This window comes from Anabrus simplex, chromosome 7 (assembly GCF_040414725.1).
Source record: "Anabrus simplex isolate iqAnaSimp1 chromosome 7, ASM4041472v1, whole genome shotgun sequence".
NCBI classification, from domain to species: domain Eukaryota; kingdom Metazoa; phylum Arthropoda; class Insecta; order Orthoptera; family Tettigoniidae; genus Anabrus; species Anabrus simplex.
Genome location: NC_090271.1, coordinates 98,508,999 through 98,581,087, shown reverse-complemented (window position 1 = coordinate 98,581,087; position 72,089 = coordinate 98,508,999).

The following is a 72,089-nucleotide window of genomic DNA, read 5'->3' as shown; positions in this document are numbered from 1 at the left end:
GAGCCGCTACAATCTAGGCTATAAATTATTTTATTCAGGCTGAGTGAAATGGTAGTTTAGGGGAAGGCCTAAAATTCAATTTTCAAATATTTACATTATTAGTGGTCCTATCGATAAATACTACATAACTAAAGTTACATAGAATTAAATTTCCAATCATTTATGTCTTATACATTTTTACCGTACCGGCTATGATAACAAAGATATTCACGAATTTCGATTTTGTTGCTAAGTCCAAATCAACGCTGAGCAGCGAGAAAATGAGTGAACAGAATTTAATGAAAATCGGTATATAGAGTTGGGGAAGAAGAAACTATAGTCTAAGATATAAACAATTTTACTGACCCTGGATGAAATGGTAGTTTAGAGGAAGGCGCCTAAAATTTAATTTTTAAGTACCTATGTTATTGGTCCTATAGAAAAGTACTACTTAACAAAAGTTATAGAGAATACAATTTCCGATCATTTATGTTTTATTTAGTTTTACTATACCGGCTATGATAAGAGTAGTATTTAAGAGTCGGAAGAAAACTAAATGTGAAGACCTACAATATCGAAAGCACATAACATTGATCAACAATAACATTACATTGATCATTGTTTGTTGCGATGTTCTTTGCCTCTTATGGTGCCCTCAACTCCGATAGATGGGATTAGGCCTACTGTTGCGTACCAAGAATAACAGCCTGACTGAATATTGGTGGGAAATAGCTGGGGAATTAGAAAACTTTTCTTTAGCATGCCATTCCTCTGGTTCATACATTGTCTGATGCTGCTGGTACGTAACACACTGGTTTGTCATAGTATTCCAGTTATTCGATCCCTACTCTGACACACTGTTTTGAATGAGCAGTGTGCACATTTGGTAGAGGTTCACTTAGTAATAGTAGAAAGACCTGTTCTAGAATTACAATTTAGGCCTATTCCAAATTATACCACTACAACAATTCACTAAATAATTCAAAATCCAAACCTGAAAAGGGCCGTTTCTTAATAAAAAGCCTCCAAGTCACTCAGGTTTTTCCGCCGCCAGTGTAGTGAAATGAGATTTTCCGACCCATTTGCCCTGGGGCTCTCCACTATTCGACAACCTCGCCGGAAAAAGACAAAGATTGTTCACGGTTCATGGCTGTCTCGGCTTGGTCATTCCAGCTCTGAAACTTTGGACTGTTAGATCGGCGGCGTAGTGCTGTCCGTTACAAGTGAGAAAATGTGTGGTTTTTCATTTGATCGAGTATTTCATATTGCTTTTAATCGCACCATTCCCACCGATGTCATTATAATGACCTATGTTCATTTCACTTGGGAAAACCTCTAAGACAGTGTTTCTGACGATGTAAAAAAGCAGGTGGAGAGTGAGTGTCTCCCATTATAATGAAAACTCCCCAACCTGATTGTGATTGATAGGCAAGCGGGCCACCCATTACAATGAAAATTCCTAACACAGTCTTCATATGAGAAAAGACATTTGATGACTTTCCCGTCATTTCTAGGGTAACATTAAGAGCTATGCAATATAATACAATCTTGCTCACAACGGTTATACTACCTAACCTAGAATTCTGTATACAATGTAGAATTCTGTAGCGAAGCACGGGTACATCAGCTAGTTAAAATATAAAATGGGGCCAATGACCTTCGATGTTAGGCCCCTTAAAACAACAATCATCATCATCAAAATATAAAATAGAAGTTTTTTAATAGTAATCAAAGAGCGTGTGATGGGAGTGGGAGAAGGGCTGAGGAGGGGGATTGCTGTGTGAATTCTGACACCAAGAACTGAATGGACTCTTATATAAAAGAAACAGCATCAAATTTTGTTTACCTTATCTTGTACCATGGTAAGGCATTCAAATATAATTGATCTTCAGCATAAGTCAAAAATACAAAATGGCTAATCATAAATGTTATTTATTATTACAATTTGCTTTACTTTGCACCGACACAGATACTGTAGGTCTTATGGCGACGGTAGGATAGGAAAGGCCTGGAAGTGGGAAGGAAGCGGCCATGGCCTTAATTAAGGTACAGCCCCATATGAAAATGGGAAACCATGGAAAACTATCTTCTGGGTTGCCTACAGTGGGGCTCGAACCACCATCTCCCGAATGCAAGCTCACAGCTGCGTGCCCCTAACTGCACGGCCAACTTGCCCGTTAATCATAAATGTTCACAAATGGCAAATGTAAGCAGGCCTCTTTGGCAACACGTTACCATCTATGCGGTTAGGGTCATGTAGCTGTGATGGTGGTGGTGGTGGTGGTGGTGGTTATTGTTTTAAGAGGAAGTACAACTAGGCAACCGTCCTCTATATAACACTAATCAGAGGGAAAATTGGAAGGGGTCTGACACTTCGAAAAAGCGCCATGAAGGGCATGAAAATTAAAGATTCCCTAGGCCTTGCAAACCTAATACCGTTGGGGTCAGAAAAGAACAAGAGTTGACCAAGGGAAGTCGGATAGGATAGATGAAAGTGAGGAGCCTGGCACAGTAAGTGGAAGCAATGCCAGGACTCAGCTAAGGGCCCCATGGTCGCCAGCCCACACGCCAAAGTTCAGAGCCCCTGGGGCCCCTTTTGGTCGCCTCTTACGACAGGCAGGGGATACTGTGGATGTTATTCTATCGCCCCCACCCACAAGGGGTACAGAGCTGTGAACTTCTGTTTGGGAGATAGTGAGTTTGAATCCCACTGTCGGTAGCCCTGAAGAAGGTTTTCTGCAGTTTCACATTTTCCCACCAGGCAAATGCTAGGGCTGTACCTTAATCCTAACCCTTTCCAATCCTTCCACACCAAACCAACTTGTCATATGATACTTCTTCTCTTGTTTTGTGCTTAATGATTCCCACAGGAGGCTACTCCGATGCTAAATGTCTGGAATGTGGGTTAAGATAATTTTATCTGAATTTAGGCGGCACTCTCGTAACTCAAGACGTTTTAGTAAGTTAATATTTATCATTAAAAGGAATATCTTACAAGGTTATCATTAATTCAATTCTGCACTTTTATTTCACCGAAGTCACTCTCATGTGTTTACTCCCTAATACACAAAAAGACATAAGACATAGCTTGAGACCATGGGACCTCTAGCTGAGTTTGATTTGTTCTAGGGTGTTCTTGATCAACCTGTCTTTTTCTGGGTGAGATTTTTTTATTTTAGCATTTGGCTGAATAGTTTGCTTACATTATAACTTGGTGCATCTGTGAAATTTACTTTTGGCCTGATGGGATTTAAGCCTTTGTGTATAATAGGGAGGGCTGTTAGTGTAGGGAGTTTGGGATTTTTGATTGTAAGTCTTTCTTTTTTTCCCCTGTTTTATTAGAATAATGCCTGTTTTCTTGATCACTTGCTTCTTGTTTTATCTCATTTTAAAATGTGTTTGTTGGGTCATGCTGTAACTCTTGAACTTTATTGTTGTGGATGAATTATTTTGCTTTAACACAGATATGCTTGTGGGCTGGGGTGCTACCTGGAATTAGCATAAGCAGTTTAGCATTGACAAAAATCAACACCGTAACAAGGCAACCAGTGAATCTCACCTGGATGGAAAAACGATTCCATTTTGGTGGATTGAAAGGCATGTTTTTCAAAGATGTTTATGATGAACATATTAAACCTATAAAGAGAATCTGTAAACAAAGCGATGGTGAATAATTTTAATGGGAAAACATTTATAAAAATTCTGAGCATTGCGGAAGGAAGAGAAAATTATAGTTTCCATATACTTGAACTCTTTATCTCTCCTATGGGTGCGGTGAAAGGATTCATTAATTATCTGTACCCCCTGCATGTCATGAGGCTACTAAGAGGGAAACAACCAAAGAATCTGTACCCGCTCTCTCGTTTTCTAAGCCCCAAAACATATCTATGATTCTGTGTTTTACCCCGTGGGTGGGGGACGCAGATGAAGAATACATGCACGCTATCCCCTGCCTGTCGTAAGAAGTGACTAAAAAGAGGCCCCAGGGGCTCTGAACTTGGGAGCATGGGTTGGCGACCGCAGGGCCCTTAGCTGAGTCCTGGCATTTCTTCCACTTCTGCCAGGTTCCTCACTTTCATCTATCTTGTCCAACCTCCCTTGGTCAACTCTTGTTCCTTTCCGACCCTGATGGTATTAGAGCATTCGAGGCCTAGGGAGTCATTTTCATGCCCTTCGTGGCCCTTGCCTTTCTTCATCCCTTCCTTCATTTTTCAAAGTGACGGATCCCTTCTTTTTTCTGTTTTTTTTGTACCGCCTGTGGGTGGGGACACAGACGAGGAATACACCCACGGTATCCCCTGCCTGTCGTAGGAGGAGACTAAAGCAAGGGATGATTGAATCAGAACCATGAAACTACTTGTGATTAGTACCATCAGACGGGAAACACCAATGGGTCACCTTTACTTGCAAGTAGTACCACTCTGTTAGGTACTCAATAGTTTTGTGATTAGTCGCAGCAGAGAGTGGTTCACTGTGGGTTTCCAGTACCTGTGATTAGTACCACTAAATGCGGAACACAATGGGCTTCCGTTGCACGTGACTAGTACCATTCAGTGAGAAACACCACGGGTTTGTTCGTTGCCTGTTGTTAGTAACACAATATGAGCGACGCCATGGGTCTTTGTTACCTATGATTAGTACCCACGAAATGAGGAACAGCACGGGAATACCAGCACCCGTGATTTAGGTAAATGCTAGTTGCTTTACGTTGCACCGACACAGATAGGTCTTATGGCGACGATGGGACAGGAAAGGGCTAGGAGTGGGAAGGAAGTGGCCGTTGCCTTAATTAAGGTACAACCCCAGCATTTGCCTGGTGTGAAAATGGGAAACCACGGAAAACCATTTTCAGGGCTGCCGACAGTGGGGTTCGAACCTACTATCTCCCGAATACTGGATACTGGCTGCACTTAAGCGACTGCAGCTATCGAGCTCCATCCCGTGATTTAGTACACCTAGGTGAGGAACACTGGGTTTGCGTTACCTATGTGTGGCACCATTATGTGAGAAACACCAGAGATCTGCGTTACCTGTACAACATACAGTACTTGTGAGTAATACCATAATGTTTGGAACACTGTGAGTTTATGCTCCCTTTGATTAGTACTGCAACTTGAGAAATACCATGATTCTACTTTATTAGCGATAAGTGCCATTATGAGGAACCGTTGACATGGATATTGAACTCCTTTAGACAACAAGCATCATCGATTCAGGATTATGCTTTGGAGGCAGTCTCTTGGTCAGTAATATTGTTTGTGGGAAGGTGAGGCATTGCAGGTCGGATCCACTGATTGTTTTAAATTCATATTCATCCATTCATTCTTCATCATCACGTTTTGAATTCTGGTCAGTGGATGAATTTTGTACTTTTAAATTTTCACTGCTTTTTGTCTCATTTTGTACCATTAGGGACCGATGACCTAGATGTTAGGCCCCTCTAAACAACAAGGATCATCATCATCATCATCATCATCATCATCATCGATTCTATGTTTTCCCGTATAGCAGAGAAATTTACATATATCTTTTTTCTATGTACCATACTTGTCTGTTTCCGTTATGACTGTTATGTTCCCTTTATCTTCAGTTCTTCATTTCACACTTTTTCCATTAGCACGTAATGAATTCCACAGGAGACTACTCTGATGCTAAATGTCTGGAATGTGGTTTAAGACAGGGGTGCAGAAATTTTCTCTGAATTGAGGGCCAGCCCAAAAGTTCAGGAGCCTGCAAGAATCCCACTAATGGAGTTGTGCTACTTAGCATTGATCTTGATATTACTTTTTCTTATCTTAAAACACCCAGAAATATTAAATTACAGAGCTATAGTAGGATCTTTAGCTGTAAATGCTAGTTATAAGTTTTATTTTACAAAATTCAGAAGATACTGAATATAGACTCAAAATATTAAAGAATACTGACATAATCCTTACATGGTCATTTGCAACCATGGATGTGCCTTGTGGTCTTGTTACTCAAAACCCACTGGTCCACAGACCTTGCAGGATCGAATTCATTTACTGCAGGTACATTCATATTACACATCATCATATCACATAAAATGTTTGTTTCTAATGAAGATCTGAATCTCTCTTGTATGAGGTTCACCTGACTAAATCCCCACTCACACAATGCTGTAGAGACTGGAAGAACACACATAGTAGATAGTAGACAGAATAGAAAATCTGTCACTGCTTGCCAACTCTAACAGTTCGAGCAATTGTTTTCCTCTTCCAAGAACTTTGAACTCATACCACTTATTTAGTATGCATTATATGTAGTTCCCACTGCTTTCACAGTTTGCAAGTTGCTTTCTTTTTACAATTTGTTTTACATCACACTGACACAGATAGGTCTTACGGTTACGATAGGATGGGAAAGGCCTAGGAGTGGGAAGGAAGCGGCCTTGGCCTTAATTAAGGTACAACCCCAGCATTTGCCTGGTGTGAAAATGGGAAACCACATAAAACCATTTTCTGGGCTGCCGACAATGGTGCATGAACCCACTATCTCCCAGATGCAAGCTCACAGCTGCTCACCCCTGACTGCACGGCCAACTTGCCCGGTAAAGTTGCTCCGTGAAATATTCTGCCAACATTGAGATGTCATCAACATAATTTTTCAGATCAGTTCCAGTTATCATGCAAACATATCAGGTAAGGCTGTGCATTTCTCTACAGTTCCATGAACAAAAAACCTTTCCTTCAGTTATCTAACACTATGGTTAATCAGTTTTTCTTTCTACAAATCAACAGCAGAACTAGCAGCTGGTCCAACTTCCTTCAGTTGTATGCTTTAGAAAATGCCACTAAGGGAGGTGTGTGTTACAAATTTATCATCATTTGGGCCAGGGGTGGTTTTGAGTAATTCAAGTGATACTATTGTACATTTTACATGTAATTCAATAGTGATGAGAAATAGTTACTCCCTCTGAAATAGGAAATAAAAATTCTTCAGAATTTATAAAAAATCCAGAATAAAAGTGTGCAGCGTAAGAACAAGTTTAAAATCGGTGAGTTTTCTCAGTAGACCTTTAGCCACTTGAGCTGCTTTATCTTAACTTGCAGTTACATTTTCCAAGTTTATAATGACACATTTCCAATCAGTCAGTAGAGCCGATACACAACCAACCTTGATGGCCACCCATCTTGAAAATGAAAATCCACACACTGTTTCTAGTCATTTGACCGGGTCAGGGATGGAATGAATGAAGCTCCCATCTAGCAGCGAGGATAGGAATTGTGCCAACTGCCAAAGCCTTTTGCACTCCTCTGTGACCACCTATCTTACAGTGTGCAAATACTGAAATTTCCAAACTTTTGTCTCAGTTCTTGTAGCCTCTTGGGAGACTACTGGTAGAATTTGTAGAACAACTTCAGTAATTAATCAAGTCCATCAACATAAATAACATTTTTTTTATTTTTTAAAGAAATTAATATACTTCATTGAAGCCTATGTTCTATGCAATGGACAGCAACAATATGTTTGGCCTTTTGTCTAATGTTACAAATTAATCCATTGTGTGCACCAAACAGAGAAGCAGCACCATCTATTCCAATGCCAATTACTGTTGAACCAGACAACCATTTTTATATGCCAAGCTTTTCAAGCTCTTTTTCAAGTGTTTCCATGTACCCAGCTACACTTCGACTTTCTAAAGGTGTGAGTGATAAAGTTTCTTTGATATTGAAGTTCCTTATGAATTTTACATTAGAGAATTAGTTCTTCCACAGATCCCCTATCTGCTGATCCATCTAGCAGTAAACTAACACAACTTTCATGTTTCAGCTCAGAAATTAGTCACCTCTAAGCCCGTAGCTATTTTCAGTAACTAATACATTTCTTGTAACTAGTTCTGTTACCATACTTTTCTCTCAGCCTGGCCTTCAATTTCTCACTCAGTTCTAAAATACAGAAAATTCTCTGAATGACTTATTATTCTTTGCAATAATATGCAATGTTAAAAAGGTTCTTCAAATTGTCAAATACATTAGAATCCGTTTTCATCATACACACATGGCCAGGGGTGTTGTTTCTGGAAACAATGTTGTGTTAGAAGCTGCCACACAGTTCGTGTGTTGTAAAGATTTTTTAGGTTTCTTAAATGTTTCTAGTTTAAATGGACCTGTAAAGCCAGTTACCATACTACTTTCAGAGACTGATCTGATAAATCTGGAAACAAAACACAAGATATCGTTGAGCCATACATGTAGTTTCATTGAATGCTAGCCAAGGCATTTTCTTACACCACTCTCTTTTGAATTTTCTTTCACCCGGTTGTAGGCCTACTACAACTGCTAAATTTATCACTCATGTTTTAACTTCATTTACTGGCTCTCTTGCTGACATACTGGAAGCCTGAACTCCTGTGCTGATTATAGAAGAACCAGTCGTATTGTCTGCGTTTTTTATTTCTTCCATTATCCGCTTAATACGAGGACGGTTTGAAAAGTTCTCGGAATCACCACTAGATGTCAGTGCTAGAGCAACGAGGTTCTCGCGCAATAATCACACATCCTTTGTGAGTGAACATGTGGCGCGTCAGTGCTCTAGCTGCAGGAGTGTGGTAGTGTCGACGCTTTGTTGTTGTTCCTGCGTAGTGATTTGTGACAATGGAAAAAACTGAGATCCGAGCAGTGATTAAATACTTTGTAAAGAAAGGTATGAAAGCAAAGGAAATTCATGCCAACTTTCAGAACACACTGGGAGACTCTGCTCCTTCATTTTCAACTGTTGCCAAGTGGACCAGCGAGTTTAAATTTGGTCGGGAGAGCTTGGATGATGATCCGCGTAGTGGACGGCCAAAAAGTGCTACGACCCCAGAATTTATCGCACAAGTGCATAAAATGGTCATGGAGGATCGTCGACTGAAAGTGCGGGAGATTGCTGAAGCTGTAGGGATGTCTTCTGAACGGGTATATTTTATTTTAACCGAAGAATTGGGTATGAAAAAATTATCCGCAAGATGGGTGCCGCGGCTCTTGACATTGGACAATAAACGCACCAGATTGGAAATGTCCGAACAAAGTCTGGCCCGTTTTCAGTGCAACCAACAAGATTTTTTGCGCCGGTTTGTGACTACAGATGAAACTTTGGTCCACTACTATACCCCAGAGACAAAACAGCAGTCAAAGCAGTGGAAACATGCTGATTCACCACCACCAAAGAAAGCAAAGGCAGTGCGTTCGGCCGGAAAGGTCATGGCCTCAGTTTTCTGGGATGCAAAAGGCATTCTGCTGATAGATTATCTTCCTATTGGCCAAACAATTATGGTGCAATACTATGCAAACCTCCTAGACCAACTACAGGAAAAGATACACAAAACAAGGCCTGGTTTGGCAAGGGAAAAGGTTGTCTTTTATCAGGACGTTTAAAAGGGTCCACCTTTTCAATACAAATAAATGTTATAGTTTATTTACAACATATATTTACACTTGAAACTAGTTTCGACGCTGTTTGGCGTCATCTTCAGCCAAAATGTGGGAAATAGGCATAGGCTTAAGCATGCAGACATTTATATTATACAAGATGTTAAATCAGTATGATTAAATGAGAGACATGAAATCGTGAAGTACAATGTCAGTTTCAAAATGGTCATGAAGGGTGAGTCAAAATTGTATAAACATGAGATAGGGCTCAAAAACATAATCACTTAAAAAACATATAAACTGTAACAAAACCACACGGAAGTTCGAGATGATTGGCATTGGAGATTCAAATTATTTCAGACACTCTTCCATTGAATGTTGCATGCCGCGAGTGTAGTACAAAACATAGGTTAGATTTCAATAAACATAATCGTCTCAAAAATGCACGTAACATTTTAAAAATATTTTTGGGTTGAGATGAAATTTGGCAGTTAGGGATTGAAATCACTTATTCACTAAGCATCAATTCAAAACCAGCTGTGAAGGGTGAGACAAAATTGCACAAGCGTGAGTTTGGACTCGATAAATGCAAATGCAACAATTTCGAAACTGTAGGTTCGTGATGGATTTGGCACATAAAGGTCTGCATTCACACATTCATTGAATGGCACTGGTGCGAGTGTAGTTCAAATACGAGTTAGGATTTAACAGAATCAAGCCTCTTAGAATTGCACGTGACATCTGAACTCATGGTGCGAGATGAACAAATTCGAACCTTTACTGCAATGTCACGTGCAATTCTAAGAGGCTTGATTCTGTTAAATCCTAACTCGTATTTGAACTACACTCGCATCAGTGCCATTCAATGAATGAGGGAACGCAGACCTTTATGTGCCAAATCCATAACGAACCTACAGTTTCGAGTGTGTTGCATTTGCATTTATCGAGTCCAAACTCACGCTTGTGCAATTTTGTCTCACCCTTCACAGCTGGTTTTGAATTAACGCTTAGTGAATAAGTGATTTCAATCCCTAACTGCCAAATTTCATCTCAACCCAAAAATATTTTTAAAATGTTACGTGCATTTTTGAGACGATTGTGTTTATTGAAATCTAACCTATGTTTTGTACTACACTCGCGGCATGCAACATTCAATAGAAGATTGTCTGAAATAATTTGAATCTCCAATGCCAATCATCTTGAACTTCCGTGTGGTTTTGTTACAGTTTATATGTTTTTTTAAGTGATTATGTTTTTGAGCCCTATCTCATGTTTATACAATTTTGACTCACCCTTCATGACCATTTTGAAACTGACATTGTACTTCACGATTTCATGTCTCTCATTTAATCACACTGATTTAACATCTTGTATAATATAAATGTCTGCATGCTTACGCCTATGCCTATTTCCCACATTTTGGCTGAAGATGACGCCAAACAGCGTCGAAACTAGTTCCAAGTGTAAATATATGTTGTAAATAAACTATAACATTTATTTGTATTGAAAAGGTGGGCCCTGTTAAGTTTCCTATCTACGTTCTCAGTTCAATACGGACAAAAAATGAAATTCTTAGATTTAAATTTTATCAGGACAATGCTCCGCCGCACACAAGTGTTATTGCCATGACAAAACTTCATGAACTGGGGTACGAATTGTTGCCACATCCACCTTATTTACCTGATTTGGCACCATCAGACTTTCTTCTATTCCCCAAGCTGAAAATGTTCCTCGGTGGATGGAGATTTTGTACAAGGGAAGAACTGACAGCCGAATTGGAGAGGTATTTTGCAGGCCTATAGGAATCTCATTTTCGAGATGGGATCAAGGCATTGGAACATCGCTGGACCAAATGCATTAGTCTACAGGGAGACTATGTTTAAAAATAAAAGCAGTTCCACCGAGGTAAGATACTTAATTCTAGTACATTCCGAGAACTTTTCAAACCACCTACGTATGTATAGGAGTTGTGAAGAATTGCGTCAGATTAGCATGGTTTGATTGGTTATCGCACTCAGATTTCTTACTGCATATCACGTTAAAAGGCTAGCATCATATTAAATGCCTGTACAAACACAAGATTTATAATTTACAGGCCTAATCCCTGCATTTATTAAAATTTGAATAATAACAAGGGACATGCGTACAACCAAGAAAACATAAACACAGTACCACAGACTCCTGTACTTTTGATTACGTGTGACTATGAAGTAATTAGTTCTCAATTCTTCCACCAAAGGGCCTGCTGCATAATGCATATTGACTATCCACTATCGTTAGTGCAAAGTCTCTCGTTCTGTGGTCCTCTACCGAGAAAAATATATAAATTCTCTTTGATCTCCCAGTTACATATTTTTGAGGAGATCATGGTGTGATTTTAAGGTTGTTCAGTGCTGTCACTTCATATGTCACGGGGCTTTTGTTTTGTGTTGATGGGTAGGAGAAGAAAAAAGTATGAAAAAGTGGAAAACAGATTTTTCGAAGGGATGGGCGGGGGGGCTGAAACTTAGGCGCTAGTAGCAATAAATATTGTCGCCATCACTACTTGGTGCATGGAATTTCTGTACCCCTGGTTTAGGATATTCTTCTCTGTACTAAATTCTCTGAATTTAGGCAGCGCTCTGGCCGCTGAGACATTTTAGTAGGTTATTTATCACTAAAAATAATGTCTTATAAAGATACTCTTTAATTCAATTCTCCACTTTTATTTTGTCAAAATCATTATCATGCATTTACTACCTAATACAGACAAAAACATAAGATGACCAAACAACACTTCTTTTCCACTCTCCATTGAAGAGAGTTATTGCTATAAGCATTTCACTCACCCACTACATAGCAACCATGACTGGAACAAGGGAACTGGCTTCAGTCCAAACATAGTCGCTGGAGGTAATGGACAATTAGTAGCTTAGGGTAAGTACAGAAAACTTTCTCATAGTTACTAACGCCACAATAGATGGAGGACTACTACAATTATAATTTGTCTCACTTGTTTGTAACATCACCAGTTCACAATCATTGACAAGTTTATGCATGTAACTTTAAAGCTTTAATGTTGCATGAACTAAGTTGATGATGGAAAATATAGCTTTCTTCTTAACAAACAAGCAAACAAACAAACAAACACACAAACAAACAAACAAACAAACAAACAAACAAACAAACAAACAGTTTATGCAGCATAATTGATATTGTACATATATATGCATGATTTTAAGTAATTTTATAGAATCTGAGGATGTTCTTGTAGAAACATGTAGAAACGTCTTTATAAGGTGCTCCTTCCTTTTGGTAGTGCTTAGAAATTTGGGAACTTAGAAATTTTCAGCTGATAACTCTTTGTGTCAGGAATGTACTTGTTTCAGGTCAGCTTACAACTTACAATACACAGTTTGTGAAAACTGGAGTGGTTTGTTTATTAGTGTGTGTGTGTGTTTTTTTACAGGTATGTTATATATGTTAAAATTAGTGTTTTCAACTGACTGAAAAGCTTTAAAGTTATATTCGGTTTTAGGAAAGGTTATTCCACTGAAGCTCAACTTGTAGGATTCCAGCAAGATATAGCAGATATCTTGGATTCTGGAGGTCAAATGGACTGTATCGCAATTGACATGTCTAAAGCATTTGATAGGGTGGATCATGGGAGACTACTGGCAAAAATGAGTGCAATTGGACTAGACAAAAGAGTGACTGAATGGGTTGCTATATTTCTAGAAAATAGATCTCAGAGAGTTAGAGTAGGTGAAGCTTTGTCTGACCCTGTAATAGTTGAGAGGGGAGTTCCTCAGGGCAGTGTTATCGGACCTTTATGTTTTCTTATATATATAAATGATATATGTAAAGGAGTGGAATCAGAGGTAAGGCTTTTTGCGGATGATGTTATTCTCTATAGAGTGATAAATAAGTTACAATTCTGTGAGCAACTGCAAAAAAGATCTTAACAATGTTATGAGACAGACAGCAGGCAATGGTATGATGATAAACAAGGTTAAAAGTCAGGTTGTGAGTTTCACTAACAGGAAAAGTCCTCTCAGTTTTAATTACTGCATTGATGGGGTGAAAGTTCCTTTTGGGGATCATTGTAAGTATCTAGGTGTTAATATAAGGAAAGATCTTCACTGGGGTAATCACATAAATGGGATTGTAAATAAAGGGTACCGATCTCTGCACATGGTTATGAGGGTGTTCAGGGGTTGTAGTAAGGATGTAAAGGAGAGTGCATATAAGTCTCTGGTAAGACCCCAACTAGGGTATGGTTCCAGTGTATGGGACCCTCACCAGGATTACCTGATTCAAGAACTGGAAAAAATCCAAAGAAAAGCAGCTCGATTTGTTCTGGGTGATTTCCGACGAAAGAGTAGCGTTACAAAAATGTTGCAATGTTTGGGTTGGGAAGAATTGAGAGAAAGAAGAAGAGCTGCTCGACTAAGTGGTATGTTCCGAGCTGTCAGCGGAGAGATGGCGTGGAATGACATTAGTAGACGAATAGGTTTGAATGGCGTTTATAAAAGTAGGAAAGATCACAATATGAAGATAAAGTTGGAATTCAAGAGGACAAACTGGGGCAAATATTCATTTATAGGAAGGGGAGTTAGGGATTGGAATAACTTACCAAGGGAGATGTTCAATAAATTTCCAATTTCTTTGAAATCATTTCGGAAAAGGCTAGGAAAGCAACAGATAGGGAATCTGCCACCTGGGCGACTGCCCTAAATGCAGATCAGTATTGATTGATTGATTGATATTAACTGGGTTGACACTGAAACAATAATCAAATACATAATTTGCCAATAACCTCTCATATTACTTTAGGAAAGTGAGAAGCGATGCTTATGGCAATTTTTAGTGAATCTTATCATTTGAATGGGTTCTAAAAGTATAAAAGTGCACCTGTTTACAGGCAAAGCGTAAAAACCTCTATGTGTTAAATATAGGCTATGTCAAATGGGAAGCTGTATCCACTGTAGTCATTTTTATGACATGCAAGTGAATGTGACGCAGTGAAATTTTTCACAGAGTACAGAGCTTTGAATGGGTGAGATTTTGGGGCAAAATACGAACAGCCACTTAGTTGGATAAGTAACTTCTTGAGGACAAAACACTTACTATTTGATACATACTTAAGCCAAGGAATCTTTATAAGGCGCTCCTTCCTTTTGGTAGTGCTTGTCATTGGGAACTTAGAAATATTCGGCTGATAACTCTTTGTGTCAGGAATGTACTTGTTTCAGGTCAGCTTACAACTTACAATACACAGTTTGTGAAAACTTGAGTGGTTTTTAAAGGCTTTTTAAAGGTTTTTAAATTATGAAATGTGAATGAGTAAGAACTGAAATGCTAATTACCATAATAATAAAAGTACATGTTTAAATATAGAGTTCACTATAAGTGAAAATCATCATCATCATCATCAGTTTTTTTCCCATATAGTGCAATGGTCAGTCGTGCCAGCTGTTTGTCAGACAGTGCTCCAAGGTGCAGGAGTTACCCAGGATAGTCTATTCTCTCCCCCTCTCTGTTGCTATCTTACTTATGTTGTATTTGCCTAATGACCACAGCCAGTATCGTCATCATGTGTGGATAATTTAGTAGCTTCCTTATTTATTTTGAAGATAAAAAGGGAGGAGATCAACACATTTCTTAGATTTAGATTCAGTTCATGGAGGAGTGAATGTAAATAATTATTTCAACATTTAAAATAGGAATTTTTCTCATGGTTTATTGAATTTGAATCAAGTCCACTCTTGATTTATTTGTTGAACCTTTCTCTATGTTAGTTGAAGATGTTCCACATAATACACATACCATACATATGCATCTTGCACAAGTTCAGTGCAATAACAGGCTAAGAGAGGGGTTCAATAGCTCTCCTACTTTGCTGGCGTTCTACAGCAATTTCCTTCAACAAGAGTATACAAGACTTCATAAGCAGGCAGTGGAAATACGCCCCATGTTCAGTTCGTCTTACATCTATCAAGCTCTTCCTTGGATTTAAAGCTCATCAAGCCCATGTTATGAGGTTTTCTCACAGACGATAACCTCCATCACTGTGTGTGTCTGGCGGTTTCATGGATGCTTGTTCCCTACATTTGAAAGAATAGTACATATTGATAGTAAATTACTGTATGCAACACCATTTTATGTTTTTGCTAATGTTTTAATGTTACACCGAATCAGTTTGGTGGCGATGGGATAGGAATGGGCTAGGACAAAGAAGGAAGCATCTGTGGCCTTAATTAAGGTATAGCCTCAGCATTTGTCTGGTGTGAAAATGGGAAACTCATTTTAGAGCTGCTGGGAGAATGGTTTGAACCTACCATCTCTGAATAGTAAGCTCACAGCTACATGACCTGAACTGCATAGACAACTCACTCGATTGCAACACCCTACTCTATTTATGTAAATGAATCATGGCTTATTAATAGGGTACAAGCCCGTATAACCTAATTTTAAGAAACATAAAAAATGTTATTTCTCAACCAGTTAATTTTTTTCTTGTAAATTGCACTATTCTCTCATGATTCAACCCGTAATGTATAGGCTAACATGTAGGATATAAGTTTTTTAAATTTTAATGCAATTTTACATACAGATTAAGGTGTTCATAGTGCATGGACTTAACAATTCATTCACACTCAAGGTCACGCGCTGGTCACCGGGAGCTGGCGGCTTTCTACTACAGATCTGTTCGCCTGCGAATTCAAGCCTTTTTGATCTTCGTATGTTGATTAGTAGTGTTGTGACTTTGTGCAGGACAGAATGTGATGTCGTGTCTTTGTGCCTAACAGAGTGTGGAACTGACCTCCAACATTCATAAACATTTTATATGTTTTTATGGCTGATGATGACCTAGACTAAGGTCGAAACCGGTCCCATTTAAATAGAAATGTGATTGCTACGTTTCTTTCTTTTGAGTATTGAATAGGTTGAACCTCCTTTCCAGTTATTTAATTTAAAGTCATGAGCATGACAATATTATTTCGTTAGTCTTCATCACTAACATCATGCCCTTTATCTTCATTGCTCTACCACAGAATCTCCTGGTAAAATGTGTCTTCTTCTGTACCACAAGGAATGTACAGTGGCACCTGTTGAATATCAGCTAGTTTTTTTAATGTTGATGGAAACACTACTCTGTGGGTATGATAAAGCCTTTGGAAGAACTACTGCCTGTACTCCTGGCTGTGCAAGTCTGAAAGTATGACAAACAGGACTGTTGATGTATGGAGAAGTAACTACACAACCTTTCATATATGCAGCATATTTGAGTTCCATGTATTCTGTAGGTTTGAAGCTTATCTTCTCGGAATGTGGGGCAAAACGTTTCATGGTTTCCACTGATGTTGTTGTTTCCTTAAATCCTATTAACACTTCATCTCAGAAAAGCATCTTCAATATTATGCTGCAGGATTCCAGTAGTAAAGTTGTTTTAACATAACATTGTGTACTGAGGTCTGTAGACCTTGTATTGCACTAAATTTTTTTGCTAGTGTTTTTACAACACACCGACACAGACAGGTCTTATGGCGACGGTGGGATAGGAAAGGCCTAGGAGTTGGAAGGAAGCAGCCATGGCCTTAATTAAGGTACAGCCCCAGCATTTGCCTGGTGTGAAAATGGGAAACCATGGAAAACCATCTTCAGGGCTGTCAACAGTAGGATTCGAACCCACTATCTCCCGGATGCAAGCTCACAGCCACACGCCTCTAACTGCACAGCCAACTCGCCCGGTATATTGCACTAAAAAGGACTAAAACTTTCTTCAGCTTGTCCTAGTTTCCTTTGTGGTTACTTAAGGCACCTAGTTTACTTTAGATTTTAGCCAGAGGTTTAAGACTAGATTCCTTTCCTGTCATCATGTGAATTTTCAGGTGAAAATTTCAGCTTGGGATCGACCAGGAACTGAACCTTGGCCGTCGGCATAATTAGCCAGTAGCTAAGCCACCATGCTACTTGTGCCCTCATCCCTCATCCACTAAAATAGGCTATTCCTACAAAAATCATTTGCTTCCTGTACATAGTATTCCCATCACCATATACTTAATGTGTAATTTAAAGCTCCAGTATTTAGAGCAGTACTCAAAAATGTGAGTCAAAGAAATGTATAATTATATGAGACTTCCCCAAAATGCATTTGAATGCTGTGCTCTGAGATTGTTCTTCACACTACTGCTCTACATGTAGTAGGTGACTGCAACGTGGTGGGGGCTTTGCATACTGGCAAACCAGAATAGCATGCCTGCTACACGAAGTCTAAACCTACGTTATGTGGCTTCATAGTTTCCCTTTCATTCACTCATATGCCGTGTTGGGGTGTAGAGTTAAGCTCTTAAAGTTGTGCAGCATATTGATTCATTGTTGCTTAGATTATCTTTTGCGTTTGCTTGCAGTACCTCATAGGGATCACTGTAAGTATCTAGGTATTAATTAGAGCTGTCGATCGATTAACATTCTTGATCGGTTAACTGATGCATTTAATCAGTTAATTGAATCTTAATTGGCTTCATACAGTACCTTTGATAGTTTTATACTTGATTGTAGAGTGTGGACTGCACACTGAAAATTATCATACTTTGCTCTCTCAAGTCCTAGAATGATATTTCTTGCATTATCAGTGAAAACAAAGACAACTTTGTCTTCCGAACCCCATTCAAGAACTGCATTTTCAAACTCTTCAGTGCAGTTAGCGGCAATGTGGTTTTCTCTAACACGTTTAATTTGTTATGTTAAACTACAATATTCCCCATTTGAATCAATCCATGAGGTGTAACCCCCGAGTAGCTGTGGTTGTATGTGGAAGACCAAAAATCCCCCGTGAAAACAACAAATTCTGCTTTGTTCATTTCATCTAATAATTTTAATCTTTCTATGTCATACTACTTGTCTTATTATTTTTTTACCATGTCTCTAGAGGGAAGATTGTACATGAGAAATGAGAGCTTCCCATAAAACCTCCTCAATACCACAATCAGAAACAATGATGACCAACCTACTATCCTGCACAATCCACTTTACTAGTTTATTCATAAGTTCACTTTCCTTATTAGAGAACACAGACTTCACCATTAGGTGCTCCGAAGTTGACTGAGAAGATGAACTAGAAGAGACATTGATAGATGCAGATGGGGTGAACATGTTGAGGATGATATTGAAGACTACTTGTACTTTCAGCATAACTGAATGATTTTATGAATTTCTTACAAAACACTGTTTTTCTGTCTGTCACCTTACAACAGTCATTTAGTTTAAGACCAGAAATTTCACCAAGTTTTCCTAGCATTGGTTCACAAGCCATATTTGTAACTGAAGTTCGCAAGCAATGAATGCGAATATAATACTGTCTTCTGAATAACAACCAGACCTGAATCAGAGTTTAAGTTGTCACATTTTCTACTGTGTCTTTCTAACAATTTGTATCTGTCCATTCGCACATTACCTGGAAATTCCTCAATGAGAGACTTTTCAAGTACCTGCCTCACATCTAACCATTATGCCACCTAACTATTTTGTAAAGGTCTGCAAATATACTACAATAGCCTGATCAGTATTTTCTTTCCAATAGTTTGTAAAAGTAATGGTCATAATCCTTGTTTTACAAGAAAGCAATTAAGAAAGTATTATTGCTTTTACTTTTTGAGAAAGATAATGAATATCAGCTTACTTTAATGACCAGTCAATCACACAACAGCTGAGGCTAGCTCACCAAATGGCAAATGGCAATGCAGTACACAGGTTTTGTGCCATGAAAAATGATAATTTTTCCTTCACCATACTACAATTTTAATTGGTTTGATTAATTTGCTAAAGTACATTGATCGGTTAATCGGACCTTAGATTAATCGGTTTGATTAATCAATTGAATCAACAGCTCTAGTATTAATACAAGGAAAGATCTTTATTGGGTGTGATCACAATAATGAGGTTGTAAATAAAAGTTACAAATCTCTTCATATGATTATGAGGGTATTTAGGGGTTGTAGCAAGGATGTGAAAGAATCTCTGGTGACACCCCAGTTACAGTATGGTTCCAGTGTATAGGATCCACACCAGGATTACTTGATACAGGAACGGGAAAGGAACAAAGCAAGCAGCACAATTTGTTCTGGGTGATTCCCAACAAAAGAGCAGTGTTACAAAAATGTTGCAAACGTTGGACTGGGAAAACTTGGGAGTATGGAGACTAGCTGTTCAACAAAGTTGTATGTTCCGAGCTGTCAGTGGAGAGATGGCATAGAATGACATTAGTAAAGAAATAAGCTTGAGTGGAGCTTTTAAAAGTAGGAAAGATCATAATACAGATATAAAGCTGGAATTCAGGAGGACAAATTGGGGCAAATAATCATTTACAGGAAAAGGACTTATAGATTGAAATAATTTTTCAAGGAAAAATGTTTGATTAATTTCCAATTTCTTTAAAATAGTTTAAGACTAAATGCAGGTGAATGATTATTGATTATATAGATATATAAAATAACATGATCTGACTGACTGACTGACTGACTGACTGACTGACTGACTGACTGACTGACAGACTGACTGACTGATTCATCATTGCTGAGCCAAAACTACTGGATGTAAAGAAATGAAATTTTTGGGATATATTTATATTAGAATGTAGGTGCTCACTAAGAGAGAATTTTCGGATATTCTGTCGCTAAAGGGGTGAATTTTTTAAAATGCATATACGGTATCTATATCTCAAAACCTTAAAAGTTTACAGAGATAAAAATTGGTATTTGGAATCTCCTTCAAAAATAAAGAAACGCAAATTCTTTTGCTTTGGTAAAATCCAATTAAAGGCTGATGAACAGGAGTGAGGATGGGGGTGAAATTTTTAGAAAACTGTATCTACAGTATATCTCAGAAACATAACATGTTATAGACATGAAAACTGGTATTTGGAATCTTCTGTAAAAGTACAGAAACATAGATAATTTGTTTTTGGAAAACCCACTTAAGAGGAACAAAAAAAGGGATTGATTTTTAAAATGAGCATATCTACAGTACATCTCAAAAACTTAACATGTTACAGACGTGAATATTATTTTTAATCTCTTTTAAAAATAAAGAAGCATGTATTTTTTGTTTTTAGAAAAACCACTTAAGAAGCGGGGAGGGGGTAAAAAGGACTGCAAAGGAAGTTGAATTCTTTTTACTTGGATATTAATATCTGAAAAACTAAAGATGTTACAGACATGAAAATTGGTATTTGGAGTCTCCTCTAAAACTAAAGATATATGTATTTTTTGTTTTTGGAAAATCCACTTAAAGTGGGAGGGAGGGTAAAAGTGTTGAAAAATTAGTTGAATTCTTTGTATGAGGATAGTTATATTTCAAAAACTAAAGATGTTGCAGATGTGAAAATTGATATTTGTAATCTCCTTTAAAAATAAATAAACACATAATCTTATGCTTTCAGAAAATCCATGTATGTGGGGTGGGGGTGAAAGAATTGAAAAAATTAGTTGAATTATTTATATGAGGATACTTAGGGCCTATATTTAAAAACTAAATATGTTTCAGATGTGAAAATTGGTATTTGGAATCTCCTTTTAAAAAAAAAAAAAAAATGTTATTTGTTTTACGTCCCACTAACTACTCCTTTATGGTGCCGGAATTTAGTCCCGCAGGAGTTCTTTTACTTGCCAGTAAATCTACCGACACGAGGCTGGCGTATTTGAGCACCTTCAAATACCACCGGACTGAGCCAGGATCGAACCTGCCAAGTTGGGGTCAGAAGGCCAGTGCCTTAACTGTCTGAGCCACTCAGCCTGGCCCTTTAAAAATAAAGAAACTTTTTGTTTCAATTTGAGAGAAGACTTTTTCTCCTATGTACAATTGTATGTCGCATGGTCATCATAGCCCCAAAAGGCAATAACACACACATGGTTTACAAAGTGCTTCTGGGGGTAAATGAAACCCAATTTTTTGGTGAGTTTTTATACTTTAGGGATTTTCAGATAATGTCTTAGTACAGTAGCAAGGAACGATACTTTTATCAAGTTACAAAATCCATGCGTGCGAAGCTGTGGGTAACTGCTAGTATATATATAAGATAACATCTCCTGACTGACTGACTGACTGACTGACTGACTGATTCATCATCGCTGAGCCAAAACTACAACATAAAGAAATGCCATTTTGGGTATACATTTATATTATAGTGTAGGTGCTCATTACAGAGGATTTTTGGATATTTGGTCAAAAGGGGGGGGGGGGGGGTGAAAAGAGGGGTAAATTTTTAAAATGAGTATATCTCAAGAACTGAACAGTTTATAGGTGTGAACATTGGTATTTGGAATCTCCTTTATAAATAAAGAAACAGGTATCTTAAAAACTGAAGGTGATACAGACGTGAAAATCGGTTCATAGAATCTCCTTTAAAAAATAAAGGAACATGTATTTTTTGGTTTTTGGAAAATGCAATAAAGAAGGGGGGGAGGGGGTGAAAAGAAGTGGAAAAGGAGGGTGAATTTTTAAAATGAGTACATTTCAAAAACTTAACATGTTACAGATGTAAAAACTGGTATTTGGAATCTTCTTTAAAAATAAAGAAACATGCCTACTTTTTTGGAAGTCTACTTAACGGGAGGATTGGGTGAAAGGACTGAAAAGGGGTTGAATCCTTTAAAGGGGATAGTTATATCTCAAAAACTGAATATGTTACATATGTGAAAATTGGTATTTGGAACCTCCTTTAAAAATAAGGGAACATATATTTGTTTGCTTTTTGGAAGTTCATTAGTGTGTGGGGGATAAAAAGATGGAAAAGGGGGTTGAATTCCTTTTATGAGGATACTAATGTCTTAAAATCTGAAAGATGTTACAGATGTTAATATTGGTATTGGGAATCTGCTTTAAAAATAAAGAAACATGTATTGTTTCTGAAAAATCAACTTAAGGGAGGGGGTTGGAAAGAAGTGAAGAATGAGCTGACTTCCTTTTTTGAGGGTATATATATATCTCTCTCAAAAACTGAAGATGTTACAGACATGAAAATTTGTATTTGGGATCTCCTTTAGAAATTAAAAACACATATTTTTTTTGTTGCCATTAATGCTTTTATGGCTCGTACTTATAGACATGATAATGTATAGGCTTTTAGGCTCATTGCCAGATGTTTCATTCCAGGCTTATCTCTATGTCTTACACCTGCCATATGTTACGCAAACACGATATGTGAACCGCTTAGTCTGATTGTGATGGTTCAGTCAGCTTCTGCTTCGAATGCTAGCGTTGTGCCTCATCCTGGTGGCCATCTGGTGGTGAATTAATGTAGCATTTCCACTTCTATTATAACGTTCCAAAATTCTAAGTGTCATTGTTTAAGAAGCCTTTCTCGTGGACAGTCGAGGTTTCTTCTGAGGACGCAGAGCACAGTTTTCTGCGAAACGTTAAGAATTTCACCTTATTTTCTTGACACGGCATAAACCACTTAAAGGGGTGAACAGAACTGAAAAACCGGGTGAAATTTTGAAATGAGCATATCCACAGTATATGTCAAAAACTTAATATGTTAGTGATGTGAAAATTAGTATTTGGAAATTCCTTTAAAAATACAGGAATGTGTATAATTTTTGTTTTTGGAAAAGCTGCTTAACAGGTGTGAAAAGAAGTGAAAAGGGAGTTGAATTCTTTTTATGAGGATACTTACATCTCAAGATGTTACAGACAAGCAAATTGGTATTTGAAATCTCGTTTACAATAAAGAAATGTTTTTTTGTTTTTGGAAAATCCACTTAGGTAAGAAGGGGAGGGGGGGGGGGGTGAAGGACTGATAAAGGGGTTGATTTTTTTATGGGGATATTTATATCTCAAAAACTGAAGATGTTACAGATGTGGAAATGGGTAGGCCTATTTGGAATCTCCTTTAAAAATAAAGAAACACATATTTCTAATTAATAATTAATGTTATTTGTTTTACGCCCCACTAACTACTCTTTTACGGTTTTCTTGTGTGTCTGGGTAAGAACCAAAATTTCATTTTGGAGAGATAGTGGTATGAGTCCAGATTTGCCCCTCTTAGTACCCTGACATTTTGTATTTCTCTGCAGGACTTCCTTGAAATGGCCATATGGTCTATCTAAAATTCTCCAAGGAGTTTGTTTGGTGAAATCGATGTCTTCTGCTTTCTTGGTAGACGTTTGAAAGCCATTGATTTCATTACTAGATTAAAGGTCTGTTCTCCATTTCTGTTGGTCCGCATGTGAGCTGGGTATTCCCCCACTATGTGTTTATACTTCCGCTCCTTTGCTAGCTGAGCGTTAAAATCACCCAATAAGACGATTGTATGGTGTTCTGGAATCTTGTTAATCGTATCTTCGAGTTATTTCCAATACTTGTCTGCGCCTTCAGGATTCCACTTGTTGTCCTGGTTAATGGGTGCATGTACATTCACAACTGTGTAGACCTTATTGGTGCACCGAAATGTTAGTAGAGATACTTTGCCATTGGGTGAATGGAAGTCGATAACTGAATCCAGTATTTTGTGGCTGACAATAAAGCCAGTCCCCAAATAAGGATGTGCTTTACCTTCCAACGCCCCACTTTTCCCTTGAAGATCCAGTATCCCTGAGATTCGAATGCATATTCATCAGAATATCTGTTTTGTTGTACTGCCTTGGTCAGAATCTGGTGTTGTGTCAAAGTGTCTGTTAGATGTTTCAGTTTACCTATCTTGATTAAGGAGTTGACATTCAACATGGCGAAGTAGTTGGGTTGTTTATGCCGTATCTTGTTGCAAGGGGGTTTCAGGATGCTCCGACTCATCCTTGTAGCATGTCGGTGTAGGCTACCCAGAATCCGAAGGCCCATGAACGTCACTGAAAGTGACAGTGGATTGGTTACCACCTGGGGTAATCATTTCCGTATGTTTGTCCTCCATGTTTTAGATGAATGCTGTGTTGGGTGGATTAGGGTTATTACATCCTAATCATGTTACTACCGAGATTGTGAGCTCCAGTAGCTTTAATTTCAGGCTATACTCTCTTAGATTAGTTGCCCACTCAGCTATGGAGACCAATCTTCCCCGTTGTGGTTCTTCCACCTTCCTTGTCATTGAGAGAGTACTAAACATCTTCCTCCGCCTTGGAAGCTGTTGACCAGTTGTACTCGTATTAATCCCCAAATACAGGGCTGCCTCTTCTGCCATCACCACCATACCAAAGTCTATCTTCTGTGCTGTTGATGTTGTTGGGTCTTATCACCCTGTGTTAGGGCCCCCCATATTTATGACCCCTGGAGAGAGGGTGTCCCAGTATTTTAAAGCCCCCAGGAGTTGGGCTGCCTGTTGGTCTGTGGGTTCATTTCCGATGTACTTTCACCAGCCGACGTTGTTGTAGGCCCCCTATCCGCCACCTGGGGACGCGCCCTCTAGAGGTTAACAGGCTCCGCTGAGGGTGGGTATACAGTATTTCTAGAAAATAGAACTCAAAGAATTAGAGTAGGTGAAGCTTTATCTGATCCTGTAATCATTAAGAGGGGAATTCCTCAAGGCGGTATTATTAGACTTTTATATTTTCTTATATAAATGTATAAATTATATGCGTAAAGAGCTGGAATCTGAGATAAAGCCTTTTGCAGATTATGTTATTTTGTATAGAGTAATAAATAAGTTACAAGATTGTGAGCAACAGCAAAAAGACCTTGACAGTGTTGTGAGATGGACAGCAGGCAAGGGTATGATGATAAATGGGGTTAAAAGTCAGGTTGTGAGCTTCACTAATAGGAAAAGTCCTCTCAGTTTTAATTACTGCATTGATGGGGTGAAAGTTCCTTATGAGGATCACTGTAAGTACCTAGGTGTTAATATAAGGAAAAATATGTAAGGGATAATCACGTAAATGGGATTGTAAATAAAGGGTACAAATCTCTGCACATGATTATGGGGGCATTCAGGGATTGTAGTAAGATCAATTACTATATGAAAACCATTAGTATATAGATAGGGAAAGGTAGGTTTGAATGGTTGCAAACAAAGAGAGGTGTACAACAAGGCAGTGCACTATCTCCACTACTTTTCCTTGCACTCATGGATGTAATCATTAAAGAAAATAAAGCTGCAGAACCTGGAGATTTGAATGCATTAGAATTTGCAGATGATGTTGCCATTTGGGAAGAAACAGAGCAAGAATTCCAAAGGAAATTAGATTGCTGGGTCAACAAATTTAAGGAATATAAGTTAACAGTGAGTAAGAAGAAAACAGTAGCAATGAAACTGAATAGAACACCCAGCGTATGTGGCCTCAAACTTCATGGAAAGGGAATTGAATGTGTAGAAAGCTTCAGCTATCTTGGAAGTATTGTATCAAACCAAGGGAGTGCTAAATTGGAAATCCAGAACAGAGTGACGAAAGGTTCCATGTTCTTCTATCAAGTACAAAATCTAGTGTGGGACAAAGCAGTTCCCGTAAAAGCCAAACAAACAATGTTCAAATCTTACCTCCTGCCAATCATAACATATGGGTTGGAGACCTGTGTGTTATTGAAAAGGGACATCAGCAAACTGCAAGCATGCGAAATGAAATTTTTACCATCTGCTATGCAAAAATCAAGAAGAGACAAAATTAGAAATGAGTGCATTATAAAAGACATGCAAGTGACCTGTACGATGGAAGAAAGACTACGCATTGCACGGTTGAAATGGTTTGGGCATGTGCAAAGGATGGAAGAGACTAGAACCCACAGACAATACTTGGAAATGGCAGTACCTGGAAGGAGACCTGTTGGACATTCCAGAAGAAGGTAGCTGGACCAAATAAATGCAGAACTTATCGAGGAACAACACTGCAGGATGTGAAAGGAGAGGAACTCTATAATGACAGGAACCGATGGAGGCATATTGTCCACAAAAGTCCTACTCAGTCCGCTGGAAGGATACCCAGATGATGATGATGATGATGATGAGTAAGGATATAAAGGAGACAGCATATAAGTCTCTGGTAAGACCCCAGCTAGAGTATAGTTCTAGTGTATGGGACCCTCACTAGGATTACTTGATTTTAGAACCGGGAAAAATCCACAGAAAAGCAGCTCAGTTCGTCCTATGTGATTTCCGACAAAAGAGCAGCATTACGAAAATGTTGCAAAGTTTGGACTGGGAAGACTTTTTGGCTTGTTCAATTGAGATGCTCTTCTGTCTTTGAAAGTATTATAGTTGCAGAGTAGAAGTAGATCTCTTGGAATCCCAAAATTAAACAAAATAATGTTCACTCATTTTAGTTCCACAGTAAGGAATCATTCCTGTTTTTATAAGCCTTGTACTCAGGCCCATTGCCAGTTGGGGATAGTTTGGGCATTACCCATACTACATCAAATCGCACTACCTAGCTCAAATGTAGTTAATTAGATATTAAAATATATCAATGTGGATGGGAAAACATGTTACGTGCTTTTAGGATTTATAACTTTGTACATAATTACAAAGCACCTACGATGAGTTCCATTCCCTTTCCCACCATCCCCCCCCCCCCCCCCCCCCCCACACACAGTACTTTAAATTTGATCGCTAGAACCTCATTATTCTGAAAAACAATATGTCGATAATGTAGTCGCCTTCTTCCTTCTTCTTTGTCTTTTTCTTGAGGCTGTATTTCTTATTATAGTTTATGTGGGTATGTTGATGCATCTTCTGAAAAATAAGTTGCCCAGTGCTCCCCCCACCTGAACCATAAGGCTGGCTAGACATGTGTGTATCTCACACTTTGTAAATATTAATTACCTGAAAGATAATTTTTAACAAATATTAGATTAATTTCCCTTTATTCATGGTTTTAAATGTTTCTTTATTGAACGAAATGTGTAACCCTCTACCTGAAGTATTAATATTTTCTTTTGAAATTTGTGCTATAATGTGCATGAATTGTGTATCCTTACTGTAAATAATGTTTAGCTCTTGTTTTCTTAGGTACTTTTAGAAGTTATTTATTGAATTAATTACTCAGGAACAATTAATTTATTCTAGAAGGCTATCACTGTATTGAATTACAGTTTAGGTTTGCTGCATTGGTTGCTATCATTTCTTGTTTGCTATTCAGCTTGAATAACATGTGTGGAAGCACTGATGTTTCATAACAGTATAGTAATTTGACTGGAAATGATGAAGGAAGAAAAAACAAATTCTTGCTAGTAATTTGACTGGAAATTCTGAAGGAAGAAAAAAAATCTTGCATAAGTTTCCATTTTCTCAGGAACTGTTTCAGCAAGAATTTCAAAATTGTACCACTTATTTACAGCATTATTATGGTAATATGGATCTAAAATGGTAGAGGTATCATAGTTAAAAATAAACACTGAAAGAAAAAACAAGAAAATTATATTATCCATTTAAAATTCTAGCTTTGTATTGATAGTATAAAATAGATCAGTGAGTGTGTGAGATATGATTCAATACCCTGTAAACATTTCCTTACATTATTTTCAATAGATCCAGAGAAACAGGGATATGAATATATTTTACATGCAATCTGGATAGTAATAACTTGTGATGCTAGGCGTGATCATCATTTGACCATGACTGGACAGAACATCCTTGAAATATTCAAGTGGAAAACACTGAATCACCATGGATACAATCTAGATATGTTTCAATAGGATTTTAACATTTTTGGTTATCGCCCGAAATGCAATTTTATTTGACGTAAATAAATATCACACGAGAACACATTTACTGCCTTGTGTAAATTACTTTATTGTCACTGTAAGTCACAACACACAATTACACACATTAGCAAGTTAGACTACAACACTTAATTGTGGAGTACCTTGAAGTCGATTCTGCCAAGTACAGATATCAACAACACTGACTTGTGCACTATAACATACACTCTCATGAACTGACCGACTCCACCTCGGAGCCTAACAGTCACTCTGAGTCCAACACTTGACTTCCTCACTAACTGACAGTTTGATATATATACTGTTCAATCAACCATCTAGAATTATCAAGCTCGATAGCTGCAGTCGCTTAAGTGCGGCCAGTATCCAGTATTCGGGAGATAGTAGGTTCGAACCCCACTGTCGGCAGCCCTGAAAATGGTTTTCCGTGGTTTCCCATTTTCACACCAGGCAAATGCTGGGGCTGTACCTAAATTAAGGCCACGGCCGCTTCCTTCCCACTCCTAACCCTTTCCTGTCCCATCGTCGCCGTAAGACCTATCTGTGTTGGTGCAACGTAAAACAACTAGCAAAAAATATATATATATAGATTTCTGGAAGGGTTTCTACAACACTCTAATGGAACACACTCGAAACATCGATCGACCAGCTAGTCGAATGGAGTACTTGAACTTTTGTTACTGTTTACCTATACACATGGAAATATATACCAAATTATAGCAGAATAAATCTAATATACGAACATTATAGAGTTTTCTACCGCTTTTGACTATATAGATTTTTAGGTTAAACTTATACACAATATGTATTTAAGGTTATACCAATTTATAACACATATTTACAGGGAAACCATGTATTAGTCATATTTAACATTCAATAAAAGATAATTTAGCACTTAATAAAATATAACCAAAATATACCAAACACAATAATTGAAAGTTTTACACCAGTTGGGATGTCGTACCTACGACAATTATTCCCCCTAAAACCTTCAATATCTATCCTGTACATTCCTTACTCTAGGTCTTAAATTATATCTAGGTGTCCTTATATCTATGTCTTCATCTCTCTTATCCACCAAGCTAGGTATTGGTGTGTGTTGATCCTCCACAAAGTCCGCATTCTTCTGGGGCCCCGTAGAAAGTGCCGACTCCTCGGTCTCTCCGTCGTCTTGTAGGGGTCAATGTAACGCCTTCAATTCCGATGCATGCACCTTCGTTGGCGGTGTAGTCTTCAGGAGTTGCACACCATTTCCCAACTTCTTATTCACCTCGAAAGGTCCGAGCCACTTTGGAGCCAGCGTGGAACTTCTGAAGCTTGTTGCTGAGGGGATGGTTTCGATGAAGGACTAGTGTTCCAGGTCTGAACTCCCTTTCCTCTGGTGCATTGTTGTTCTTGGATTCTCTCCTTGAATGCTCTTCGGCCTGGCGGTGCACCTGTTGAATCTGCCGCTCGTTCTGCATGTGCCAGGTATCAGGATCTTCCGGTTCCTCTTTTTGTCCATGGATAAAATCCCAGTTGCCATTTCTCTTCATTGGACATCCAAGGAAAAGTTCTGCAGGTGAGAAACCCATCCTCGAGTTTTTCAGACTCTGTCTCGATGTTTTTAGACTGGGCCTCAATTTTTTCAGACTGGGCCTGAATCAAAGCAGTTAGTTGTGTGAACATAAAGCTTACCCGGTCATTGGTTTCTTCCTCTGAGGTGACTTTGAAGTCAAAACTGCCTGGGTCCTCCTCGTCTATCAAATCCTGGCGCAGCCTCTCTTGTAAGTCCGTTTTGCTTCCAGCCGTCAGTAAACCTCGGGATGCCAGCACTTTTCGTAAAATCGCCATGGTCATTTGGTCGATCTTTATTGCTGAGTCTCGAAGTGTCCTGTTCTGTGCTGTCACACACGGTAGCCAATTTATCACTCTCAAATGCAATTTAATTTGACGTATATAAATATCACACAAGAACACGTTCACTGCCTTGTGTAAATTACTTTGTTGTCACTGTAAGTCACAACACACAATTACACACATTAGCAAGTGACACTACACCTCTTAATAGTGGAGTACCCTGAAGTCGATTCTGCCAAGTGCAGATATCAACAACACTGACTCGCGCTCTATAACATACACTCTCTTGGACTGATCGACTTCACCTCGGAACCCAACAGTCATAATACCAATATAAATGGTCCGTTATTGGAAATTATAAATACCAATATATTGGTATTATAAATTTACTCATTCGGGACAAATATTTCAGATTCCCTATGGGAATCAACATCTATGTAATCTGATGGCCAAGCAGGCATCAATTTTTGGTTGTGAGGCAAAGTCTCTCATAGTGCATTGGCACTGCTGGTGGCTTCAAGTGACCTACGCAGTGGCCTCGCATCTCCTCTCCGAACTCCAAAGTCACATAAAACACACGCCCTGAACTTTTTTCTCGGCCGGGTGGCCCACGTCTTTACTAGCAACCCAGTCGAGCGCAATAAAGCACAAACAGGCAGACGCCTAGTTGGCAGTCGCCTCCTCGCTACCATCAAACATGCCTTATGTTTTCATCCCATGGGTAGATCTCTCTATCCCAGAGAGAGAAATATATCAGGAGCTCCATACAGCAGATGCCCAGATTGTGAATGCATTTCGCTTAATAGATGGCCGCACCAAGGCATCGTCAGAACATGTACTGGTACAAGTCACAGGACAACAAGCCAAGCGCCACCTCTTCACCGCCAGACCCACTATAAGGAATAAAACTTATGCCGTGATACCACCACCACAGCCCATCTTAGACCAGCTACAAGCAGAGCCTGAATACATCCCCATCCTCCATGAGCCCCATACAGGATAACACCACTCACACCTACCCTCCCTACTACAACAACTATCACAACCATCACAACTTCCACTAACACTCCTTATTCAACCTTAACCACCACCAGCACAACCTGCCATCCCTCCCCGGTCATGTCAGCAAGTCTCCCAATCTCCTCGCCCCCCCCCATCCATCAGCTCTCTAGCTCCCAGCAGGAAATGACTGAATTGGCTCTACCAGACAACACCGCCGACCACACAATGCCGACCCAGAAGCCACCACCTCCCGAGTCTATGTACAGCTGCGTGCTATGAGGCATCACCCCTGACGTCGCTGAAAGGGAAATAATCCAAGAACTTCAAACCGCAGGCGTCCCTGTAAGGTGGGCTATAAGGATAAGCAGCAACCATGGCCCAACGTACATGGTACATTTGCAACTACCTTCAGAACAAGATGTCCAGCAACTCATCACTTCAGGAGCCCAAGTATTCGGCGAACACCACCGAGTAGAACCCTCCCATACCCCACCCCCATCCACCCGCCATCCACCAGATACAGATAATCGTCGCCCCCGGCCACCCCCCACTCCAATCCTCCCATATCGACAAATCTATCCACCTCTCCCTCATACAGGCTCCTTCCTCTTGCCCCCACCCACATTGGATCTCCTTCGCCTCCTTATCACCTCCTTACACAACTGTACAACCACCCTACATCTACTCCCAGCCATTTCCATCCCACCTTACCCACAGCCTAGTCATATGTACCAATAATTGTATAATGCTAACCTCAACAATAATTGTATGGTAAATCTGTATCTGTACACACAAATGTATATGTATCTGTAAACACTGCATTATAAAGCACGGAACAGCTACACACCTTAGCCAAGAGGCCAAATCTTCACATCTCCCTAACAACCAATGCTCCCCTTTTCTATCTCCTAACTCCAACAAACCTCCAAACTCCTCTAAATCTTCTGACCAGAGAGAAGGCGTTACCTTCTAGGTGACCAGCCCCTTCCCTTCGGGAAGGGGAATGAAAACATCCCTCCCAGATCCCAGGTCCTCCATGGTATGCACTAGCCATGCGTCTTGGTAGGTATGCTAGGTGCCAAATGATGAGCCCAACCTAGCACACGGGGGCGAAACGCTGGCAACCAGGAATGAGTTAGCTGGAAAATTTATAATGTCCAATAACGGACCATTTATATTGGTATTATTAATTTACTCATTCGGGACAAATATTTCAGATTCTCTATGGGAATCAACATTTATATCACCCAACAGTCACTCCGAGTCCAACACTTGACTTCCTCACTGACTGACAGCTCGATATATATACTGTTCGATCAACCATCTAGAATTATCAATTTCTGGAAGGGTTCTTACAACACTCTAATGGAACACAACTCAAAACATCGATCGATCAGCTAGTCGAATGGAGTACTCAAACTTTCGTTACTGTTTATCTATACACATGGAAATCTCTCCAACATTCCTAATGTCTCTACATGTATCTGGATAATAAACCTTACAGTAAGTTCCCAAAAACCTTCATATATACCAGATTTAGCAGAATAAATCTAATATACGAACATTATAGAGTTTTCTACTGCCTTGACTGTATATATTTTGAGGTTAAACTTATATACATTACATATTTGAGGTTATACCAATTTATAATATATATTTACAGGGAAACCATGTATTAGTCATATTTAACATTTAATAAAAGATAATTTAGCATTTAATAAAATATAACCAAAATATACCAAACACAATAATTGAACGTTTTACACCAGTTAGGATGTCATACCTGTGACATGATGGACTGAAATAAGTATTGCATGGGAAAAGATTCCCATTGGATGAAGATCAGAAAGACACTGTAAAGAGACAATGTTAGAGTTAAGGCACCTCCTTTTGCTGTATGACCATACACCAGTTAGTGTCACAATGGGACATGTGTCTATGCTTTCATGAAGATTACATTTAGCGTAAGTTATCGTTTAATCTAGTTATATAGCATTAGCCATAGGGAACTATTGCTTTTTATATTTTCCCTCAAAACAATGATCTCCACCATCACCATCAGCATAGGTTACATTTCTTTCAACAAACAATTCTAAATTTTCCCATAAGTTGTTTCTTACTCGAGAATGATATGGGAAGCATGAAAAGTTCTATCAAGGAAGAGGCCTGGAATTGTTTATTTGAACCACACAAGCTTAATATCTCCTTACCTCATAAGCATACCAGGCCCTTCAGTTACTACAGGGCAAAATTTGAAGAATGGATTCTGTATTATACAGGGAAAGAATAGGTCATATCAACATGGGTCCAGAAATTCATAATTTCTGAGTTATATCACTTTCATGTATGATCTTAGTCTGTTCCAGTGCAGAATTGTGATATACTTACATCTATAAGTAAAGAGATCTCTGAGATCCATTTGCAAATATTGTATTATGGTGATAATTCTTCTTCTTATTTTCCTACCGCTTTTACCACACGTGTGAGGTAGGGGTGCAAACTGCATAGCACATGTGGATTTGGCCCTGTTTTATGGCTGGATGCCCTTCCTGCCACCAATCCTATATGGAGGGATGTAATCTCTATTGTGTGTTTCTGTGGGGTTGGTAGTGTAGTGTGTTGTGTGAATATAAAGAGAAGAGTGTTGGGGCGGACACAAACACCAGGTCCCAAGGCAGAAGAATTAATCAGAAGTGATTAAAATCCCCGATCTGGCCGGGAACCGAACCCGGGACCCTCTGAACTGAAGGCCAATACACTGACCATTCAGCCAATGTGTCGGACTGTATCATGGTGATAATGTGTGGACTGAACTGAACTGTGGCTGGACATCATGGGAACTTTTGACATACATAACACTCTCATTATGAGACTGACTAGTGTTCCTGAAACAGTCTGTATGGGCATAGGTTTTAGGTACAGTGATTGACTGCATGTTGTGTACATTTGACACACAGTATTAGAGTCATAGGGAAGCAGGATGACTTTACATCAGATCATCAGCAGAATACAGGCTGGCCACAGTCAGCATGAGGTGATCCAGGAGTTGAATCTTGCCTGTAGGGCCGTTTCACAGCTGTGGAGAAAGTTCCAGGTGGGAGGAAACATTCAGTGGTAGTACGGGCAAGGTCAACCACATGCTATAACCCAGTATCAGGTTCATTATCTTGCCTTATGTATTCAAAGACATCTAACAAGCACAGCATCTGCACTGGCTAAAGACCTTGCAACAGCCTTCGGGTCACATGTCTCCTGTCAGACTATGTTTTGTCAGAGGTTGTACTATACTCTTGGTGGTGGCCCAGCTGATGCATTCAACATTCCCCTCAAACAAAGGCACCACATGGCTCATTGAATGTAGTGTCTTGCCCACTATGATTGGATTCAACAGTGGGGTAGAGTAGGGTGACCAGATATTCAGAGTTAAAAAGCAGGACCTGATCATAAATATGATCTAGCAGCGAACTTGATTGCCGATTTTTCTCATTTCCTTTTAAGCGATACCAAGCTTAAAAAGCATAAACGAATCATACATTATTACTCACTACAGCATGATAAAACTTAAAAACACTCTGATTTTTAGATGCTATAAAAAAGGAAGTAATGTGTTCCAATAACAAAAATTACCAACGTTTATTAACCTACTAACCTATTATGCTATTACATTTGTTTACATTACAACACACAGTGTTATATTAACACGTTGCAGTGTGAAGTCACTGTGACAGGCTCTCGTACTTTTCACTTGAATGAATTGTCTTCAACAACTTCAAGTTTCCATGCAGTATGTCATAAAACTCTATGCAGTTATAATCCAAGTTGCACCTAGTGATTACCGTATGTTTTGCATTTTCAGGCTTTAGTCTGGATTTTTCATTTGTCCAAAGATTTTTCATTAATGAAAATACCCATTCTGTAGGAGCATTTGTAGCAAGCAAGCTTAACACAAATTCTACAATATTACCTATATTTCTGAAGTGAATATTCCTATCTTCAAAATTAGTGAATATTTCCACCCACCTAAAATGAGTTGGTGTACGAGCCGAATTCCATTCCTTTCCTTTAGTAACTGTGACATATTCCCTGACATTAACAATCTCATCAAAAAGCATTGTATCACATATGTCTTTCCCAGTGTACTTAAGTACAAAATCTAATGACCTTTGTACATCACTCCATTCAAACACAGAATTAAGATCTGCCCAAATTAACACAGTGGTAGAGTGTTGGCTTCCAGATCCCAAGATAGCGGGTTCAAACCCGGCAGAGGTAGTCGGATTTTTGAAGGGTGGAAAAATGTCCATTCAACACTCCATGTCGTATGATGTCGGCATGTAAAAGATCTCTGGTGACACATTTGGTGTTTACCCGACAAAATTCATTAAAATCTCAGCCACAGACACCCAAGAGAGATCCGGTTTACTCTGTCTGCCATCTAGTAGGCCTAGAGTAAACGGAATGTCAAAGTTGACGAGCAGACAGACAGATGGTGTCAAATTGAAATGTCTGCACATGGTAGCTGAGGCCATAGAATTATTATTATTATTATTATTATTATTATTATTATTATTATTATTATTATTATTATTATTATTATTATTATTATTATTATTATTATTATTATTATTATTATTATTATTATTATTATTATTATTATTATTATTAACACACTGAGTTCAGAAAAATGAAAAATCCACTGGTCTAAGTATTCCAAGCAAGTGGAGTAAAATGTTTCAACATTTTTCTTGAAATGTGAAACATTAACTAAGCCATCATTTTCAAGGTTCTTTAGTTTAGATTGAACTACTAAGGGTACAAACACACAGTCTAGCCTATTTGAGAGCTTTTCCCTGAGATCTTCAAGTACTTTACAAATAAAAGTATTTATAAATCCTCCTTATCAATACAAATCAACTCATCTGGTAGATGAAACAAAGTCTATACATGTTTCAGCCTATTCTCAAGGCCATCTTCAGTAGCAGAACAATTATTGCATAACACAAACAAACTAAAAATCTTGATGAAGTGAAATGACAGTGATCATGATTAATGAATTAAAAACATATTGAGGTACAAAGTCCTCTTGTCTGATGGGTTGTTCTTGATTGTTAAATAAAACTTGCTGACTGTTAAAATGAAAACACTGTGCTAAGCAGTGTAGTGAGACCATCAATACCATGGGTTAAAACGTGTGTAACATCTGTAATAAATACTTTTATTTGTAAAGTGACAACCGCCAATACGGAATGAGATTTATAACTTGCAATCCTCAAGTACTTTAAAAGCATCCAACATAACAACATGTTGCCCCTCCAATATCTGAATAGCACTGTGAAAAATTACTGCTTGAGTATGCACAAAATTCAAACACACCTCTGACAAGGGATCATCAAAGAACTGTTTGATTACAGTTGGACACCTGCTTTATGATTCAAAATAGGATTTCAGGACTGAATACAACTTCAGTACTCGTTCAGTGGAAGATAACAAGGAAAGCCGCCTTGTTCGACGGAAACCAAGAACTTTGGAACACTCAATTTCGATGAAATCACAGAACTCAATCAAGGAAGCCTTAGTGTAAATTTGAAAATATGATTAGATTTTCTGCATTACAGTCCACAGCAGTCTGTATTGCATTGTTGACAATGTGAGCACTGCAACCAACACCAACAATCGATTTCTCGAGAGACTTCTGCACGATGGAATAAACATTTTTAGAACCTTTCTGAGATGAGCCACCGAAGTTAGTACTAGTGTTGTCTCCACAAAGTCCAACCACTTTACTTTCAAGATGAAAATCATTTAGTGTTTTCAGGACAAATAACAAAATAATGTCAGCAGTTTCCCCTACCTGTTCTTCAAAATCTAACAATTTTACCTGTAGCCCCTTGATGTAAGTAAAATAGCAAACAAGAAGGGGGAAAAGTTTGTGGATTTATGATTTGAAGAGTCTATGTAGACCGAGACATAGTTTACATTTTCCAAGTCCTTTTTCATTTCAGATATCACAACCGGGAAAGCCATCCATCTAATTTTTGATCTGATTTTGATATGCTCTATTGGTGGAAAAGAATCTAATTCCCTCCATGGGAACTTAGAATTTCCAATTGCACTTTTTACCATTTTTTCTATTCACTATTGTTTTTTCACATCAACTGTTCTAAAAATCTTCAAGATCATAATTACATATTCAATTATATTGAATCGGATATATATATATATATATATATATAGTTACATTTTCATGAACTAAGCAAATACTTGATCATTAATCTATCCTTCAATCTCCGTCAGCGTACAAAACTACAGCACTTGACGTTGTAAACACCGCGCCGATCTTCTGGAGCTTGCAAGTTACTTCGGTTGAGCTGCTCGTCTTCGGCTTCTTCGTGACTTTAGATCTTCATATTTGGATTGTGTTGTGACTTTGTGCCTGACGGTTTATGCAGTCTGGCTCATTTAACTGTTCTCTGCTTTTCGTGAACATTGTGAGACAGTGCCAAACATTGCATGTGCCGTGCTGATGCTCGGAAGATTACGCATTACTTCTTTTAAGTGACTTACATTCCACTTCGTCTGAATTTTACAGTGCCTACCCCCGTCATATCGCCTCTTCAACTGATATTGTGTGGACTTGACCGTTAACTTCTTTCTTTCTTATGCATTGTTTTTCGAGTTATAATCGGCTGATGATGACCCAGACTGGGGTCGAAACCGGTACCATTTCCACTTTTAATTAAATAAGAATGTAATCTCTACATCTCTTATTTACTTGTATTGAATAGGTTGAACTACCATATTTATTATTTCAATTTAACTGTGATACTTTTCAATACGGAACAATGAAATTTTTATCTTTAAATTCGAAACACTTCTGAAGCAGTTTAGACGTGCAATCTGCTGAGCAAAATGTCTGGTTATGTGGGTTTTTTTTTTTTTTTTTTTTTTTTTTTTTTTTTTTTTTTTTTGCTATTTGCTTTACGTTGCATCGATTCAGATAGGTATTATGGTGACGATGGGATAGGAGAAGCCTAGGATTGGGAAGGAAGCGCCCGTGGCCTTAATTAAGGTACAGCCCCAGCATTTGCCTGATGTGAAAATGCGAAATCATGGAAAACCATCTTCAGGGCTGCTGACAGTGGGATTCGAACGTTTGTTATGTTTAATAGTATGGAATGCAAAACTGCCTTCAGAAGCTACCTATTTCTGTTCAGCTGACCCCAGTTCAGCTCCTCAAAAGAAAGTAGTGAGAAATGAGCTGGACTCAGCAGCATTGTCAGCGAGTTTGTGCTTCTTGGTATCCAAATGTCATACAATCTCACTTTACCCGCTGTTTGGTATTGAAAACAAAGCTGAACATTTGGTGCAGAAAACATCACTTTTCAATTTATCTGGTACTATAAACGGGTAGAGAAACTGGAATTCAGCATTTAGTACACACTTACCTTTAACTTTCGCCATGATTACCATGGCTATCTTGAACCACACTACCTGATCATCTGGATAATCACCAGTACCGTTGCCTACGTTATACTCAAAGCCGTGAAAGAGCTCCTTGTCACAATACTAGTACACAACTACACTGCTCCAAACTGGTCTTCCCATCGTGAAAGTGACGACTGCAATGACAACTGGAAACAGAAGTGTTTATATTTTAAGATGTAGCCATCTTAAATTAACCACTCAATGCGGAGTGCCGTACACTGCACGCAGACTCCTCAACGCTCTCTGTTGCGGAGTGACGTGCATTGCACGTGTGTAGCAGCTTCTGATTTCTGCTTCTATCTAGCGAACATTTTTTGAACCATTACAAATCTAGTAAGATATATCTTCAGACGAAGCATCGATCTTTACATATGATATATCGCATCTGAAAAACCAACAAGTTCTGTTGTTGACATCATGGCAGCTAAACGTTTTCTTGTGACCGCAAATTCAAAAATTAACAATATTTTACCGAATTATGGTACGGAAAGTTTAGTTTCATTAAGCAGAGACTAGGATATAGAATTTGAGAGTGAAAGTAGTGATCGTGATATTGAGGTTGCTTTTGATACATGGAGATATATCGACCGTAATGTTATTGATGGTGGGTTTGTATGAGAAGACATGGATAATTATAGAGGGCAAAGGGAAATATTTACGGCAAATTATGGGTCTCAGAATGCTGCAAAGAATTGCTTACATCCTTTAATTAAAGGGATGTAATATATTTGTTCAGTTACACTGGCATTCGTATTTTATTATTTACGATCAGGAAGTTTGAGTAAGTTTCATAAAATCCATTGAACCACTTGTCATTTACGCCTGACTAACTAAAAGCCTGCACTTATAGCATGCTTGGTGCTATACTCCTCCCACAGCAAAGGGTAGCTAGGTAGTGAAATTTGTCCTGTGTGGAAATTTTCAATTGTTTTCTACTGCCGAGTTTGTAAAGATGATAGTAGAACAGGCAGATATTTATGCTCAACATCACATTCGGTCACATGGTATGTTATTTCCATTCCGATCGAGGGTAAATGAATGTGTGCCTGTTACTGTGGAGGAAATATATGTAGTTTTGCATTGTGTATGTTAATGAGCATAGTACAGAAACCTGTATTGAGATCTTATTTCTCAAAAAAATCCAGTTACTATCTACTTCTATATTTGGTTCAGCCATATCTCTTGTTCAGTTTGAAAGCTCAGAAGATTCCTCCACTTCATTGACATTGGATAATTTCAGTAAATTATGCTGTTTGTGTGTTTATGCACTAATAACAAACTGAACATTCTGGTAAAATCCATTGAACCGCTTGTCATTTACGTCCAACTAACTAAAAGCCTGCACTCATAGCATGCTTCGTGCTATGCTCCTCCCGCAGCAGAGGGTAGCTAGGTAGTGAAAGTCGTCCCACGCTGAGAGGTTAAATATTCATTATTTCTTGTTCCCTTTCATTCGTTTAAAACATTAATAATTACATATACCACATTCTGCAAAAGAAATGAAACCATTTATAATGCAAAAATATTTTGCAGTACTTTCATAGGATATTTTATAAAAAGCAGGATATTTATACAATTTTCGAGCGTCCTTTCAGACTGCAGGATAGTTGTGTTAAAATAAAGGAATATCCTGCAAAAAGCAGGACATCTGGTCACCCTAACTTTCCATGTCTGGTTTTTCTGTATACCTTGTATCAGTATCAATGTGTCACAAGTCTCATTGCTGCCAAGGCACCGGTTAGTGCACGCATTATCGCTGTGCCCCATGTTTGTCGATGGATTTTGAAGATCCTTTAACTTATTTTGTTTACATTTCTTAAATCCATTGTTCCAAATGTCCACTCTTAATCAGAATACAGGTATCAGTCCATCATTTTAATGACTTCTGAACATGCTCTGATATTTCTCATGTTTTTCATATTGTCGGACATTTTCCACATTTTTCATATTATCTGACATTATCCATCTTGTTCTATTGTCTGACAAGCTTCACAATTCACTCACAAAAGTCTGATGAAGTGTTGTTCTATTCAGCCCAGACATATACGTATTATTGTATATCTTCTTCTTCTGCTTTAGCGTTTGTCCCGCCTGGAGGCAGGTTCCGCTGTGTGGATTCGTTGTCTCCATTTAATTTGGTCTCGGGCCATGTCTGGATGTAGTCTTACAGTTTTCAGGTCGCTGTGCATTGTATTGGTCCATCGCTGTCTTGGTCATCCCTTGGGCCTCTTTTCAGCGACTTTCAGTGGATATGCTGACACATCCCACTCTGACGAGTCTAGTGTCAGACCTAAGATGAAACGCTGGTTAATAGAGCAAATGCCTGAAAAGCCTTACATCTGATATGTTTTTTATGCTGACTTTGCCAATGTATTATCTTCTGCACGCAACACATGCCCAAACCAGTGCAGATGGTTTTCCTGCATTTTCTTCTGGATCGGTGCGATGCCAAAAACATTTCCTAATATCATCGTTTGAAAGTATTATAATATATCAGTATTTTGAATTTAATTTCAGCAAATGAACATGTGTTTCATATTGTCTGACATTTCCCACGTTGTTCATATTATCTAACATTTTCCATCTTGTTCATATTGTCTGGCAACCTTCACAATTTACTCGTGAAGGTCTGATGTAGTGTCATTCTATTCAGCCCAGAGATATACACATTATAATTTGATTATTTTGAATTTTATTGCAGCAAATGAAAATATTGCAGGCACTAAGATTGTATTAGCTAAACTGATAACTCAGAACAACTCTGGGTCCATACTGACATGTCCTAATTCTCTTCCCCACATTTGAGCAATCCATTCCTGAAATTTTGCTCCATATTTTTTTTACCAACTGTGTACTTAACGGACAGACACACATCTTTGAGATATCATTTTTTGAATGCGAACTAGCCTATCAAGGTGATCTAATTTTCCACATGTTATGTGTCTGGCCAGTTAAATCTGCTATGGTAATGGAGTAAACCAAACAGCTAGTGTCTCCACGCAGAGTGTTGGGCGGTGGTAAATAGCCTGACTCACTATAAGGACCAACGGCCAAGGGCAGAGGAGTCCTTATAGAAGGGTAATGGGCCCTCAGTGGAGGAAATGCCACTGAAACCCCAATGTAGTGTCTGTACTCCAGAGGAGTGGCTACAAAAGGCGTCTGTTCTCCATGTTAGGAGCGGCCTACAAGTTTTGACTGGCAGTAGCTCTAAAATGCTTTTGTGAGTGGTAAACTCATTGTAATAAAAGCCTATATAATGACAGGTGAACTGAAGCCTCAGAAAATGCCAGGGCGTTCCCCACAAGCGACGTGTAAAATGCTAGGGCATTACCCACAAGCGAAGTGCAGTTCTTGTGATGCTGGGAGAAATGTGAGAAATGGGTGACCAGCAACCAAATACATCAAGATAGCGACCACCAGTGTAGTGAGACTAACAGGGAAAGTGGAAAAAATTGTAGATTTTATGGTTGACAAAAATGTAGCATTGCTGGGAATCAGTGAGACCAAATGGAAAGGAAAAGGCGAGAGAAAACTAAAGAATACACCTTATACTATAGTGGAGGAAGAGAAGCCAAAAATGGTGTAGGTCTCAAAATTAGAGAAGACCTAAAAGAATACCCAGAATTGGTGGAAAACGTAAATGACAGGTTGAATAAGTCAGATTGAGACTTGAAACTGGTGTTACAAATATAATTCAAGGGTATGTTCCACAAACAGGAAATACAGATACAGATGTAGAGGAATGCCTTGAATATCTGGAAGGCCATATACAGGACAAACAAGTTGTGGTCAAAGGGAACATGAATGCACAAGTAGGTCGGGAAAGAAAAGAAGATGAAGGGATTATAGGACCATTTGGATATGGAATAAGAAACAAGGCTGGAGATATTTTGGTAGACTTTTGTAGAAGAAATGAGCTGATCATTGGTAACACATGGTTTCCAAAGAAAAACAGTCAGAAGATAACAAGATATAGTTGGGATAACAAAATCAAAACTCTGATAGATTACATTTTGGTTGAGAAAGGTAACAGGAAAATGTTGGTATATGTAATGGCCCTCTCAAGTGAATCTTTTAAAGGAGAGCACAGAGTTGTCATAGCTAAGTTAAAGATGGGAAAGATACAAAAGATGACTGAGATTAGGCAGAAAAAGCTAAGGGTGTTGAAATTGCAGGAGAAGGAAATAAATGAAGAGTTCCAAACACACATTAAAACAAGTATACCTAAGGAAGACATCGGAAGGGTCAGTTGTATAGACATTTCAGAGTGATATGGACAGAAAAGACTGTTCCAAAAGAGTGGATGAAAGGGCTCATTATACCAATTTTCAAGAAAGGAGATAAGAAGCAATGTGAAGATTACTGAGGAGTGACATTGATACCTCATACAGCTAAGATCCTTGAAAGAATCTTGGATAAACGAATAAGAGACAGAGTAGAGGGAAAATTGGCAGAACACCAGTATGGATTCAGAAGAGACAGGTCAACATTTGACCCAATATTTAAATTGCATGAAATGATGGAAAGGTATTGTGAAAGGACATGGTAGTAACATTTCTAGATATTGAAAAGGCATATGATAGTGTCCCAAGGAATCTGACATTGACAGAGGCATAAATTGGGAATGAAACAATGCAGATAGTAGTAGCACTGTATCAAAATAGTGAAAGCTGTGTTAGAACCAAAGTGGGTCGAACTGAATGGTTCAGAGTTGAGACAGGCTTAAGACAGGGAAGTGTATTGTCTCCCTTACTCTTCATTATCATCTTGGATAGAATTCTGCATAATATCAAGGAGAAGATAATGGGCGGGTAAGTAAAGCTCTTTGCTGATGACATTGTAGTTTGGGGAGATAATGAAGAGGAAATACAGACAAGTTGATTTATGAAATGTGGAGATAAGAAATTTTGGAATGAAGATTAGTACTGTGAAAAGCAAGACTTTGATCATGACGAGAGGTAACAGAAAATCCAGGGGAGTGATAAAAATAGGAAATGAACCTCTTGAAGTAGTGAAAAATATTACATTTTTGGGCAGCATGATGTCACAAGATAGGAATTTGGATGGAGAAATTGATTTAAGCATACAGCAGTCTGCAATTTTCTACCAGTGTGTGAGAGACATTGTATGGAACAAAGATGTGCCAATGAAGTTCAAGAAGGTTTTATACTCGTCCTGTTATAAACCTATAGTGACCTATGCTTCAGCAGCCTGGACATTGACTAAGCGGAACCAAAGTAAGATACAAGCAGCTGAAATGAGGTTCTTGAGGATCATACCGGAAAAGACAAGACAGGATAGAATACGAAATGAGGAAATAAGGAGAAGTGTGGGAGATTGATATAGCAAAGCTAAAATGGTTTGGACATATGATGAGAATGCCGGGAGAGAGAACACCGAAGAGAACATTCATGGATACAGAGACTGCAAAGAGGCCTAGGGGACGTCCTAGAATGAGATGGAGGAGCTCTGTTGTGGACTGTATTGCAAATAGAGGAGTCGATAGCAATAAAGTCCTAGAAGAGGAATGGAGGAAAGATCAAGTAAGGTGGAGGGCTTTGGTACACTAACTTACCCAGAGAGAATCTGGAAAAGGGAATGGTTGAAGGAGAAGAAGATGATGTTATAACAACAATAAAAAACAAGCAAACAAACTCCAAAATACAGCAAAATGAAAGAATCTCACAAATTAGATACTTCACTGTAACTATTCAGGAGAATGAAATCAGAACAAAAGCCACCAATATAAGATGTCAAAAACTGGAAACAGCATATCGATACACCCAAAATACCTATAACAAAAAATGCATACCAAACACACAAAAACACAAATTATAGATATTAAACAAGAATTTCTGTATGGATCATAAACACTAACTTTGAACAGGAAGCAAACTCTAAAACATCAAGAAAGAAGAATGCAAATTCATAAGAAAATTCTCGGCCCAAAAATGATCAGCAAACAATGCAGACTCAGAAACAAATAGGAAATCAAACAATACACAGACATTCTCAGTACTCTAGAAAAAATCTGATAGAAACTCTTGATTATCCTTGTACAGATTATCAAGTTTCTGGATTTCTGTGCATGGTTCTGGAAGAAATATTTCTTTTCAATGAAGGAACATCAGTAGAGCACCATTGTGCTGATTCAAAGCAATTTTCCATCAACAGAAGATTTTTCAAATATGTCTATTGCAAAGAAAACACAAAAATAATAATGTCATGAGTTGCAATATTGATGATAGACTGCAGTGAAATTCAAACCTGAAAATTGTATGTAAATGAAGTGAGACTTATGAGCCACACAACTGGATGCACACAAATAACTTTCTACCATCTAAACTTCATTTTCCCTAATTTAAACCTGCATAAATGAGGTCTTTTCAAACCATTTCACAATGGGAACCTGCAGCCAGTGGCTGTGTGTTTTTACCACCTCTTGGAGTCTGCAGTGTCTGGATTAAATGTCAATATTAGGGTTACAAGTCATTATCACACTGTACATTGTTTTTGAAGTTACCACTGTATCTGCAGCTCTTTATGCAAGACATGTTGTTCTATTAAAAAAATCTGGAAGTTACAGTTATCTATATATATAAAAGCAAGTCGGGCTGGAGCGATGTATATATAAATATTTAAAAATGAAAAAAGACGTGAATTAATGAGGCACTTCCAGAAATCTCAGAAATTTGAAACTTGGTACGGAGGAAACTGATGCCCCCAGGATCCCTAGAAAAATCGGAAATTCTCAAAATTCCCTGAAGGGGGCACGCTGGGGGGCCTCAAATTTTGGGCTCAGCATAAGAACACAGTCGTATAGTATATCCAAAACAATAACCTATAGGTTTCGTGGGCTTAAAAATTTTCGAGAATTTCCTCATTTTTATCCCCTATCCCCCCAAATCAAAATGGCGGCACAACCTGCCAGACGAAGTAGACAATTGAAATTTGGTAAAATTATAGCTTTTGGTCCCTAACCGACGGGAAAATTCCAAGATGTTCAAATTTTTCACTTTTTACCCCCCAAAGATATCGAAATATGGAGGCAATTTTAATGACTGTGCAGACATTCCTTTGAGCTATTTTTTGGCTAAACGGTAAGTCGTATCACAAAACGGATGGCACAATGTCGCTTCAATTCGGAGTGATCTACAACTTTGGTCCTGTGACATTTTGTCGTATCTCTCTCCCTTATACGTTAAATTTGGCCGTATTTCTGGATTGTTCGTAAATTTGGTGATTTTTACAAGTATATTTCATTGTTTGACACACTTATAAGAATGATAGGATCATCACGTTGTGTGCGCACATTGGCACGATTAAGGGACATATGTGTACCAAATTTCATGATTCTAGCTTATACATAAGTAGGCAAAAAGTAATGTAAAATGTACCCAAATTTCACCCTATTCAAAATTTGATCTCAATTTACCCCCTGAATATGGGAGATACGAAGAAATGGTTTAGAAACAAACATGTAGAGCGATAAATGAGGCGTCTGATGGCGCAAACCGTTTCTTAATATCATAAACCGTTTAGGAGATATGAATCTCGAAGTGGAAGTCTGCACTTTTCAACGTGCTCATGCTTATCCGTCATCTATATAAATAAAATCGTAACGACCGTGTGTCTGTACGTTGATTATTTTGGCGAAATTTCCGTACAGTTATCCGTTTCACCTGTAATTATGACCATCTGCATCATTTTTAGCTTTGGTGTCCGTTTGTCTGTTTGTTTGTCTGTTTGTCTGTTTGTCTGTCCTTCTATAACTTGAAAACTACTGGATATATTTCCACCAAACTTCATATTTAGAATCCACCTGTCCTTGGGTAGGTTTTAGCGCAAAAAATAAAATCGTAACGACCGTGTGTCTGTACATTGATTATTTTGGCGAAATTTCCGTACAGTTATCCGTTTCAGGTGTAATAATGACCATCTGCATCATTTTTATCTTTGGTGTCTGTTTGTCTGTTTGTCTGTTTGTTTGTCTGTTTGTCTGTCCTTCTATAACTTGAAAACTACTGGATATGTTTCCACCAAACTTCATATTTAGAATCCACCTGTCCTTGGGTAGGTTTTAGCGCAAAAAATAAAATCGTAACGACCGTGTGTCTGTACATTGATTATTTTGGCGAAATTTCCGTACAGTTATCCGTTTCAGGTGTAATAATGACCATCTGCATCATTTTTATCTTTGGTGTCTGTTTGTCTGTTTGTCTGTTTGTTTGTCTGTTTGTCTGTCCTTCTATAACTTGAAAACTACTGGATATGTTTCCACCAAACTTCATATTTAGAATCCACCTGTCCTTGGGTAGGTTTTAGCGCAAAAAATAAAATCGTAACGACCGTGTGTCTGTACATTGATTATTTTGGCGAAATTTCCGTACAGTTATCCGTTTCAGGTGTAATTATGACCATCTGCATCATTTTTAGCTTTGGTGTCCGTTTGTCTGTTTGTTTGTCTGTTTGTCTGTTTGTCTGTCCTTCTATAACTTGAAAACTACTGGATATATTTCCACCAAACTTCATATTTAGAATCCACCTCTCCTTGGGTAGGTTTTAGCGCAAATATCGTTTCTAAATCCCTGAACTGAGTGGGGATTTTTACGAAACCGAAACCGTGATTTTGCACTCCCTCAAAGTATACACAACCGAACTTAATGGAAATCAACCTGCCTTAATGAAAATGAATTTCTAAACCTTTTTTTCTCATGTGCATCATTTCGATAACAGGATTTAGTAAGGGAGATATCATAAACGGACCGTTTTTCGGTACAAATCCCAGCGGGTGCGTGTAAAGCTTACTTCTTACAACTTGAAAACTAACAAGATATTTGAACCAAATTTTATATATAGCATCCATCTGTCCAGGGGTAGGTTTCCTTGGTGTCTGTTAGTTAGTTAGTTAGTTAGTTTGTTTGTTTCTTTGTTTGTTTGTTTGTTGGTCTGTTTGTCTTTCTCTAACTTGAAAACTACTGGATATATTTCCACCAAACTTCATATTTAGAATCCACCTGTCCTTTGGGGAGGTTTTAGGGCAAATATTGTTTCTAAATCCCTGAACTAATTGGGGGTTTATACGAAATTGAAACCGTGATTTTGCACTCCCTCAAAATACACACAACCAAACTTTATGGAAATCTACCTGCCTTAATGGAAATTAATTTCTAAACCTTTTCTTCTCATGTGCATCATTTCAGTCACTTACAGGAAAGATAGTATGATCAAACTCTACACGAACATTGGCCCACCCAGTACCCATATGTGAGCCAAATGCTATGTCACATAATTATCCGAAAAGTAATGCAATGTAAGATATTCTTACACAAATTTCAACCTATTCAACGTTTTTGATTCAATCTGACCCATGAATAGATTAGATGCGAGAAAATATCATAGGACCAGCCATTTAGATCGCTAAATACTGCGCCTTACGGTACAATCCTTTGTCGATATGACGTACCATTTAGCAGCAGTTAATCTGTAAATGAAGGTCTGCAATATTGTAAACATTCATATACTTTCGTATGTCCATCTGTATATATATTCATTGATGTCGATTTATAGCGATCGAGAAAGGATGTGTCTGCTATTGTAATCAGTACTCCCTACACCGACTTTGACTGCTGGCAGTAGGAATGGGGTCCTTCTCCAACTCCTGTGTAACTGGCATTAGTAAGGAGGGCCTACCATTTTAATGAATAATTCACTTTTCGATTTGTCTTGCAGAAGGCAAGGGATCATGCAGTTTTGTTCGAAAGTCCCCTACTCTATTGTGTTTGGCTCTAGGCCAGGGTGCCCGCCATTATAAACAAATGTTCCAATCTAAAATTTGACTAGCATTAGGCATAGTGGCCTGCTATTTTCATGGAAACTCACTAATTCTGTGTGACTGGCAGTAAGCTGGCTAGCAGCAGTAAAAAGGGACTGTCATTATAATGATAACTGCACAACTCAATTTTGACTGGTGGTAGGGAAGTTGCCTGGTATTATAATAAAAACTCCTCAACTGTAACCTGTCTGAAAGTAGGAAATGGGTCTGCCATTGTAACTAAAACTCCCCAAATCGATTGTGACCGCGCAGTAGGCATTGGGGCCTGCAATTATAATGTAAACTTGCCAACTCGATTGTGAATGGCAGTAGGCAAGTGAGCCTGGCGTTATCATCACAACTCCGCAACCCTCACTTTACATTGGAAACAACGTATGGGGACCTCCCCATGCTATTTCTCGGATAAGGCTAAGAGACATGCAATTTTAAAACAATCTCATTTGCTGCACGCACAGTATTTACGTCGATATCCGTATACAATGTAGAATACCGTAGCGAAGCACGGGTACATTTGCTAGTGTTATAAAAAGGGATGAATCAGCAGAAAAACTCACTAATGATTATAGTATAGGAATCCAGGCAAGCAGAGACTTAAAGAAAGAAACGATGCTTAAATTTGCAAGCAGAGTAGGTAGCCATGCTGTACTGTTACAGCATAGGAGTATAAAAACCTCAAGTTACATGTATCTGCCTGCTTGCTTTGAGGATGTTGTCTGTCATTAGTCATGAATAGAATCTGGATATTTATGCAATTACATTTTTTTGGCTCTGTTACCCCATCTGAAAAAAATATTTACAAATTAGACCAGTAGGACTATTATATTTAATTTTAATGCTGCATATTTTGTACAGTACTACATATTTTAAAAATAATTACACATTGTAACATAAAACAAGCCTCTGTGTCAAATGCTTAATTAAATGCATTGGATTATACAAAATTATAAGGTATTACTTAAGTTTTTTTCAATTTTTAATTGAAAGTTGTCAGTATGTAATTGGAAAACATATTCCTGCTTACAGGATGGGACAACTACTCAAGTATAACCTGGTATTTCCCAGCTTATCCTTTCATCTTGCCCATCCTAATTACCTCTGGAAAATGTAGTTGATTGACAGAGCTCAATTCTTAAGTGGCTCATCACCCTACCACCTGAATGCAGCTTAACTTTTACTGGTATCTTAGTTAGCTGGCTTTACAAGAAAGTGGAAATGACACAGTGTGTAGGGTATTTTCTCACTCCACTGCCTGAAGGCAGCAGAACTCAGTGATTTTTACAATAAGGCAAGTAGAGGTTTAGAAATGAGAGGAAAGGGCTATATTTTGTTTACTAATATTTAAGTGGTAAGGGAATGGCCATTTGAAGTACTTCCAGGAACCAAGGACATTTTGTTTTGTCGCAGGTAGTAGTTCAGTTCTGTACATACTATCCGAGTCGTATAGTGAACAGCTAACTACTTCAACCAGGATGGCTCCAGTCCCCAGTTCTTTAGTTGAGAAACTTTGATCTTGGATAACTACTACTTTACTACTGATGGAAAAGTGGAGTTATGTGCAGTGTGTGTCAAAAAAGTTATTGTACAATGAAATCTCAATTAGAACAGCACACATAAAATGACTTCATTAACACATAAATGCAATAAGAATTCTTCTTAAAGTGTGTTTCACAAAGACATGTATGAAGTCTTGATTACAACAAACATACTATGGATCAAAGTTCAGGTGACAAAATACCATGCCTTTCTCGAGATGTAGTTTTGTCAGCAAGTTCCTGATGAATCTACACTTTGCAAGAGATATCTTGATGTCTGCTACAATAATGCTATGGAGTCCATTAAAATGGAAATAGGCTCTTCTTAAATTCGGATTGCTATGGATTAAACCAACATTTTGTGCCAATACATTGCAAACCTGGTTGTGGGAGGGTTGAGTTTGGACAGCGCATCAAAGCTGTATATAAGTGCCACAGAGTTCTAGAACACAGAAATCATGCAAATCATGATTAGTTAATGATGAAATCAATGTTGTGGTCTGGAGATGTACAAGAAGAAGGAGTTCTTTTATTGAACACTGACTCAGCAGCCTATATGTTAAAGGCTGCAAGTGCACTCAAAGTATTCTATTTCCATTTCATCCATTTCACATGTTTAGCCCATGTTATTTTCAGAGTTGCAGAAGAGGTACGAAGGTGTTTATGAAGGCTCCCTTACATTTTTAGGCTTCCGATAACCAACTACCAGAAGCAACACGTCCTCCACAACCCATATTAACATGCTGGGGCACTTGGATGAATGCGCAGTTAATTTCTATAATGGATACCATCAAGATGTTAAAACTTTTGTTGACTATTTCCCTCCTGAATCAGCTGTAGCAATGAGGGATATGCAAAAAAGTCCTTGTAGAATCCTGAAACTGCTGGATTCCTGAAAAGATTGAAAAGTTAGAAACTTGTGGACTATCATTTGTGCAATCAAAGGACATCATCTATGACATGAAAAATAAATTGAATGTTGTTTGCAGGTCAGTAGGTGAAAAAAAAAATCATGAAAATTTTAAAGTCAGTTCTTGAGAGATATCCAGGATACACTGGATACACTAGTTTGTTAAATCGTTAGCTGGATCCTGTAAGAAGAGTCATGAGAACCTCCAAAAGACATCGCTCCTGGACACGTCCATTTATTTAAGTATGCATCACTGACCTCCTGCAATCATTTTCAGTGAGTAAGTATATACTTTCTGATTGCCAACAGAACCTGACTCCTGAGAATATGGAGAAATACCTTGTAGGATACTGTTCTTGATACCATGATTTACATTTGCACCACACTCTAATGTGACATAGGTAATTATTTTTGAATATTGAATTTTTATGACTGCAGGGGCAGTGCACTGGCCTCCCTCCAACGGGTTCCGTGGTTCAAATCCTGGCCTCTCCATGTGAGATTTGTCCTGGACAAAGAGGAGGCAGGACAGGTTTTTCTCTGGCTACTCTGGTTTTCCCTGTCATATTTCATTCCAGCAACACTCTCCAATATCATTTCATTTCTTCTGTCATTCATTAATCATTGCCCCAGAGGAGCGCAACAGGCTTCAGCAGCCGGCACAGTTCCTATCCTCGCCGCTGGATGGGGACTTCATTCATTCTATTCCTGACCTGGTTGAATGACTGGAAACAGGCTGTGGATTATCATTTTCATGACCGCAGGAGGTTGTGGGTTCAGATCCCATGGATGACTGGTTGGTCATTTTTGTTCTGTATTTAACATCTCTTTAGCATGTACTAAATGTATGTAACACAATAATTATTTATGTTGTAATTTGTTTAAAATTTTTTCCCTTTCATGCTCATTAAAAGAATTTTTGAAACGTATTTGTAATTTTGGTATTACATATTTGGTCATTTTTTGAGGTTTTTGTTAGATATTAATGTCTATATTTCATGGGTTAACAGTACATAAAAATCTGGATTCTAGTCATGAGTATATTCCTTGGCTACAGCAACTATTATCACCGGCAAAATTACATTTCTTTCTAAAGCTTTTCACTTTTTTTTTTTCTATACAGAATATAGGCAGAAGCTCCAAGAAATGCAATTAACACGTTCCACTTTTTTAACAGTGCTAATAAAGGGAGAACTGAAAATATAGTTAGCGTAATTAATTATTAATTCATCAAATTTAGTAGAAAATATATTTTTAAGTAAAAATCTAACAGTGTGCAGCCACATCATCCAAAGGCTCTGTTCTTGATGCTTCGCCATCACTGTCACTTTTGTCAGATTCACTGCCACTGCTGCTATTGTAACTGCTGCTTCTACTGTTGTCATTGTTATTATGATGGATTCCATTTTCTCTTCTGTTATTCCTTCTTGTTCATAGTACTCCCTTTTTAGTTTTTTCACATGGTCACAAAAACTAACCTAATTACATTCTCTGAGCTGTGTAAATCTCAATTCAGAAAGTTACTGAACGTCAGTAGTTTTGAAACCCACTGTTTAAGGTCGGACCAAATGAGTTCTAATGGACTGATATCTGCATAATATGGAGGCAGGGTCATTACAGTAGCCTATGTCCATTAGCAATCATTATTTCATCCTTGGAAAAAGATTTGTGTTGCAGCTTATTAAGTTCTCCCAGTCACTACTGCTCTGCATTTAGGGCAGTCACCCAGGTGGCGGATTCCCTATCTCTTCTTTTCCTAGCCTTTTCTTAAATGATTGCAAAGGAATTGGAAATTCATTGAACATCTTCATTGGTAAGTTATTCCAATCCCTAACTCCCCTTCCTATAAATAAATATTTGCCCCAATTCGTCCTCTTGAATTCCAACTTTTATCTTCATATTGTGATCTTTCCTACTTTTAAAGACACCACTCAAACTTATTCGTCTACTGATGTCATTCCACGCCATCTCTCCGCTGACAGCTCAGAACATACCACTTAGTCGAGCAGCTCGCCTCCTTTCTCTGAAGTCTTCCCAACCCAAACTTTGCAACATTTTCGTTACGCTACTCTTTTGTCGGAAATCACCCAGAACAAATCGAGCTGCTTTTCTTTGAATTTCTTCCAGTTCTTGAATCAAGTAATCCTGGTATGGGTCCCATACACTGGAACCATACTCTAGTTGGGGTATTACCAGAGACTTATATGTCCTCTCCTTTACATCCTTACTACAACCCCTAAATACCCTCATAACCATGTGCAGAGATCTGTACACCAAGTTTGATAAGTTCATATAGTTGAACTTCCAGCCTGGATTCGCAGAATGGAATATTTTTAACCCACTACCAAGTTTTCATTGTCTCTTCAGAAAACATCTAGTGCCTGGCAAGTCACATTTACTATTCAGAAGATCTTTATCCTTATTCACCCAGTCAATGGGTGTTCCAATAACCAGTGTTCATTTTTCTCATTGCTTTTCTGTTAACATTTTTGGAATATTGTGACTAGAAAATTAAGTAGAAATGTAGATTTTCTTACTCTTTTCAAATCTGACTGTTACTACTAAAAAGTGATGTAGGCCCTTGTCTACTGATTGTTGTGGTATGATGCATTGTCTTACACAAGCACTACATTACATCATAAATTTAGGGATCACCTTTTATTTTAACCAGCTACTGTAATTTTCCCTGTTCATATCTCTCAGGCCAGGAGATTTGTTATGGTGAAGGAGATGCCCGGAGAAGGTGAGGGGCTTGGCGGCCGTGGCCTATACTAGGAACCATTCTGGCATTCGCCTAACTGCAGGAGAATGGAAAACCACAGAAAGCCATTCTCAGGACAGCCGATGGTGGGGACCAGCCGTGAGGTTCAGCCCTTTCCCGTCTCCCAAATACAGAGATGTAGAGCCATGGTAGAGCCATGGCCACACCTCCTTCGCTCGATTGGCCGGTCGGAGTGCAGAGCTGTTGGACCACGAACCAGCCGTGGCCACTTGTGCACTGATACCCACTTTGCATCCACCAACTCAAATCTAAAATAGAATAAATAGTGGAAGATTTCAAATGCTTATACGAGTAGTACCCTCTGGTACATAGACAACCATATCTCATCCTCTTTAAATTTTCCACAAATTCCTATTCTTCCTATTGTTTACTATTTCATACATCACTGGCTTAGAGTAATTCATAGCATAACATTGCATAAAATATTATCATCAAATAAGTGAATAATTCCATTCAGAATATTTGTACACCAGTATATAAACCTAAGTAATGGAAGGAAACAAAAAAGTAAGGTTATAGAAAGAAGGGAACGCATAATAGGATAAACACAGTAAGAGGTCAGTGTGGGAAGGGGGAGAAATAGAAAGAAAACACAAAAGAACAAAAACACTCTCCACATCTACTTCACTGCTGTCTTCAACAAACTTGTTTGTTCCTTTCCGTTACTAATATTGACCCACTAGGTTCCTTTCCTCCTCCTGTGTATGCTGATGTTCCTAGTCTTTTATCACCTACATTTATTCTTATAGTTTTGTCTCTTCCATTTTCCTGTGTTTATCCAACTTTCTTCTCATGTTACACTTCCCACATCAAGACTGAGGTCCTGTCAAGATGGCCCCTCAACAAGTGTTGAAGCCTGCTCTCCTGATGAAGTTGGGAAGCAGAAACAAGCTTGTTGGGGGCTGAGAAGAAATTAAATAATGTAGTAAGACTGGGAGTGGTGAGGAGAAGACAGCAGTGTATGAAGATGGCACTGACACACTGACCTTCTGTTGCTGTGTTTATCCTATTATGTGTTCCCTTCCTTCATATTTTTCTATGTACAGTATAATTCTGCCATTAATTTCCACAATTAATTCTAATATATTATTATGTTTTAATTTTAAATTGTATGTCATCTACCATAATGAAAGTGGATTTCTATGAATGAAAAATTATTCATGCTAGAAGAGGTAAGAATATAGTAAATGATACTGTATTTAAGAAATTATTCCTGTCCACAGGGTGGTGTCATTTAGAAGTTTTCACGGAATTGTCATGTTGATGGAACAGAAAATGCCTTTCAGGGAAGATATCTGAAGGATTTTGAGACACAGAGGTGAGACCATGCAGACAATCGTTGCATTCGTGATAGGTGCACTGGCAGTTTCTCTGTCTGTACTGTTAGTTGAAATGTGCAGAGGGTGCAAATCACATCGTGGTGGTATGGAAACTGTTGAGATGTGTTCCTGTGATGAGCCAAAAGTATTCTGTGGTGAGCAAGAAATAAATATGCTGCACCTCTATCCATGTCCAGAATCAAACCAAAGTTTACCTAGTCCAAAGCCAGTAAAAGTGGTGAAAGCCTGCTATCAATGTTCACCACCACCACAACAGCAGCAGAAACCACAATGCCAACAAGGTGGTTGTTGTCAAAGGAAATCCCGGTGTTGTATGGGAAGAACATAGGCATAAATAAATCAATAACCTATTAATTATTACCTTATTACTTTAGATCTGTAATTTCAGGGATCTGAGAGTCCTTATCTGATGTGTAAACTGCAGAATAGTTATCAACTTAACCAAGATATGAACCAAGAGTATTTTGTTTTGGACTGAAGAGTAGAGGAAGAAGGGGATGATGTTTAATAAACAGAGAGAAAGAAACCTGCGTCGTGATTTTTACAATGTATTTTCAACTTCTGGGCAAATTATGTACAGTCAACTCTTGATGATCCATAGTAATGGGTGGTAGTTACCACATGGATTAACAGAAACACAGTTAATATGAAATTAGTCAAAAACATAATAAAAGTAAGGTATTTTTAACAACTTATATGGATGAAAATGCCCTGCAGCACTAGAATAATTCACTATGAGAGATTATAAATTGTTTTACCACAACAGTAAAGTATTAAAGCTGTTCTGTCACTTTCAAAGATTTTTACACCTTTATAAAAAAAAAAAGTCTGTTAATACATTTTGTTTTTGATAGTTACAAATTTTAGAACTGAATTCTTGCTCTTCTAAATAATCTAACAAACTCACAAGATAATTAAGGGCTGCTTCATGAGAAACCTTGTTTTCATAGTTTTATCTTCCCCTTCAGTACCACTGCTGCTGCCATTCCCCTCTCTGCCACCAATAAGCTACTGCACAATATTACTATCGCTCAGCACCTCAAAGATGTATTTACATAGGTCACAATCAAGCCATTGTTTTATGTCTACATATAGTTGTGTACCACCAGGAATTTGTTTTGCCATTTGGCTGCCATTTCACAAGTATACACAACATCATGAAGAGAAAAACAAAAGTCCTCAGTTAATCCACAAACTGGTTAATTTGCACCTGGAATTTTGAGAGTTGACTGTATATTAAGAGATCATTGCCCTTCTAAAGTTTTGCATATTAACAACTACAAAAGATAATTTTATTTGGTATAATATCCCTATTTATTGAAGAAGTACAAACTTAATGTTAAATTTTTATTATTATATTATTAATAACGTACTTAGTATGAATAAAACCAAACAAACTGTCTAATTGTGTAATATCTAACTGATATTAGATATCAGTTTTTTACCTAGGCATGCCAGGTTCAGATCTCAGTGACTGCATCCAAAATGTGGGCAGCATTAAAGTGGAGGCAGAACAGTTTCCTCTGGGAATTCAAGATTTTTTAAATCACTTTTACTTCTTATTTTCCCAATTTTATTAGGGTTGATATTTTATGTGGCTTTAGCCCAGTTTTATGGCTGGATGTCTTTCCTGATTTCAGCCCTATATAGAGGGGTGTATTCACTATTGTGTGTTTCTGTAGTGGTTGGTAGCGTGGTACACTGTATGTACTGTAGATGAAGGGAAGTGCTTTAAAAAAAAGTTCCTGAGGCAGAGAAATTAATCGTACACATTTAAATCCTTGGCCTAGCCACAGGTGGACCCAGGTCCCTCTGAACCAAAGACCAGTACTGTGACTATTCAGCCAAACAACTGGATATTTTTGTATCACTTTCATTCCGGTAATTCTGTATAACTATAAGCCCGCCTTCTGGCCGTGATCATTAAGGTGTTGTAGTCTAAATGTTCTGACAACACCATGGTTAGCTGGTTCAAGTCCAGTTGATTGAAAAAATTTTCACCATCAGAATGTTGGCCCGCAGGGTAGGGGAGGTGGTGGTATACAATTTTTAATCACTAGATTGCGTGCCAAAATCCTGGATTAAATTCCAAACCTTACCACAGTCCTCATATGGAGTGAGGGCATATGACGCTGTTGATGGTAATTCGTCCGTTGGATGGAGACGTTAAGCCTTGAGCATACTCCTTGGTGCTATTCGATAGGAGTAGGCTATGTGCTGGTACTGGGTTTCACCCTCTCCCTTCCTCCCTTCATTTCAATTCATTAACTCCTCTAATGAGGTTGATGTCAGGAAAGGCATCCGGTCATAAAAACCTGCCATGACAGATTCATCTCACCTCATACCTGACCCCACAGAAAAATGGGACAAGGGTTGGACAAACAATTCTGTATAACTATCCATAGTCATTGTCCTTGTTCCAGAGGTGTATAATGGTTAGTCTACACCAAAGTTAATAAACAATGTTAATGAAAACACTTCTCAGTATGTTAATAAACTTTTTTTAACAAACTTCTTCATCGTTGTGTCCACACCAAAATAGCTGTTTGTAAAGTTACAATGGATAGGGTCAGTTTGAAGAAAATACTTAGAGTACGCGCAACTTTTAGTGATACCTGAGCTCCCTAGTGCTGAATCGGTAGACCTCGGTTATCTTTGAGATTTATATTGGCAACCTTTGAAACACAAACTATGAATCGCTTATGCATCGCCGTGAGACATCTGGCATACACTTTACGTACTAGTACTGTTGTTGTTTACACAGCAAAGCCAAACTATAGAATTCATGCTAGGAACAAGACTTGCATCAAGAAAGGTTATTTAATGTATGTGTGACACAGTTGTTAGCTTAAGATAATAAAGGTTTAGAAAATTCATGTCAATTGATCATACTATCGATTCAATTCAGATTTCATTTCCATTCAGTTGGCAGTATTACCGGAACCATGAGAGCTCCCTCCTTACTCCTCAGCCACGTAACACCAGGTATCACTAAAAGTTGCACATACTATACAGCTGCAGCTTCTATTATTTTAGTGATTACAATTAGAGAAAGCGCAGATGCAAAGTGTGGCAAAGAAAAATATCGGAAAGGCTTATGTCAGAACTTTTAAGTCATGATGCCACAGGCTTTCAAAATTTTCTCCAGAATGCCCCTACATGATTTTCAGTTCTTGTTGACAGTAAATGGGCCTGAAATTGCAAGAAATGATACAGATTATCGGAAAGCCGGCTTCACTAATGACAGACCTCTTCTTTTTCTTTTTTGGTATAACTTTAAAACAAGCAATTTCAGTTATTGTGCAATCTCAAAAACTTGGTAAAGGTTCAAAATACAGAAAATCTTCATTTAACTTAGTTAGGATAATATTATTTTGATGGTATGCAAGTGATTATGGAAGGTTAGCTTATTCAGCGAGGAGTGAAGTTGGAAATGAAACTACATTAGAATACAGCTAAAATATCATACAGAATTAAAAATACTGTACATTAAAACTGTGCTTGTGATTTATAATAAATTTTTAGAAGAAATAAGAAAGTATCGTATTCCTCACTATGAATATGCGTGCTCTAATTGCGTTCTTGTGCATGTGCAAACCGAAATGTTAACAAAAACACAAAAAGTTAATGAAAAGTTTCATTCACAAAAGTTAAAGATATTTTGTTTATCAACGTGCTCAAAAAGTTAATGAACACACTATTTTGTTCATTAACATCCAAAAATATTCATGAACATTGTTGAATAACACATTCCTATGGCTTAAAACTAGCTGGGGCTTCAACACCCTGACCCAGCTCTTGACTGAATCAAATTAGTTAGATGATGATGATGATCATATCTCCATTTTTTACTTTGTCCAGAAATTTTTTTCTAAGCAGTCAGATCTGCAATACAGCTGATAAAGGCTACATTGGGACTGTAAGTAATGAAATATTTCAGTTACAGTATGACTATATAGAGACATAAGAAGATGAAAAAGAACAAATAATGAGATAAAAACAATGCCAGGTCAGAGTGGGAAGAGGGAGCAATAGAAAGAAGAGACAAGGACAGGAGTGGAAACACAAAAAGACAAAGACAATCTTGATGTCTTCAAATACACAGGTTCTTTTCTCATCAGTCCCATATCCCATTTGCTCTACATCCATTTCTTCTCAGTCTCCAGTGAGGTCTTTTTCCTTCCCAGCTTCATCAGGAGTGTGGGCATCAACACTCATTAAGGGGTCATTTTGATAGGTCTTCAATTTTGATGTGGGAACAGTAAAATAAGATGAAAGTTGGATAAACAGAGGAAAAGGGAAGAGAGATAAGACAAAGATGAACAAAATGGTGAGTTACTATGTTCAAGAACTATGAGAATAACCACTTGAAGAATGAATACATGTTTTGTAAAGGACATTATGAGATGAAAAATGTCATTATGCTGTATTAATCATCTACAAATATTCTGAATGATCTTTAAAAAAAATATTTACCATAAGTTATAATATTAGAAAGGCCATGTTATGGCTGCTCTGTTTTTTACTTTTCTTTTTACATAAACATAAGAACTTTAAGAAACTAACTAATATATACATATTACAGTCATAAATAAACTGAATTTTGCTTGCTGCTGCCTTATAAGTGGCATCAGGCAAGAGTCTTATGATTGCATTGTTTAGACGACTATCAGGCTGTGCTGTTAAGTTGATATGATGGTGTACAAGAAGCAGCAGGTGAGCATCCAACCCTCCTTTAAATTTAGCACAATATTTATGGAGATGTATGCCTTGATTCAGGAAATTTACGAGCGGTTCAATCGCTTTGGAGATGGCTGCAAATCCATGGAAGTAATGATCACTAGAGTTGCTACAAAGATCGGATGAGACCACAGACAGTTGATAGATGATGATAATCTTGTTAGGTATCTTTCACCTTTCTTTACATGCAATTCTCCATAGTGCAGTCACAATATTCCAAAAATTTTAACAGAAGAGCAAGTAGAAAAATGACCACTGGTTAGTGAAACACCCATTGACTGGGTGAATAAGGATAAAGGTCTTCTGAATAGTAAATGTGACTTGCTAGGCACTAGATGAAGATAGTCCAGCTGTGGAATCCTTCACGTATCATGAGTATCTTCCTTATGATGTACCGGTAGCTTTTCTTTTGATATCTTTATCAATTTTTATTAGTTCATAAAAGTCACTCCAGCTGTAGTCACAGATAAAGTTAATTTTCAGCAAACATTTCATACTTTCCATCATCCAAGCAAATGCAATATGTTTGTATTCCACAATTTTGAGGAGATTTGGAGTGTTAACACATTCTGTGAGGAAACTGAAAATTCTGACCTGCTAAGAGTTTCAATATATCTGATTTGTCAGATTTTGAATTAAGAATCTTATTTGCTGAAGATACTTAATTGAACAAGTCCATATCAGTATTTAAATTGGAATTAACTTTTGAGTTGATGTTATTGGCTGAAGTTTCAACCTCTGACAATAATAAACTGTTGTTTGGCAATTTTATTCAGTTGAATTGAATAGTCAGAATATTTTTCTAGCCAAATTCTCATATATGAAATACTACTGTAATACTGTCGAACAAAGTCCTAATATTTAAATACCCTCACTTTACAAATTACTACAAAATATATAAAAATAAGTTTTTTAGTACAGTTTCACAAGGAAACTTCAGGATGCAATATGAAAATATCCATCTGCACTTACAAGTTAGATCCTGGACACATGTAACAGTCTGGGATAATGGAGGACATATGGCAGCCCTAGTGAGTACATGTAACAAGACTTGCTCTTTCTCTATGACCCACATCCCAAATGTCATTCAAGAGTACTTACTATCAAAATGAAAATTTTATTCCAACAGAAGGAAAGGTTATGTTGGTAGTGTCTTTTGATGTCCAGTAAATGGTACATTACAAATTCATTTCCAGAGGCCCAGCTGTAAATAAAGAGCTGTACATTACCATTCTTAGATGACTCTCTGATGCAATATGACAAAAAAAGGGCCTCATTTATGGGGAGGAAAACTTTATTCTCCACCATGATAATGCCCCAGCACACTGGTCACTTTTGGTTAAAGAATATCATACCAGGCACAACCTTCCCGTTCTCTCATGTCTAGCTCTAGCTGACTATGACTTGTTTACCAAGCTCAGAAACATGCCCTAGGGACACAGGTTTATAATGCATTGCGAGAGGTCACGAAAGTTATCACAAGGACTGTTTTGATAAGTGGTATGGATACTGATAGAAGTGTGCCACTCTCCAAGGTGCTTGCTTTGAAGGTGCTCTTTTATAAAAGCTTATGAAATGAAATGGCATATGGCTTTTAGTGCCAGGAGTGTCCAGGCACATGTTTGGCTTGCCAGGTGAAGGTCTTTTGAGTTGACTCCCGTAGGCGACCTGACCTGCACATCGTGATGAGGATTACATGATGATGAAGATGACACATACACCCAGCCCCAGAGCCAGCAGAATTAACCAATTATGGTTAACATTTCTGACCCTGCTGGGATTCAAACCCAGGACCCCTGTGACCAAAGGCCAGCACACTAACCATTTGGCCATGGAGCCAGACATAAAAGCTTATATTTTTTGTATGCAATTAATTTTATTACAAATGTTCGTGTATTCTGACCATTTACAAGTAACTAATCTCATCCTTGTTCCGTATTGAAGATAACAATAAGTAAAATACTTTCAAGAATAAAAAATTTACTTTGTCCACCTATTCTATACAATTATATTCTCTAGTGATTAAATCCTACATGAATTACATATACTAATTAGGTACATGTTTCGCCCTAGTTTTGGGCATCTTCAGCCTAATAATAATCTTAAGGTCAAGTCCTTAAACCAATGCAATGGTCTTATGCTTAAATTTTTTAAAACAAAAGTTGTGCTTTAGGTGATATTTACATAGATTTAAAATGTGTACATTAATTAAAACCCAGAATTTGTGACAAGGAAGCAATTAAAATTATCATACGACTAGAAATTGTCCAAAGCGTAAATTGGAACTTCTCCAAATGTATGGATGAATCATTAGGTTGATAGTTGATACAAATGTGTTCATTGAAAGGTGTTTATGATCACAACACCACAATATTCTATGATAAGACAGTGGATTAGTGTCATAAAAGTGTCATAAATTTAAAATAAATTTCAGTTTTGAAAGAAATTGAAGTATTGCATTTTTTGTGCCAGCCAGTGTATATTTGTATCTCACACATAGCCTGTGTGTGAGTGACCTGGGCCTTTCACTATTAGCCTGCTTTCAGTTTGAAACAAGGTAAAATGACCAATGCAATGTAGCTGGTCCTCTCAGATTCTAAGATAGGATTATGGAGTTAAGGCACTTGGATCTACTTTACAGTATTTCACAAACAGAAGGTTGGAGATACCAATTTTAAAGGAACTATTCTCTTAAGCCAACTTCAGCAATTGAAATATTTTACTGTTATATTGTACATTGAAATATTTTATGTATGAAAGGAATTTTGCCAGTTGTTTTACTGGAGTCTGAAAAAGAAAACAAACTCAAATTCTTTAAAATTTTGAATAATTACCTAGATATGAACAAAAATGTTACGTTCTCCACATGATATGTAATATTACTAAGAAAGTGTAAAAAGAAATTTGTAAGCATATCAGAACCACAATTCACCGACATTTTTCATTTTCAGTTGCTACAATTAAAAGAATACTTGCAGACATCTACCAAAATTTAGTGGAATGCCTTCCTAGAAGGGTAGAGGCTGTGATAGCAGCAAAGTGGTCCACCTATGTCATAGTGACACCATAGTAGCAACGTTAAGCCAGTCATTAATGGCAACGTAGCGTATACTTTGAAGGTTGAGTCAAATGTTCCACCTTTACAATACCGAGATTTTTTATTATCTAATTATTTACATATCATTTTAAAATATGACGGGGACATGTTTCGTCTAACTTGTAGACATCATCAGCCACAAAAGTCTTTAAGAGAAAGCAACAAGGACAAGGACAAAGTAACACATTAAAATAATTTGGGTAGCCGAATACGTCAATTAAAATGGTGAAGAGTGTTCAGGATTGCTCAGAGCACAACACTTGAAAATATATTGTTGCATTGAAATTAATATTGTCCATATGGGATGATCCAGTAAAAGTGGCGTTAAAATTCTACTTTTTGAAGGTGCTGTGTTGACATATGCTGGCCCTGTGGTGTAGGGGTAGCGTGCCTGCCTCTTACCTGGAGGCCCCGGGTTCGAGGTCCACTCAGCCTACGTGATTAGAATTGAGGAGGTATCTGACGGTGAGATTGCGGCCCCGGTCTAGAAAGCCAAGAATAACGGCTGAGAGGATTCGTCGTGCTGACCACATGACACCTCATAATCTGCAGGCCCTCGGGCTGAGCAGCGGTCGCTTGGTAGGCCAAGGCCCTTCAAGGGCTATAGTGCCATGGGGTTTGGTTTGGTTTGGTGTTGATATACAATTTTCTGTTGTGTAGGTGAAAGTTTGATAATGTAATAATAATAATGTTATTTGTTTTACGTCCCACTAACTACTCTTTTACGGTTTTTGGAGACGCCGAGGTGCCGGAATTTTGTCCCGCAGGAGTTCTTTTACGTGCCAGTAAATCTACCGACACGAGGCTGACGTATTTGAGCACCTTCAAATACCACCGGACTGAGCCAGATTCGAACCTGCCAAGTTGGAGTCAGAAGGCCAGCGCCTTAACCGTCTGAGCTACTCAGCCCGGCAGTTTGATAATGTAGTGCACAATGTTAAATCCAGTAGAATAAAAACGATGTGTAAAGAATCAGATGAGCAGATTTTAAGGTCGTCTTAATGGCATGATGTTGACATTTCTTGCTGAGAAGTTAGGTGGAATATTTGAACATAATAACGTGTGTAGAATGTGCAGTAAAGGGCCCTAGAACGAGAATGATGGCTGTTGTTAGTATTAAAATAGGCAAGTTTTTGTATCTTGTGATATAAAGCAATAAATGAAAAAATATAAAGAGTGCGGCACATCTGATTACTTACGTTCTCGCCTGTCCGAGAGTGACTAGTTCAGCGTGGATGATTGTGGCTGACTGGGGGCGAACTATGGACGTCGTGTGTGAAGAGAGGTGGTATGAGGGGAAAGTAGGGGAAGGTTGGCATCAATAGGCGGGGAGCTGTCACGTGGAAGCTTGTTTGTGAGTTTGTTAAAGTAGGAACTTTTAAGCAATGCCTCGAAAATTACGTTCGCAGTTTCTGAAATTTCATTCAAATTGTGAATGGGATTATGTTTTTGATCTATATTAATATAGATGTTTTCTAGAACGATAAGTAAAGTGCCCGTATTATGAAAATAAAGAATTTTTTAAGTCCTGTTCTGTGGAAGTAAAGAAATGATTGGACTCTGTCATATGAGTGCTCATGGCGAAGTATCTTCTGTGTTTAGCGGCGTTGATATGTTCCTTATATCTAACTGAAAAGCCTCTTCCGGTTTGCCCAATATAGCTCGCGGGACATTGGTTGCAATTCAACTTATATACGCCTGATTTATTATATTTATTCATAGTGTTGTTAACTTTATGTTGGTTGTAAAATAAATTAGTGTTATTGTTGACTGTTTTAAAAGCAATATTGATCTTATGCTTCTTAAAGATGTTGGTAATGTCGTAAATCTTATTTATTGTTATAAGTGAAAGTGGCGTATTTATCTGTTTTTCTTTTTGTTTCTCTAAGCAGAGTTGAACTGGATTTGTTAGTAACTTTATTGACTATCCTGTCAATAAATTGCCTGCTAAAACCGTTTTTTCTTGTTATTAAGTGGATGGAGTAGAGTTTTTTTTTTTACGATTTACAGTAAATAAAGGAACATGAAAAGCTCTGTGGATCAAACTATAAAATGTTGCTCTTTTATGAGATTCTGGATGCATTGAATCTTGCCGAATGGTATTAATAGTTTGGCTGGGCTTCCTGAATATGGTATAAGAGAATTTGTTAGAGCTGTTGTCGATAGTAACATCTAAGAAATTTAAAGAATTATTGACTTCCGCTTTGGAAGTAAAGTTGATCCATGGATCGATTGCATTCAACTGTTCAAGAACGATTTCGCCATTGGAGATGTTGTGGTCTATTATGGCAAATGTATCATCAACAAAGAATTTTGGAATTTTCCAAGTGGTCTAAATAAATTTCTGCCATTATTCCTGAAGCCCATAGAAAGACTGTCCTGTTTATAAATGTTTTCATTAAAAGTGAAGTAGTTGTTGGAAGTTACAAATTCTAAAATATTTAGAAATTCTTCTATCTCTTATATGCTTAATTTTCTGTGTTTTAGAAAGTTGTCCGTGATGATCTTTAAAGTTTTTTTGACTGGTTTATTAGAATACATGTTTTTTATGTCAAATGAGTACATTTTTTGTTGTGGTTGTAGTACTAGGTTTTTTGTCAAATTACAAAATTCTATAGAATTCTTGATAGAGCTGGGATTTTCAAATTTATAGTTATTCTTCAAGAAGTTATGAATAAATTTAGAAGTTTTGTAAGTCGGGCTGTTCCTGTAGTTAACTATGGGTCTTAAAGGAATATCTGTTTTGTGGACTTTAGGTAATGCTTTGGCTGTGGGGATACTGGGTTTCATATTGATAAGTTTTTTGAGAATCGTATTCAGTGAGAATAAAGAACGTCTGTTTCAATAGTTGTTTTAAGTTCTTTTGAATATTGTTAGTGGGATCTTTTTTTATCAATTTAAATATTTTCTCGGAAAAGAAGGTATCGGTTTTTTGCACGTAGGACTCTTTGTTCATAATAACTGTAGCATTGCCTTTGTCTGCTTTTGTGATTATTAGATCATTCTCATTGATTTTCTGTTTTAATGAGTCTATGGCTTTTTTAGGAAATAAAGGAGCTGTGGATTTGTGGACTTCAATTAGATTAGAAAGTTTTTTTGCGAATATTGAGTCTAATTTCTGTTTGACTGTCAATTGGTAATTTTTGTATGGCACTTTCAGTTTCAGCAGTAATGGCAATGGCATCTTTCAATTTAAAGGCAGTAGGCCAATTAAATTTAGGGCCCTTCTCTAAAATGTCGATATCTGAAGCACTAAATTGGGTATCAGAAAGATTTATTACCGGGTCATTGAATTTCAAGTCTCCCAAGTCAGATTCGTTGATGTGTCTATTGTGTGGAGGGAAGTTTTTATTGCAACTGTTATTACACATGAGTGTGTTGAATTTGTTGTCTAAAGTGGCCTGTTTTTTTGATGATAACGTTCTCTATTTTCGTAAGAGCGAATTTCTGAAAAGAATCCCAATCTAAAGGGGTTAGGGAGGACGAAGCAACCAGATGTGCTTCATATAACTTTGTGTTAAGTAAAGATTTTTTCCTGTATAGGAATTTGATTTCATTCCTAATCCATAATGAATTAGACTTAAACTGGGTTATTCTGTGCCAATAAGAAGTGTTGTTCTTATTTTGATTAAACTTCAAGAAATTGGGAATAATTTCATTATGTAAACATTTCTTCAAGAAAGCAATGTCCTTGCCTAATTTTGATAGCTTAATCTTAAAATTCAAGTAGGTGTTAGCTTTGTTTGCCTGGTTGGCATAATCATTACATAAAATGAACTTCATTCCAAAATTCTTAATAAAATTAGAGGTATTGTATTCTGGATGCGCTTTGTTGATGATACATTTGCCATAATAGACCACAACATCTTCAATGGCGATATCGTTCTTGAACAGTTGAATGCAGTCTATCCATGGATCAAGTTTACTTCCGAAGCGGAAGTCAATAATTCTTTAAATTTCTTAGATGTTACTATCAACAACTGCTTCAAAAAATTCTCTTATACCATATTCAGGAAGCCCAGCCAAACTATTAATACCATTCGGCAAGATTCAATGCATCCGGAATCTCAAAAAAGAGCAACATTTTATAGTTTGATCCACAGAGCTTTTCATGTTCCTTTATCTACTGTAAATCGTAAAAAAAGAACTCTTGCCGGGCTGAGTGGCTCAGACGGTTAAGGCGCTGGCCTTCTAACCCCAACTTGGCAGGTTCGATCCTGGCTCAGTCCGGTGGTATTTGAAGGTGCTCAAATGATTTACTGGCACGTAAAAGAACTCCTGCGGGACTAAATTCCAGCACCTCGGCGTCTCCGAAGACCATAAAAAGTAGTTAGTGGGACGTAAAACAAAGAACATTAATTATTAAAAAAGAACTCTACTCCATCCGCTTAATAGCAAGAAAAAAAAGTTTTAGTAGGCAATTTATTAACAGGATAGTCAATAAAGTTACTAACAAATCCAGTTCAACTCTGCTTAGAGAAACAAAAAGAAAAACAGATAAATATGCCACTTTCACTTATACCAATAAATAAGATTTACAACATTACCAACATCTTTAAGAAGCATAAGATCAATATTGCTTTTAAAACAGTCAACAATAACACTAATTTATTTTACAACCAACATAAAATTAACAACACTATGAATAAATATAATAAATCAGGCGTATATAAGTTGAATTGCAACCAATGTCCCGCGAGCTATATTGGGCAAACCGGAAGAGGCTTTTCAGTTAGATATAAGGAACATATCAACACCGCTAAACACAGAAGATACTTCGCCATGAGCACTCATATGACAGAGTCCAATCATTTCTTTACTTCCACAGAACAGGACTTAAAAAATTCTTTATTTTCGTAATAAGGGCACTTTACTTATCGTTCTAGAAAACATCTGTATTAATATAGATCAAAAACATAATCCCATTCACAATTTGAATGAAATTTCAGAAACTGCGAACGTAATTTTCGAGGCATTGCTTAAAAGTTCCTACTTTAACAAACTCACAAACAAGCTTCCACGTGACAGCTCCCCGCCTATTGATGCCTACCTTCCCCTACTTTACCCCCATACCAGCTCCCTTCATACACGACCTCCATAGTTCGCCCCCAGTCAGCCACAATCATCCACGCTGAACTAGTCACTCTCGGACAGGCGAGAACGTAAGTAATCAGATGTGCTGCACTCTTTATATTTTTTCATTTATTGCTTTATATCACAAGATACAAAAACTTGCCTATTGTAGTACTAACAACAGCCATCATTCTCATTCTAGGGCCCTTTACTGCACATTCTACACACATTATTATGTTCAAATATTCCACCTAACTTTTCAGCAAGAAATGTCAACATCATGCCAATAAGACGACCTTAACATCAGCTCATCGGATTCCTTACACATCGTTTTTATTCGACTGGATTTAACATTGTTCACTACATTATCAAACTTTCACCTACACAACAGAAAATTGTATATCAACACAGCACCTTCAAAAAGAAGAATTTTAATGCCAAGTTTTACTGGATCATCTCATATGGAGAATCTTAATTTTAATGCAACAATATCTTTTCAAGTGTTGTGCTCCGAGCAATCCTGAACACTCTTCACCATTTTAATTGACGTATTTGGCTACCCGAATCATTTTAAAGTGTTACATTTTCCCTGTCCTTGTTGCTTTCTCTTAAAGACTTTTGTGGCTGATGATGTCTACAAGTTAGACGAAACATGTCTCGTCGTATTTTAAAATGATATGTAAATAATTAGATAATAAAAAATCTTGGTATTGTAAAGGTGGAACATTTGACTCAACTTTCAAAGTATACTTACGACAATACTGGCTTTATAATGAAGTTCATTTTATGTAATGTAGCGTATGTCAAGTACTGCATTGTGTCATGTAAATGAAATGAAATGGCGTATGGCTTTTAGTGCCGGGAGTGTCTGAGTACAAGTTCGGCTCGCCAGGTGCAGGTCTTTTGATTTGACTCCCGTTGGCGACCTGGGCTTCGTGATGAGGATGAAATGATGATGAAGACGACACATGCACCCAGCCCTCATGCCAGTGAAATTAACCAATGATGGTTAAAATTCCCGACCCTTCCGGGAATCGAACCCGGGACCCCTGTGACCAAAGGCTAGCATGCTAACCATTTAGCCATGGAGCCGGACATTGTGTCATGTGATAATGGAAGACAGTGATGTCAGTCACAACACATTTTTTTTACATATCTGCTAGACTGGATGAACTGTATATTCCTATAAATGTTCCATTCATTTGTCTTTGAGTTAATGGAAACTTATAACTTATGTTTGTAATTTACATTTCTTTGAAAAATACTTCAAGATAATAGGAATAAATAATTATTAATTAGGGTACCAGTATCCAATTATCTGATGACTGATAGAAGAAGGCAGACCTAGACTAAAATAGATAAAAATGATCAAGAGAGGAAGTATAAGGGCAACTCAACATGTTGAATGAGATTATTGAAAATTTTGGAATTAGAAGAAACCTGGATTTGAACATAGTTCAAGAGGAACAATGGTGGTCTGATAGAGGAAGATGGAAATGTGCTATGAACATCCCAACCCTGCAGGAGATAGTTTCATAAACAGATGCCAAAAAATGTGTGAAATATGAAGGGAGACAATTCCAGCATTTTGTTGTGTGACGTGGTGGCCTATATAACTTTTCAAATGAATTAAAATTTACTAGACTGTCGTTCTAGCAATGCTACCACCAACTCTTTTGTAGCATGAACGACTGCAAGGGGAGGCTTATAGACCAATGTATATAATTTTGTCGTAAAGCCTTTTCACTCCAATTTCCTACCTGTCATCTTCATTTCTTGTCTTTCCTGTCATACGTCTTAAAAATTTAATTTCACTTGCCTGGATTTTATTCTTCTTTCTTTTTTGTCAGTACCCAGGTTTCCACTGCACATGTCAGTGTTCGGCAATAGTACATTTATTCATCACCTCTTTACACTTCGTTGGTATGCTTCCTTCACACCAGGTTTCTAATACTCTGGTAGAATGCATTTCCCTGTTGAATCCTTTTAGTGATATCCTTATCCAGCCCTGCATCCTGCTTCAGAGATCTTCCCAAGAAATTGAAGCTCTCCATAATTGCAATGTTTTGTTCATTTGTTTTTATAATTCCTTTCCCTTCCCATTTTCCTCTAGTCATTACCATTTTTTTTACTTTTTTCCATGCTGATTTCCATTCAAAATTTTTTCAATATGTCGAGTTGCCCATATACTTCGTCTCTGTTTGCTCCCCACAGCACAATATCATCTTCAAACAGCATTTACCTTCAGTTCCCTGTCCCCATATATTATCTTTGTCTCCTTTACAATTTCATCCATATCCATTATGAATAACAATGGTGACATCACACTTCCTTTTCATAGTCCAGTTTTATTCCAAAACCATTCTGTTCTCCCCATATGTGTTCGGACACTGCTGCAATAATTTTTGTACATTGCTTGCACATATCTTTTACTCATTTTCCAAATCCTCTGTGTTGCATTACTTTTCATACCTTTGTTCTGGATATACCATCAAAAGCCTTTTCTAAATCAAGGAATGTTATCACCATATCTCTTGCGTATTCCCAATATTTTTCCATTAACTGCCTCATACTGAACATAGGATCTGGTGTTGATCTTTCATTCTGAAAGCTGTATTGCTCTTCTTGTAATTATCCTTCCATCTTTCTTCTCATTCTCTTTTCTAGTACCCTTCCAAATATTTTTGCTACCTGAGATATGAGTGTGATTCCTTGATAATTACGAGTATCACATATCTTCTTGCCCCCTTCTTAAATATAGGTATTATTACTCCTTTACTCCAGTCATTTGTTACTGATTTTTCTTTCCAAATGCATCTAAATAGCCTATACAGCAATTGTAAACTAATGGGTTCTGCTGCTTTTATAATTTCCTCATGCAGTACATCCAGTCCCTCTGCTTTTTTCACTTTAGTTTTTCTTTTTATCTGTAGAACTCTGCAAGGGCTCATACTATAGGCAATTCCAAAAGTGTTAATGATAGAGTTACTAGCAACAAATTATCAATTATGTGTCTCAGTTCTCCTTGACCGTGCAAATTGGCTGTACAGTTTGGGCCATGTAGTTATTAACTTGCATTTAGGAGATGGTGGGTTCAGACCTCACTGTCAGCAGCCCTGAAAACAATTCTCATTGATTTCTTGGTGTTTACTATGATATCCTGCCACTGGGTGATTTTCTTTGTCTTTGCCTACTTTGGCATTGTAATCCCCTAGGACAACTTTAACATCATACTTGTGCAACTTGTCATATACTTGCTCCATTTTTTTATAGAACTGTTCTTTCTCTTCCTCTTCAGCATCTTCTGTTGGGGCATGGACACTAATTAGTGATATGTTGGCAAATCTCCCTTTCAATCTTAACCGGCATAGTCTGGAGCTTATTGCTTCATATTCAATCACTAGCTGATGTACCCGGGCTTTGCTACAGGATTCTCAGAAAGACTGACTTTGTGTTTTTCCTAACTGAAGTCAATATAGGTCATTACAAAAATGTCAGTAGGAATGTAGCGATTAAAAGCAATATTATCATATAAAATACTTGATCAAATGAAAAACTGCACATTTTCTCACTTTTAACTTGTAATACAGTACTACGGTGTCGATCTAAGAGTCCAAAGTTCCAGAACTGGAATGACCAGGCCGCAGACAGCTGTGAACACTTCTCTGCCATTATTCCGTTAAATATGCACACTTCTCATTCCAATCAGTGCCTCAGAGTAGGGATTGAATAGCTCGAACGCTATGAACCTGTGTGTTACGTACCAGTAGTATCAGAAAATTTATGAAACAGAGGAATGGCATGCTAAAGAAGAAAGTTACCTAACTACCCAGCTACTTCCCGCCAGTATTTAGGCAGATTGTTACACTCGTATGACTGGGCAAGTTGGCCGTGTGGTTAGGGGCGTGCAGCTGTGAGCTTGCATGCGGGAGATAGTGGATTCGAACCCCACTGTCGGTAGCCTTGAAGATGTTATTCCATGGATTCCCATTTTCACACCAGGCAAATGCTGGGGCTACACCTTAATTAAGACCAAGGCCGCCCGGCCCTGCTGTGTAGGGGCAACGCGTCCGCCTGTCCCCCAGCAGCCCCGGGTTCGATTCCTGGCCAGGTCAGGGGGTTTTTAATTGTAAATGATTAATATCCCTGGCCTCGGGACTGGGTGTTTATGCCGTCCTTAACGTTCCTTTCCTCACATTCAACACTCTACACTTCCACAATTCCAATTACACACAGGTTCATAACTTGTGCTGCAAGTAGGGGCAAAAGATCTCTATAGGTCGATGCTCCAAACAAATAGTATTTTAAAAAAGGCCAAGGCCACTTCCTTCACATGCATAGCCCTTTCCTATCCCATTGTCGTCATAAGATCTAACTGTGTCGGTGCGACGTAAGGCAAATTTAAAAAAAATACTCGATAAGCAGCAGTAATCCAATCTATTGGAGATGAGTGGCAACAGAAAACAAAGCACATCTCAACAAATAA